At 39.7% G+C, this 72089-nt stretch overlaps 1 protein-coding gene and 18 non-coding genes across 19 annotated transcripts in view; 18 read left to right on the plus strand and 1 right to left on the minus strand.

Annotated features, from left to right (window-relative positions):
- The window catches only part of LOC121903474 (nuclear receptor ROR-alpha A-like), a 29207-nt gene extending 10685 nt beyond the window's left edge, over nt 1–18522 (minus strand). The window contains exons 1-5 of the mRNA XM_042420537.1: nt 18389–18522; nt 3995–4080; nt 2678–2819; nt 118–386; nt 1–37 (exon numbers count right to left, since the gene is read on the minus strand). The exon at nt 1–37 is cut by the window's left edge and continues 165 nt beyond it. Coding sequence (XP_042276471.1) covers nt 1–37; nt 118–386; nt 2678–2819; nt 3995–4080; nt 18389–18416 — 562 coding nt within the window. The 5' untranslated portion in view covers nt 18417–18522. The remainder of the gene's footprint in view (nt 38–117; nt 387–2677; nt 2820–3994; nt 4081–18388) is intronic.
- Nucleotides 18523–42686: 24164 nt separating this feature from the next.
- trnav-uac lies at nt 42687–42759 on the plus strand. Its single transcript has one exon. It is a non-coding gene; the product is annotated as a tRNA-Val (tRNA).
- Nucleotides 42760–43203: 444 nt separating this feature from the next.
- On the plus strand, nt 43204–43276 carry trnav-uac. The gene has a single exon. It is a non-coding gene; the product is annotated as a tRNA-Val (tRNA).
- A 276-nt stretch (nt 43277–43552) lies between these two features.
- On the plus strand, nt 43553–43625 carry trnav-uac. Its single transcript has one exon. It is a non-coding gene; the product is annotated as a tRNA-Val (tRNA).
- Nucleotides 43626–43911: 286 nt separating this feature from the next.
- trnav-uac lies at nt 43912–43984 on the plus strand. The gene has a single exon. It is a non-coding gene; the product is annotated as a tRNA-Val (tRNA).
- A 275-nt stretch (nt 43985–44259) lies between these two features.
- Nucleotides 44260–44332, plus strand: trnav-uac. The gene has a single exon. It is a non-coding gene; the product is annotated as a tRNA-Val (tRNA).
- Nucleotides 44333–45383: 1051 nt separating this feature from the next.
- Nucleotides 45384–45456, plus strand: trnav-uac. Its single transcript has one exon. It is a non-coding gene; the product is annotated as a tRNA-Val (tRNA).
- A 485-nt stretch (nt 45457–45941) lies between these two features.
- trnav-uac lies at nt 45942–46014 on the plus strand. The gene has a single exon. It is a non-coding gene; the product is annotated as a tRNA-Val (tRNA).
- A 193-nt stretch (nt 46015–46207) lies between these two features.
- On the plus strand, nt 46208–46280 carry trnav-uac. Its single transcript has one exon. It is a non-coding gene; the product is annotated as a tRNA-Val (tRNA).
- A 727-nt stretch (nt 46281–47007) lies between these two features.
- Nucleotides 47008–47080, plus strand: trnav-uac. The gene has a single exon. It is a non-coding gene; the product is annotated as a tRNA-Val (tRNA).
- Nucleotides 47081–47575: 495 nt separating this feature from the next.
- trnav-uac lies at nt 47576–47648 on the plus strand. The gene has a single exon. It is a non-coding gene; the product is annotated as a tRNA-Val (tRNA).
- Nucleotides 47649–48457: 809 nt separating this feature from the next.
- Nucleotides 48458–48530, plus strand: trnav-uac. The gene has a single exon. It is a non-coding gene; the product is annotated as a tRNA-Val (tRNA).
- A 270-nt stretch (nt 48531–48800) lies between these two features.
- On the plus strand, nt 48801–48873 carry trnav-uac. Its single transcript has one exon. It is a non-coding gene; the product is annotated as a tRNA-Val (tRNA).
- Nucleotides 48874–49368: 495 nt separating this feature from the next.
- On the plus strand, nt 49369–49441 carry trnav-uac. Its single transcript has one exon. It is a non-coding gene; the product is annotated as a tRNA-Val (tRNA).
- An 809-nt stretch (nt 49442–50250) lies between these two features.
- trnav-uac lies at nt 50251–50323 on the plus strand. Its single transcript has one exon. It is a non-coding gene; the product is annotated as a tRNA-Val (tRNA).
- A 270-nt stretch (nt 50324–50593) lies between these two features.
- Nucleotides 50594–50666, plus strand: trnav-uac. Its single transcript has one exon. It is a non-coding gene; the product is annotated as a tRNA-Val (tRNA).
- A 299-nt stretch (nt 50667–50965) lies between these two features.
- On the plus strand, nt 50966–51038 carry trnav-uac. The gene has a single exon. It is a non-coding gene; the product is annotated as a tRNA-Val (tRNA).
- A 799-nt stretch (nt 51039–51837) lies between these two features.
- Nucleotides 51838–51910, plus strand: trnav-uac. Its single transcript has one exon. It is a non-coding gene; the product is annotated as a tRNA-Val (tRNA).
- A 457-nt stretch (nt 51911–52367) lies between these two features.
- Nucleotides 52368–52440, plus strand: trnav-uac. Its single transcript has one exon. It is a non-coding gene; the product is annotated as a tRNA-Val (tRNA).
- The last annotated feature ends 19649 nt before the right edge of the window (nt 52441–72089 follow it).

The raw sequence follows: 72089 nt of genomic DNA on the forward strand, positions 1-72089 counted from the left end.
CACTTCCTCCTCCTCCTCCTCCTCCTCCAGAGTCCGTCTGTTTTAGGGACAGAGGGTTATTTAATTCAATGTATACGTATTTTTTCTCAACACTTGTGAAAAGTAAAAACATCACACCTTTGACGACACTGATCCTCCTTCAGGGGAGTTCTGCTCCATGTAGCCTCCCAGCTCGTCCGGGAGCTCGGTGAGGCCCGTGGAGGAGAGGCCGTAGTGGGGGGACAGCGGCTCAGACTCGCCCGGGCTCGGGCTGCCGAGACCGGGGTGGGACACGAGGAGGGAACCCTGCTGCTGCTGCTGCTGTTGCTGCTGCTGGAGACGATGCTTCTGAACCTCCGCGTACAAACTGTCCCGCTGCTTCTTGGACATCCGACCAAACTTTACAGCTGGAAGAGGAGAAACAGGAAGTCAGCAAGGAAATAACAAAACAAGACAAGTTGCATCTTATACATAACACCCCTGTGTGTCATTCATCGTTTATTCAGTGTCAGGTTCTCTGTTTGTTTGTTTGTTTCTGGTTTTATTTACTAAGTTTTGCTTTTCTGTTTTAATTTTTAGGGACCGAACCCAAAAGGTAGACTACTGTAAAACAGTAGTCCTCACCTAAGGACGAGGACCCTATTGTTTTTCGTGTGTTTGTTTGTTTGTTTCTTTCTTTCTTTATTATTACGCCACTTTAACCCGGAATTTGACCCCCTAAACATGCTCAGAAACTCACCAAATTTGGCACGCACATCAGGTCTGGTGAAAAATTTGATAAAATGTAAATATTAACCCCTAAAGTGCCAAAATGTGCTCTCTAGCGCCACCTATGTAACTAAAATGGCCACCACGGCCAGTAGGAATGTCGTAGAGAGATCAAACCAAAACTCAATTATTCGTCTCATCAAGACCTACAAATCATATTCTGACACCCCTGACCTAAATCCAACAGGAAGTCTGCAATCAGCCTTTCAAAATAAGACTTTGCCCCAATTTTGGCCCCTGAACAAACGCTATCTCCTCTGAGGGCATTAATAGTATTGACTTCAAACTTCAATAGATGACTTATGACACTATGCTGAAAAACAGTTGTTAAAAACTTTGTAATAACTCGAACGGTTTGGATTTTATAAGTCCTGAAAGTTGCAGTGCCACATCACACCTTACAATGTAAAACAATGGGGAGACAATCTATGGGCATGAACTTTGTGTCAAACAGAGGCTTCTGATGTCTAAACTATAAGTCTGACCACTTTCAAACCTGTATCAATGGATTCACAACGAAATTTACCACTAAAATGTGATTTTTAATGTAAGATTTGGCCAAAGTCATGGGATTTATGAGGATATTTCACAAGAAGTGTACTCTAAAATCCTCCTCTCCAACTGCTCCTGGTGATGTCACTCCCTCAGTGCTGTGAAACATTCCGCAATACACACTCATTATAAAATCACAGGAGGAGCAAGAAAAGACTTTAAAACTCACACTCTAATATCTCAAAAACAATAAAAGATAGAAAAAACATGTAAATTCAAGATTTGTAGGTCAAAGTCTCGTGACTCATTTAAAGTTCAAATGAAGTTTGAATCTAAAACTATGTGGAAGCAGTAAATGTTCAAAAAGATGTGGGTTCGCTCACACTCTCCATTCAAATATATGAGTATTTTTCTGTGTCCAGCTGCAGTTACTTATTGTCTCTACACACCTGACAGTACACATGTCAATCAAACTTTCAAAATAAAAGCACACTACACTTGTAAGAAATATTCCTCATTTTTAAAAAGCAAAATGATCTGATCCCGACGGGCCAGAGTGCAACGTCCCGACCAACGCTGCTTGCAGCTTTAATTATAACTATTATTATTTTGTCTCATTTTATCTTATTATTCTAATATAACTATAATCAAAATTAAAAAAACAAATTAAAACATGAAATTAACACAAAATAAGTCCCTAAAAACAGGGTGGTTCATCTCATGATTATTTACTGAATTTTAAAAAATGAATAAATATGTCAACAAAGCCAAAATATGAATCTTTTTGAAAGCTTTTTATACAAAAAATTCCAGATACAGCATTAGAACTGAATATTGTGGCCTCATTCACTAATAAATAAGGCATATTTTGTTGTATTAAGTGTTTTAGTTTGCAATTTTTATTTTCTGTTATTGTATCTTCACACAAAAACAGAAAAAATTGATCAGAAATCATGTAAACATACAGTAGAGTAACTTTTGTGTGTCCAGACTTATGATGTGATGTAACATACTTTCAGTCTGGCTGTTAAAAATCTGTCAAACTCATCATAGCAGTGTAACATGGATTTGAAGGGATGTTGGTTTACGTTGCTTCTCTTTTGTTAGATTTGTTTTGTCCTGCTTCATATATTGCAAACATGTCAGACAAGTCGGCTGCTGCAAGACCATGAAGCTCTTCAAAGACGAGTAAAAGATCTTAAGCGGTTCGATAAAAGAGATTTAAGTAGAGATATAAATCATCACGCTCGGGAGTTTTCAGAGCGTGAAACAATGTGACAACAGGTGGTGTTTTTTTTGTTTTGTTGCATCTGCAAGCAAACATCTTGCAAAACTGCTGATGGCTGGTTGTTTCTGCAGGTGAGAGCGTGTGTGTGTGTTAATAAGTTTGTAATGTGCGTTAGGGTTATTTATAATTATATGTGTGTGTGTGTCTCACCATCTCGGGACATGCCCACAGCCAGACATTTCTGCAGACGGCAGTGCTGGCAGCGGTTGCGGCTCGTTCGGTCGATCAGACAGTTTTTCTGGCGAGGACACGAGTAGGCGGCGTTACTCTGCTGACTCCTCCTGAAGAAACCCTGAGAGACGAGGAAACGGTCGTATTTGTAGTGTTTTGGTTTTTATATGCAGGAGTTCAGTCAGTCAGCGACACCATGACGTCCTCAGGCCTTCACTCATCTTTCTAGCACATTTTAAAGACATTAAAGGACAGGTTTGCCCCCCTCCCCCATCACCCCTCATGACCCCGGGTGTCCGTCCACACTGCCACAGCTCCTATCAGCCTCCCTCTCCTGTGCTTGTATGTAGATGAATCTCCATAAGCTGCTCGTTGGCTGTGAAATGAACCTCCAGCTGCCAGCAGCTGTCACAGCAGCAGCTGCTGCTGCAGCCGAACACACCAGCCGCCCGTTTTTTTGGGGAACCAGGAGAAAGTTTTTTGTGCCAAACGGTTGTGATTGATGATCCAAATTAGCCCCAGTTTGTGCCTCTCATGTATCAGCAGACATTCAGGTCACAGAGGTAACCGTCAGTTTCTCTATAAGATAATTAACTCTCTGGGCTTCTGGTGCCTCGACTCTCTAAATTATATAAACATTCCTAAACATTCACTACTGTAAGTTACAAGCAAGTCATTGATATAATATTTTCAGCACATGGACTATTTGAATATGTACGCTGCAGTGACATCACATCACATCATAAAAAGTTATAAGAACAAGAAGTGAAAAGTAGAATTTCAACATTTCATCAGTTTTCCACAAAATCCAACTATGTGCAAATTACATGATATCTTTGTATCCCAGGGCCTAAGGTAAAAATAAATAAATAAATAGCTGTCCATATTCATTTCTTGTTGTGTTTTTATGTTTTTTTTAAATATGGAAACTGACATTTTTGCCACCCGTCACTTCCACCAGGCTGATCTTGTTGTTCCTCATTAATAAAACTTTTGCAAACAGAATAAAAACACACATTTCACTATATGTGTAATGTGCTCATGCCCAAATGGTCAAAGTGTGCACACAGGCAGGAAGTCGCTCAAAGTAAAAGCCTTAAAAATGACCAAACAAATGTAAAAACACAATAAATTAACCAGAATCTGAGACTTGGAAGTAGTATGTGATCTTCTAAAAGAAAGATAAATAACCGTCTCCGTGACGACACCTGAGAGACAGCGGGAAGCTCAGGCTCAACAGGAAGTGAGGTCATGTGGGGTTGGGGGGGGGGGGGGGGATGAGAGGGCGGGGCTTACCTTACAGCCCTCGCAGGTGATGACACCGTAGTGGATCCCCGACGATTTATCTCCACAGATCTTACAGGGAATGATTTCAATCTGAGCTGCGGAGAGAAAATACAGAGTGTCAAAACATCTGTCAGCAGCTGCACGAGAAACAGTTGAAGTGAAGGTTTAATGGAAATCAGCTCATTTAATACGTAAAAGTCAAGACGGAAATTTTTCACATTGAAACCTGAAACATTTCTGTAAACACAAAGTCTGAACTGAAAACATGAATTATCTCAATCTTCAAACAATAAAATCAGTTTAATAAACTATAAAACGCTGTGAAAGAGACTTTTAATTTGAAATTGTTGATTAAATTCCTCTAAGATCAGATCAACCAATAAATATTTTACATTTTCATTCAGAACAGCTGCATGGATGAATAAATGAATATCCAGCTTTACATGCAGCATGTGAGACTTTATAAAACTCTCTGATAACATTATGAAACTGATGTGAGAGAGAAACTGTCTACTTCCTGCTGATCAGGATGTCAATGAACAGATTCCATGTGTGAGAAGTTGTAAAGATGCTTCATTCATGAAACTGCCTTCAGGTTAACTCTTCCTGAAAACCTCGACAAACATCTGAACCGACAACCATCAAACATTTATCACATTTTCACTCCTATAACAGTCAGACTCATGATAGACAGGTTTCAAAAAAGGATCCGAATCGATGCAGCAGAAGCAAAACCTGCCGCCTACATTACCCACAATACAACTCCACTCAATTCACCTGACTGTACAGATTGTGGTGTGCAAGCCTCCAAGGAAGCTTTGAAGCCAATTTGACATAGTGGCCAAACCGTGTAATCACGTCACGTGACGCTATTGGACCCAAAAAGACTTTTTCCCACATTATGAAAGAAACGTCTGTAAATCAGCAGATAATATTTTTTGAGTGTCCTGTGAAATGACTTGTTTCACTAACAGAATTTGATCCACTCGGTCTGATCACATTTCGAAAGTCTAGAAGAGCTGCATGATTGAACCATTTTATCCAAATTAAGTTAGCCGGAGGGCTAAACCAGAAGTTAACCGCCTAGTGAGCATGCTCCATGGCGCCTCTATTGGCGGCTATTTTTTTGACTTCATGCGCCACTGAGCAACTTTCATAGGAATGAATGAGACCCTGCATGACGCTGTGTCCAGTTCTCTTTATACATCCATGGTGTGTGTGATGCTAGTAGCGGCTAATGTAGCATGGAGCTGCTAGCCTCCAGCAGAGATGAAGAGCTACAGAGGTCTGATAACCTCACTGCTCTCTCTCTCTCTCTCTCTCTCTCTCTCTATATATATATATATATATATTGGGGCTGCAAATAATTATTTTCAGTAATTATTCATCTGTAGATTATTTCCTTGATTAATTTCAATTTTTTAGTCTGTAAAATGTCAGATAAAAATTCCTACAATGTCGTTTTGATCTCCTAACCCTAAAGACATCCAGTTTACTGTCACATACGACAAAGAAAAGCAGCAAATCTTCACGATTCAGAAGCTGGAAATAATGAACGACAAATTATATCCGAGGACAACGGATCTTGTTTTTGAACGGAGAGAGAGCATCGCTTTAACAGCAGCTCCTACAGAGAGTGATGCATCATGGGTTGTTTGTAGCATTAATGTCGCTAGGCTAGCAGGTTGCTTCCAGTGTGTTTATAGTTTGGTTAGATCAGTTTAACCTGCAAGAGTTTCTGAAGGCTCATGTTACGTGTTTTTCTGCTGCAGAGGAAATAAATTAATTTTTAATTATCTGTCAAACACTTATGATGTTGACTGATGACGTCTCTTCCCTTTGGTTTAATAGTTTCTCAGATCCAGTGTGACAGTGAGGTTTATCTTCAAAAGGTCTTTTTACAAAAACAGGTGCATAAAAAGCCAAGTCATCTTATAATCAGACTTGTCTTATATATCGATATATATATATACTATATGTGTAATGATTGTTTGGAAAATGTATTTTTTATGAAGGAGTTGTGCAGTCAGTGAAGGATCTCAGCTGTCAGACAGCAGCTCAGACTGACTCACTCTGTGTATTTATACACTCAGCAGTAACAGAGTGACAGTTCGCCTCTCAGCTGCTAAATTTAGCAGCGAGAAGTTATGCAAGTCTGCAGCCACACACACACCCACACCCACACACACACACACACACACACACACACACACACACACATTACAATCAGTCTTAAGACACAGACTGAAGGAGAGATCATCTCCCAGCTGTTTGTCTGCAGCACAGAAACTCTTCTTTCTCTTGTCTGGTTTATTCATTTGTTCCTGGGTCAAATTTATTTTAACTACTTATTTACATAAAATAAAATAACAGTTGGGTTTGAGTCTTTAAACTTCATGTTTTCAAGACCAACATGCTGCTGCTTTCTCTTCAGTGCTTTTTGAAATCAAACTGATCACTCATGAAAACAGCAGGACATGATTTTTGAATATGTATTTGTTTATATTTTGGCAAATAATCTCATGTGAATCAGCTCTTTGCAGTGTAACATGATGTTCAGATCATTATCACATTTCTGGAGGTTTATTTGTGATGGACATCAGTGATAATGATCCTCAGGAAGTATAAGTCCACCTTATTTTTATTATCTGTTACTGTGAGTCCTCTCTCGCTCTCTCTCTCTTTCCCTGTGTGCTTCAGTGTCTCTCGTCCTCCCTCAGAGCAGGACTGACCAGCTGACCCAGAGAATAAAGATCTACAAGATCCACTGATGCACCCAGTGAACCACAACAGCACTCAGATTAACTCCAGCACAGTGTGTGTGTGTGTGTGTGTGTGTGTGTGTGTGTGTGTGTGTTTCCTCACCCAGCCAATCGTTCTTTACCACAGATCAAAAGCAACGGCTCCAACACCAAACTCTGTTTTTTTTTTTTTTAAAAAAAGGGCATTTGTCTAAAACAGGATGTTCTCATGATATTGTCAACTTCCTGCTGTCACCTGCACGGACCACATGACTGTTTACGACAGTTACCGTAGCAATGGCAAGTGCACAGATATCCCACAAACCAGAATGTTTGTTGTGTTGAATGAGACAATCTAACAGTATTATGAAATAGTGGTTAGTGTAAGTGTGATTCTTTGAGTTTAGCAGGAACAAAAGGAATAAACTTCACACTATGAAAATAATAAAACGTACGTTGAGAACTTTCTCCTCTCGTCTCCTCCTGAGAGCCTGAAGCTGCTGGACAAACATTACAAAAAAACAAACAGATGTTTGTGTTTGCAGCTGGCTGTGTATTAATAACTGCAGCTCTCACATCAGGTCTAACTTCAGGTGGTGGCTTTGTTGAACCATGTTTGATGATGAAACGCAGAATTGGGGATTAATGCTCAGAGGGCTAATTACTGCAGAGAGGAAAGTGTGTGTGTGTGTGTGTGGTTTCAGTAGTGTGTTTGGCATCATTTGGTGTGTATATCAGGTCTTTTTTTAATTTGTGAGGTTTTTTTTACTAGTGTGAAATATACCTGCATTCACAGGAAAAACAACAGCGGTGTTTCCCTTGTATTCATTCTAAAATTATCAGCACTGCTGCTAAAATTTCAGACGATCATTGACATCAACGGGCTACTAATGATTCTCACTCACACACACTGTGCGAGCATAACTCCCTACATTACTGTGGGATGTTTTTGAGTCATCGTGTGTGTGCGCGTAGCGAGCGTGTGGTTGAGCGAGCGGCAGGAAAGTGATGGTGTTGCGAGCGGAGCAGGAAAAGGTTCGCAGTTAGTTGTCAATATGGCAGCATAGACCGCAACGTGTCAGTTAATAAACGCTGCAGCTTCTCAAGATCGAGAAAAGACTTGTTAGCGACAACACGTTAGCCTAACCTGACCAGGCTCACTTAAGGTGGACTGACCTTTAAGGTGGACCAGATATTCTCCTGTCTGGCTGATGAGTCTCTTCTGAGTTTTTGATCAGCCGCCTGTTCAGCTAAACCCACCATCTTTGTTTTCAAAGACATCAGTTCTTCTATTTTTAATGAATACATTAATAATAATAATAATACATATAATTTATGGAGCACTTTTCAAGATACTCAAAGATGCTTTACACAAGTTAAAAAAGATCCGAGATCAAAGTTAAATCAAACATTAAAAGCAGACAGTTTGCTGCATTTATTATATATTCTGGTCTTTTTCTTGGCATTTAAGATCATCACTCACTTTTTGGTCAAATGCACAAAGGATGCATGAGCATTAAGCTCTGAACGTGTTTTATTTATAGTAACTTTATTTATATATCATGTCTTGTCAAACGTGTAAAGTGCTGATGTGCAGCTCTCACACAGTATCTCATTCAGGGGCGACGATGATGCTGATGATGAAATGTGAGGAAGGTTCACCTCCTCCTGAACAGCTGTCGTTCATCAGGCTGAAACCAGAGATTTACTACAAGTTTATGAGGATTTGCTGCTTTTCTCTCTTTAATATGATTATAAACTCAATATTCTTTTGAACTGACAGTTGGACAAAACAAGACGTGTGCAGACGTCACTGTGGACTTTGGGGAAATAGTGATTAGGGTTAGGGGGTTAGGGTTAGGATTAGGGGATTAAGGTTAGGGGTTAGGGTTAGGGGGTTAGGATTAGGGTTAGGGGTTAGGGTTAGGGGATTAGGGTTATGGTTAGGGGGTTAGGGTTAGGGGTTAGGGTTATGGTTAGGGGGTTATGGTTAGGGGTTGGGGGTTAGGGGGTTATGGTTAGGGGTTAGGATTATGGTTAGGGGGTTAGGGTTATGGTTAGGGGGTTATGGTTAGGGTTAGGGGGTTAGGGGTTAGGGTTGGGGTGTTAGGGTTAGGGATTGTGGTTATGGGATAGGATAAGGGTTAGGGGTTAGGATTAGGGTTATGGTTATGGTTAGGGGGTTAGGGTTAGGGGGTTATGGTTATGGTTAGGGGGTTAGGGTTAGGGGGTTAGGGTTATGGTTAGGGGATTAGGGTTATGGTTAGGGGTTAGGGCTATGGTTAGGGGGTAAAGGTTAGGGTTAGGGGGTTAGGGATTATGGTTATGGGATAGGATTAGGGTTAAGGGTTAGGGGTTAGGATTATGGTTAGGGGGTTAGGGTTATGGTTAGGGGGTAAGGGTTATGGTTAGGGGTAAGGGTTATGGTTAGGGGGTTAGGGTTAAGAGATTAGGGTTATGGTTAGGGGGTTAAGGGTTATGGTTAGGGGGTTAGGGTTAGGGAGTTAGGGTTAGGGTTGGGGTTAGGGGTTAGAGTTAGGGTTAGGGGGTTATGGTTAGGGTTAGGGGTTAAGGTTAGGGTTAGGGGGTTAGGGTTATAGTTATGGGTTAGGGGTTAGAATTAGGGTTAGGGGTTAGAGTTAGGGTTAGGGATTACAGTTAGGGTTAGGGGGTTATGGTTAGGGTTAGGGGTTAGGGGTTAGAGTTATGGTTAGGGTTAGGGTTAGGGATGAAGTATTTTTTCCTGACATTTTAGACAAAATCTATTTGAATAAATGATATTGATTTTGTCCACACTGCCTGGGCCCGGCGGCTCAGAGTGACCTTTGCTTAGATGAATATGATGTGACAGTTTCTCATCCTCCTCTTCTTCTGCTCACTGAGTCTTTAAATCAGTGAACCTGAGAGGAAATTGTTTTAATGAGTCATCAGCTGTCAGAGCATCAAACACAGAAAGCTTTCATGTTTGTCAGCATCTGCTGCACCGACACACTCTTCTTCTTCTCCTTCTTCTTCATCATCTCTCTTATCCTTCGTCATCCCTCCTCCTCTTCTCAGGTAAAACACAAGAGTCATTCTGTTTCTTACATTTTGTTCTTTGTGACTGTTGCAGTCAAACAAAGAGTTAAATGTCTGTGTTCCTCCACAGATCAGAGGCATCATAACATAACTCTGCCTTTTGTTTGAGGTTTTATTTGTTCGCTGATCTGCAGCCATAAAACAAAAACTCCACTCTCAGAAACTTAAGATATTCCCAGAAAAGCATCTCAAAGTGACAGAATGTAGCGTGATCGAGCTTCAAGAGGTGCCAAGAAGCATATCTGAACTCATCAAACTTCTCAGAATGACTCCTTGGATTCATGCTGAAATTTTAAGTAGGTGTAAAATCCTCCGATTATGACTGTGTTATTTATGATTTTCCTACACAGTGAGTGGAAGCAGAGCGAGTGACATGAACAGTTTACGAGAAATTAAAGATGTTGTGTAGTTTTTCCTCAGTGTTTCTAAGCAACACTTGAGTCAAAAGACTGATGAGGAAACAGTTTGGTTAATTTCTGTTGAATAATTTACTGAAAAACAGTAAAAACACAGAAAACAACTGTAAATTGTATCAGCAGCCAAGTTTCCATTCAAATGTAGCGCAAACTTTAAATTTCCAGAAAATCTGAGAAAATGTATGTACTGTATATTAGGACTTGATCAGTTGGTCTCGGTGCCATTAAACTGTCGCAGAAGAAGACGACACAACCAGACTACGTCATTAAAAGAGGACTTTTAAACTTTTAAAAGATGCGATAAACACAAAAAGTTCAGTCTCTTAAAAATCTACAATTAGATCTCTGAGCAACAGAAATAAGGCGCCACACCCACCTTAACTTCTGTTTTTCACTGGAAAAGTGACACTTTCCAGTTATGTCAGTAATAAATATCATCATATTTGTGTTTCCAAGCAACTGAGTGTAAACAAAGAATTGAAGGGAAAAGCCAAGACACCAGTAGTCAGGTTTATGTCAAATTTCAGGAGATCAATAAAAGAAAATGCAAATTAATGTGTATTTCCATCCACTTCTGATTGTGAATATTAATAGTTGAGCTGTCTGATCTGATTCTCCTGTCAGTGCAGTAAACCACAAAAAGAGGAAGAAGACAGTCAGAGCTGAAGTGATGGAAAACATAACATCACAACCTGCTGATGGAGAGCATGATGGACAAACAGCTGACATCACAGCATTGATGAACAGCTCTGTGTCACATACTGAATGCTGCTCAGAGACCAAGAAGAAGAAGAGAGCTGACGGTGAAACACGTCTGCCGCCGTGTTTCGTCTCTCCAGCGCGGCGGAAGCTTCAGGGACGTTTAAGTCACATGCTTCCTGTATGACAAACTGCTTTTGCGATATTTCAATTTTTATCTGAATTTCCAGCGTTTCCACTCATGTTCTTTTATGCACAAACTGAAAAAGCACATAAAAGTGGACCAATGGAAACACACCTAATGACTCCATAACAGCAGGTTTATCAGCCTCTATTAAACATAAGGAGAAGAAGAAGACAAACATGTCGGGTGAGATACAGCAGCCAACAGCAACCGGAGCGTTGAGCAGAACAAGTAAGAAGAAAAGAGTAAAATCAGCAGGACAAAACAAGATTAACCCTTCATGGTCCATTAAAAAATTAAGTGAAATAAGTGAAGCAACAGCTGACTCTCACATGCTGTAACATAACCTCTTTACCATTGACTGCTGCTGTGATTAAATATCTTAACGTTAGCAGGATGACTGCCATAAAGTACAGTAACCTACTTGGTTATCTACTGTCTTATCTCTGCCTCTGCTAAATAAAACTAAGTTCTCTCATAACTGAGTTTGTTTTTGTCACATTTACCACTAATAGTATCTGTATTTCTTGCCAGACACCTCCTGTTTCCATTTATCCATCAGCCCTTCTGTGAATTACATCGTTATCACCAGAGCTAATTCATGCTAGCAACCATCAGACTGTATTTCCGGCGTATGTGAAGATGATGTGGTTCATAACGTTTACATGTGATCCTTATGAGATCGTTATTCACCCAGCTGACAGTCACAGTAATCAGTCACAAGGACGGCGAAGAACGTGACAACAGTAAAACCGAGAGAAAAGTTATTTCACCTCTTCAGAGGATGAAATGCCTTGCTCATGGGTTACTCTCACTCAGAGACGCCGCAGCGTTAATCTCCTCCTATAATCTCAGTGTGGATGTAATAACGGCGGACATATGGCGGCGCACCGACACTGTTCCTTCAGCCTGTTAACAGACGAAGCAGCAGTTGGTGCGTTTGCTTCGTCACCTCTCCAGCAGGTCGGTGTTGTAATCTCCAAACTGTCTTTGCTTCACCTCCACATGTGTATGTTCATGTTTACAGCTCGACACTGAACTTCATGTTGGTTTCAAAGTCTCACGTTCAGCAAACTCAACCTGTTTATAAGGAAGAATCTAATCAGAGGTCAAAACCAAAGAGAAGCTTCGAGTCTCTTCCTGTTTGGTTGACAGTTAAATCACTTTTCCTGCCTGTCTGTGTTGATTATTGTTTTGCATTTGATTTAAATACTTATATTCTATAATACTTCATTTTTTATGTCTGCTACTGTCACGTTCAAACACATAGGAGTTGGTATATTTTCGTTTGTTTACTGGAAAAATGACGAAGTAAGTAAAACACATAAAGATTTCATAATTTATCAGCTTGAAAAATCAGATCAACCCGAAAAACTTGAAAAGTTTGATATGTTTAGAGGTCTGGACCCACAGTCGAACTTCCTGGCACCAGCTTGCATATTTCTTTTTTTAAATTATTATTAGTATTATTAATTTATTTTTTAATTGCAAGACAAAAGACAGAACAACACGAGGAACAAAACAATTACAGAGAACGAGGGGATGTGTATGTGAGTTTTACACATCTGGTTTTTAAATGTGTCTAAACCAATAATTGTTTAAACTAATCAATCGATCTGTTAAAAGAATTTCTTCATAATGACCATTAAACAATAGAGACAAGAAGGAGCATTTCTTTTTAGTTTTTATACACCTTAAGTGGGCGTCACAGTTCTTTTCTTAATCTATCAAATACAGACTTATAGATAACCTCATGTCTGTTTTCAGTTCTCCTGTCCATCTGACCCCCAGATGACACGTCTCACTCTGTCTCCAACAAATTTTAATTTCTATATCTTCCTCCTTATAAATATAATACTGAACTTCCTTTAACCTCAACTGATGAGTCTGCTGATGTTGCAGAGTTGCAGTATCATCATCATTTTTATAACATGATCAATAGAAAAAATAATCAGCAACTATTTTGATTCATTTTTTTATAGCAAAACTGCCAAACATTCATTGTTTTCCTGCTTCTTAATTGCTTCTCAACAGTTTCATACATGTCAGTAAACTGAACGTCTCTGTGCAGCAAACTGTTGATATGAAGAAGAAACGTCGGGTTTGGAAACTGTGGCGGATATTTTTCACAGTCTGACATTCTAGATAGACTAAACGATGAATCAAGAAAATAATAAACAGATGAATCGATAATGAAAATGATCACCACCTGCAGCCATACAGTCACATTTTATCCGTCCTGCTGAATCTGAATCTGCTGATAAACAGAAACACTGATTGACACGACGCTGACTGAAAGCCTCTGATGAACCACTTCAACAGCGTTCGAGGCTGTTTGCCTGTCAGTCAGAGCGTAAACATTTAAATATCTCAGCTCAGAGATGAAAACATCATCACATCAGCTGCTCCGTCCTCTATAATCTGAGCCAACAGGACGTCTCCGTCTCCGCTCTGATGTAGCTGCTGGAAGTTAAAGATGCAGGTGTGAACTCCTCCACCGACTCAGATCATTTTCTACATCTGAAGTAATTAAATTCAGAACTCCACATGAACGCTTGAACCTTGTAGAGTTTTCCCCGTAGACAGCTGCAGATGCTCATCGTATACAGTAGATACAACTGTATATGATGTGTAATTAGCAGCAGAGCAGCGGTAAGTGAAGGCTAATGAGCTGAAGGAATTTCATGAGGGCCACCACCGTTACTGTGTTTACTCCAAAAATGCTAAAGCTTCGGCAAAACAAGTCCCCGATGGATAAATTATCTGAAACCGAGCTGTAAAAAAAAAAAAAAAAAGTTTCACAGAGAGACGGATCAAAGAGGGAGGAGAGAGGAGGGCCGTGTAGCCGCCACTGAGCCTTTGAAACATGTCAAGGTTTGCAGTGGAAAACCGCCTTCCTCAACCCCCCCCCCCCTCATCCTCAACCCCCCCCCCCCCCCCCCCCCCCCGCCGTCCTCCTGCTTTATCTTCTGCTGCAGCTGAAGTTCAGTTCAAGTCTGATTTAATTCCTGCTCCTCTGCTGAACAATCTTCCTGTTTTTCTCTTCCTCTACACGGTTTTATCACTTGATGTTTTTCCTTCGGTTCAGCTGTTTCTGACTGATAATTCTCTGAGACTATCAAACTTCTTTTAGGGCTGTTTTCAAACCAGCAGCATGTTTGTTCTGCTCTGAATCATTGAATCAGTCGGTAAACTTGGTTCAGTTTCTTTACAAACAGAAAAAATAAACCAAAATGCATCGTTAAAGCCAGGTGAGAAGGTTCTCTCCTCTCATTGGTCGGATGTGTCTGGGGCGGGAGCGAAAACGTAAAGACAGGAAGAAGGTCCTGAAGAAGCTGTTAGTCCAGGTCGGACCTCCATCATTCTCCTGCTAGGTGCTAGCTGCATCCCAGCATGCAAAGCGCTCCTGGCTACGGGAGCCGTTTAGCTCAAACTTGCAGCCTTGTAGTCGGTCAGAACAAACTGCTCCAGAGCTGGTTTGAGACTGGACCGAGACCAGTTCCTCTAAAGGGTCTCTCAGTACCAAACTGAGCTACGCAGGGAGGTTGCTTTCTCCTCCACACAGCACGATATTCAGCCCCATGAGTTATAATAGTGATGCTGCATCTCTGCTCTGACATTATATTGTAAAATAAGTTGTCTTTTTGTTTTAGATTCAGCTTTTATGTCCACCTGAGGCTCAAAATTCTCTGGTTCGCTGTCGGCAGAATCACAGAGAAACTGCAGCTTTTGACTCTGTTGTGTCTGATTCAACGGCGCGATATTCAGCCGTGTGAAACCATGACCCATGGTTTGGGTTCATGACTACCATGAAAGTAGTTTTCATCCAATTATGTTGATATTTCAAAGTATTTAGCAGTATCGTATTTTAGTGTCTGCTTTTCCCTGTCGTGTTTTGGGAGACCCACGTTTTATCATCCTTGAAGGCACCACTACAGAAAATGAGGAAACAGTGTTTGTGGTTTAAAGCAGATCTACAAAGTCATAAACAACCCGGAAAACCAAATGAATTGTGGGTAAAAGAAGTCAGATGCAGACATTTCTCCTGTTTGGAAAAACTGAGCACAAGACAATAAAGTTAGCAGTAATCATATTCAGCCATTTCTTCATGTGTTTGAGTGTCTGCAGCAGAGGTGATGTCACCAGTGATGTCACCGCCCCCGACCCCAGAGCGCGCCCCCCCCCCCCCCTCCCTGCAGAGAACAGTTAAATAATCTCCTCGCTGTTGTAATCCTGTGACATAACCGGCTGGCTGAATGCCTCCTGCAGCGTTTTCTCACAGACTGAGAATCTGGACCAGACAGACTTAACACACACACACACACACACAAACACACACACAACAACAACAACAACAACAAGCCTGTAAAAACTGTTTGAATGAACAGACATTTACAGGAGAAATGATGACTGAAATTAAATTAAACTGTATTTTGGGTTAAAACAAACATATTAAAGCTAAAAACAGACAAAGACTCTGATACAACTAAATACATGGAAACAAAACAGAGTCCTGGTTCTGGTCCCAGTTTGTTTCCTCTCATGTACCAGCAAACGTTCAGGCCACAGAGGTCACCGTCAGTTTGTCAAAAAGATAAATAAAAGGTCATTTAAAAACACTTAACGCTGTTCTGAAAGACTCTTTTAGGACTCTGGATGGTAAAGAGTGTTTTATCCAGGTAGCTGCCATTTTTGTTTAAGTTCGTAAACAGAGACACATCTTTTTTTATCTTGCAGTGAACAGAATATTTTTTTCATCCAGATGGTTTGAAGAAGAGCTTGAAGTGTTTTTTATTGGGTTTTCCAAACATCGCTGGTTAATAATCTTTTAGAGAAACTGATGTGTATGTTGTGACTATATAACACTAACAAGTCAAAGATTGTCAGACTGTTGTAGAAGAACATCTGTCAGTCCTTCACGCTGTACGCTATTTTATAAACCTGCTCAGATATTTGCTAAAATGTAGGTGCATACTGATCACAAGCAGCAGATGTCAGTGAACATAATGCGACATAACCTCACATCCAGCAGGTACGGAGCAACATTATCATTTAGTCCAATATTCACTCTCTTTTAGCTGTTTTTGCTCTCTACCAACTCCTGAGGGAAATATCTGACTCTTTAGCTGCTAAATGCTCCACTATGATCACCAGCTAGTCTACAGCTAACTGTGAGCAGGTAGTGTACAGCGGCTTTTTACAGCTTTTTCTCTGAAAACGACGCTATGAGACGCTGAGAGTGAACCAGAACAGTAAAGTTGCAGCCGGACAGATAAACAATGAGATGAAACTCACTATAAAGCTCCGTAAAGCCGAGAGGAGCTGCAGAGTCAATAACACATTACACACTGACAGACCAGATTACATTATTATTGTAAAAAAGTCAGTCATAGGTCAGAGGAACAGTGAGGTTTGTGTTAGAGTAACTACTTCTCTTAGGTTAGGAGGACTTTGTTGTCATGGTTACAGTAACCACGCGGCTAAGCTCAGACAGTTGTGGTCATGGTTTTTAAGAACAGTGTTGACTCGAGGTTGTTTATGTGAAACAGGAAGTGAACAGTGACTCTTGTGTTACAGTCTGATTGTTTTGTTGAAGGACCCTTTGTTGCTATAACGTCACCTGATTTCCTCCTTTTCTCTCGTCGTCATTACTACGGTCAGTAGAGGGCGCTGTCACTCGAACGTACGCATACTGTATGCACGAGGCACCCGCATTAACAGCTGATCTTGTGGTTTATCTTTGGGGAGGACAGTCTCAAAAAAATGTGCAAAAAACAACAATACAATAAAACATCATGATAATGTCCTGTCTTTAAAATCAACAGTCCAAAAGCCATAAAATATTCAATTTACCATCATATGATCCACACATGAGAAGCTGCAACCAGCATTTTTTGCACTTTTGCTTAAAAAAATTAGTAAAATTATGATTCGATTATCAAAATAGTTGCCAGTTAATTTTCTGTTGATGGACTAATCGCTCTAGCTCTAATTAATTTACAGAGATAATGCTATTAAGTCCTATTTTCACCACTTGAGCCAACAATAAAACATCCTACAGGGAACTAGGTGATAGACAGACACGATCACTTTCTAACCTGTTTGCAATCTATGAATCTAATTGTAAAAAGTATTTCATAGCATCTTTTTTACATACTGCTACTGATTTCCTATAATATCTTCTTCTATGGTGATTATGATGCACATGTCATCACATATTCTGCACATTTCCAGTCCTATTTGTTTATTCTGGGTCTCTAATAAGTTAAAAACATATTTATGCAGCCCCTCAGTTCAGCCTCTGTCTGAAACAGGCCATTTAGCCTCCCTCCCTCCCCCGATGGAGCCGCTCTGTTCTGATTGGTCAGGAAGCTTCCTCCTGAGGTTACGTAAACAAACTATAGTAGCAGGATTTCACTACTTTTTTTTTTTTTCTCCTCACACATGCTGTTTGTGGGCATCACTTTGCATACTATAAATGGGACACATGTGCTACATATTCTTATGTCATTTTAGGGGGAGAGTGCATGCATTTATGATAGTAAATAAACATTATCTTTGTTTATCTTTCTGACTGAAGGCAGAGACACACATGGCGTGACACATGACACATTCTGAATCTGATCTGTTGGCGACGACTGATGCAGCGAGTCTGTTCCAGTCTGACGTTGATAAAATCATAGAGTGTGAATGTAAAGACTTCACATCCAGTCGCTGCCTTGAATGAATGAATGAACCGACTCATATACGTCCAGTCTAGTTAAAAACTCCTTATTTCTCATATAAACTTATATATTTGTTCCCAGCTCTACTGACGTGACTAAAACCTTGTCAGGTTTCCTGCAGCTCATAAACTCATATATTCTCAGAATGTCACATTACTTTTTTACCACATCCTCCTCCTGTCCACCACACACACACACACACACACACATACACACCTGCTCTCAGCCACACACACTCTGACTTTACAATGTCGTTAATTTAATCACGATTCCCAAAATAGTGATTACACCATGAGAGGCACACACACACACTTCACCTTACAGAGAGCAAACTAGTAAACATCCTCAGAGAAGCTTTGTGTAACACAGACAGAGTGGAGCATCTTCACAGACACAAAACGTCTTCGCTGCACAGAAAGAGAATTCAGCACATGTGAAATATTTCTTTATCGTTTGATTGAGAGAAATCTTTCTGCTTCAGGATGGATCAGGTTAAAATGGTAAAAAAGTCAAACACAGAGAGAAACAAAGCAACACACACTCAGGTTCTTCTGTCCTACCTTTCATGTCAGAAATCACAAAATACATATTTAAAATCCAGACTCCTGGAGGAAGCAGCGGCAGCAGTATCTCCTCTCTGTGTGTATGTGTGTGTGTGCCTGTGTGTGTGTGTGTGTGTGTGCGTGTGTGTGTGATCGGCAGCAGCTCTCACAGCTCTGACATCCTGAGCTGCTCGCTGCACCGCATGAGGATCCATGTGACTGTGACATCATCACAAGGCCCCACCCACCCCCCGCCCTGCCCCGCTGACTGACACGGCTGCCAACCAATGAGAAGCCAGGGGAGGTAGGAGACTGTTTTAATAGCCTGTGTGTGTGTGTGTGTGTTTGTGTGTGTGTGTGTGTGTGTGTGTGTTTTCTGCTCTTCACTTCTCTATAAAGATTTAGTTAAAATTTAGATTAAAGAACAATAACAGCAGGATGTTTAAAAGCATTTTCCACCTTTTCAGATTTTAAAAACTGACATATTAATTAGCTAATTTAATGAATTTTCAATCCTTTTAGTTGGTTTGCTTTGGTCTGAATGAATGGATGAGATTTTCAGTTTCTTTTCGCACTGATAATAATTAAAGCCAGGTGAGAACGTTCTCTCCTTTCATTGGTCAGATGTGTCTGAGGGCGGGAGCGAGGACGTAAAGACAGGAAGAAGGTCCTGAAGAAGCTTCTGTCTGTCCAAAGACAACATGCTCGGGTGTTAGTCCAGGTTGGATCTCTGGCTAGCTGCTAGTCGCTAGCAGCTGTTGATTTTCACTCATCAACATCCCAGCATGCAAAGTGCTCCTCCAATTCTCACAAACGAATTGCAACCCGGAGGAAAACCAACCAGAGTAAACTACACAGGCCCTTAGTTAAAGGGACTTTTTTTTTTTTTTTTAAAGCTTTTTGTGATTTTCTGTTATTTATATCCTGTTCTGATGTCGGATGTTAAACATGGTCAAAGTTCCAAAACATCAAGTAAACGCATATGAAAATGTTGCCTGCAAGTCAAAAGTCAGGGCTTCAACCTGCTGTGAATACTTCGTTTGTTAAGTGACCTCTACTTTCCCATCGAGCTGATGTCAGATTGTTTGCGCATGCCAACAAACGGCCGTTCGTTGCTAAGGTTGTTGCTAAGGTGTTTCCATATGTTGTTCACCACGCTGGTAGCTCCTGGTCTGACAAGTGAAGCCAATGTGGAAGTGCCTTAAACCTGCATTCTTTCTACTGGCTGCAAAAAGAAGTCTGATTGTATGGAAGTCTATGAGAAAATGACCCTACTTCTCACTTGATTTATTACCTCAGTAAACCGTTTCCTAATGAGTTTATGGTCTCAATCATTAGTTTCAAGTCCTCTTCAATACAGCATGATGTTCATTTTATAAATTATGGTTCCATTTAGAGTGAACTGGACGATAAAGCAGCGTATGCTTTAGGGCGTGGCTACCTTGTGATTAACAAGTCGCTACCATGGTGATAACGTTGATTGCGTAACGTAACCATGGCCTTAAAGAGACAGGAGCTAAAACGGCCTGTTTCAGACAGAGGCTGAACTGAGGGGCTGCATAAAGGACCAGTAGAAGACAAATAAGGAGTTTTTAACTGGAAATCATGCAAAGATATTCCAGTAGAGCCCCAGAATATAAATATAGAGCTGGAAATGTGCATGATACAATAGAGCCACACTTCAGTAACACAGTATTTAAATGAGTTCTTAACACAGTATTAAATGTGTAATGTTTACATTTCTATTGTTGCCAGTAATTTTGGTATCATATAAAAGCAGAGTAGGTGGGAGAAGGTGAGAGTTTCTATTCATGTAGGAAATAACCACAGCCTGGCATTCAGGCTGTGGTTATTTCCTGGAGGCAGTATGCACCAGTGCAGACCGACTTATGTATCAAACTGGAAAAAGAATTTGTTTGTTCATATTTTTGGCTGCACTAGATCCAGCTGCGCTGCTTGAAACGTCACCTCCGAGGGCAGAATGTTAAATTTTCCCAAATATTTTTCCCAAATTCCTCCTTTGCAGCTCTTAAATGTTTCCATATTTGTTTCCAGAAATGGGGAGGAAAATTAAGGGAATTGAATCAGCTAATGGGCGGATCAAACAAACTCATAAAGTCTTTCTTGCAGCTGTACTTTTGCTGAGTTTTCTCACTGCAATTAAAAATCAATTTTCCTCATCAGGACAGAGCAAAGCATCATGACGGACACATCATCATCAAACAAACTCAAAAAAACCCCCACATGACGTGTTTGCACCGCTTCTTTTCTTCACTGCGGTTCAGAAAAAAAAACAGTTCAAAGAAACAAGAGGGGGAATAGAAGCTCGGCAGTCATGAAAAGGAAGGAAGGACGTGTGATACAGAGAACAAATGTGGAGAGAAAAGAACAAACAACAAGAACTAACCAAAGAGGAAGACAGACCAGGAGATACAGCTTTACCAGAAAACTGTCCACCAACCACATCCAAACATTCAACCCTCAGCAGCCTTTTACATTTCACAAATGTAACCCTTTATTTGTCAAAATTGTTTTGCACCCCCACAACACACAAAATTATTATTTCACCTGATGTAATAAAAAAAGAACAAATGAGACTCCAGAGGCTACAGGAACATCAGTGCTTGAAGCTAACAATAGCATGCTAACATGCTCACAGTGTTTATGCTAACGTGTTGATGTTTAGCAGGTATAATGTTCACCATCTTAGATTAACGTGTTAGCATGCTAGCATCTTCTAATTAGCACTAAACCAAAAGTACAGCTGAGGTTGTTATTTAGTCATAAACCAAAGTATTGGACAAATTAAAACTTTGACTAGATGATACTGGAGGAAAAGTCAGAGAATCACCAAAGTTATTACGATTCATCCTCTGAGGAACATGAATGTAGAAACACGTCACAGCAATAGTCGTTGAGATTTTTCAATAAAGAATAAAAAAGTCAACCTCATGGTGGCGCTAGAGGAAAAGTCAGAGGATCATCAAAACCAGTAGAATACATCAACTGGATAACACAACTCACACATCCAAACCAACAGCCAACAACCCAAAGATATTCAGTGCATAGAGGCACTGGTCATGACTCAATTATCAAAATAATTAGCAATTAATCTAAAAGTTGGCAACTATTCGATTAATTGACTAATAGTTGCAGCTCTATTAGCATGTTTCCTGGGACCTTGTATAACATGTTAATCCATCTGATAGTTGTTGAGATATTTCACTCAGTATCACACGTCAACCTCACGGTGGCGCAACAGGAAAAGTAAGAAGATCAACAGTCAGTAGGATTCATCTTCTGAGGAACATGAATGGTCCTCAGACACACTAGCATAGCACACTAGCATAGCACACTAGCATAGCTAAAAACACTAAAAACAACAAAACAATTTACAAGTAAACATAAAAGCAGTTTTTTTTTTACTGTTTCAAGTCGAACATAATTTTGTGTTGCAGTATTTAGATTTTTCCTTCATTTCATCCATGAATGTTGCAACTTTTGTGGCCATTTTTCTGGTAGAGGAGGATGACACTCATCATCTTCCTCACCCCTGACAGTCACTGCACTACATGACCCTCACTGACGGTAAAAAAAAAAACCTATCTGACAGTGTTGATCAGTTCAGTCCTTCACAGACAAACACATGAGGACTCATCCATTAAAGATTGTGTATGTTAACATGATGTTTGCAGTGATGCCTGCAGGCAGCAGCAGCAGCAGCTGATGTTTGGTGACTGAGTTCAGCCAACAGGATCAGGACACTGTGTGCCGCAGGAACAAATGATTATGTATCATGACATTTAACTTGATAAAATGCATTTTTATTCACATTCATTAAAGGAAATGTTTATTTAATTAACTGATGTGAACCTAATGTTTCTTAAGTTGTCTGCTTCTGTTATTATATCTGTTCCTGCTTCATGGTGGTCATGTGACCATCACAGAGATATTAGAGGAGAGAATATTACAGACTACAGTAGGTGATGTTAGAGAGCTGCAGCTGTTTACTGCTGACATAAACATCTGCACATCTGGCAGCTGTGATGATACAACTCTGTCTACTAGAAAATTACGTTCACATATAACTAAACTATTTTCCCAGTTATGTTGCGTTGACAAACATAATAATGTTATCTCTGCCTGGATTATGTTCACAGGTAAAGTTTTTTTTAGAATGAACGAAACTACGTTTATATAAACGGCTCGGAAGGAGGAAGTCGAGGTGTTTTGTTTGTTGGTGAGATGCGTGACAGCGGCTGTTCTTCTTGTTGTCCACAACTTCCTATTGTGACGATACAAAAATACACATTCACACTACTCATCACAACACACTGACATGACAACACATGATATAACGCAGGTCTGCTGCAAATAAAACCATGACGACATTTAAACAATACAGACACAAAGAAAACAGAATCTATCATGATCTAACAGCCAGAAGTTTCATAATTTAACATAAAATGCACATGGAACCCTTTCACAGTAAAATAATACTTAATACTTAAGTGGGTTTTTTTAAACCATATATATATATTATTTTTATTTATATATATATATATATATGAATGTAATTTCTAGGAGACAGGGTTGGATGGTGATGATAAGATGTTTAGTTATATATTTTATTTGTGTTGATTTCTGTATTATATTTAAATTCATTCAGATGAAGACATTTTCATTCTGAGTCAAACAAGTTTTTTCCATGTGTGAAGAAAGTTTCTGTTCACGACACAAACTCTTCAGAAAACCTAAGTTTGAGAAGATTGATGAACGCCACAAATGATCTTCAACCAAGTCGTACGTGCATCTGAAGAATGAATCTGTTCATACCGGATGAATCTGCTTCTTGCATGACGATATGTGACTGTGACAGAATGCAATTTAAACGCTGTTTCCCCATAGTGACAATGAAAACTACTGTATACTGTCCGTAAAGAGGATTATAACTGAAACCCCTTCAGCCGACCTGCTCTACTCCCTCTGCAGTAAATGTTTAAGTGACTCCAGTTGATGTTTGCAGTAGAGAAAAGTTAAATAACTGCAGCAGCTGGAGCTAACAGGGCACTTCACCCAACATCCCACTCCGCTTCATAAAAGAAATCCCGACCACGCTGCAGAGCATGAGAGAAAACGATTAAGCTCCCTAGAAAACAGCCGGGCCGAGAAATATCAGAAGACGTGAAGGCCGCAGGCGAGAGCGACTCCTGCCAGCAGAGACACCAAACTGAGGAGCAGCAGGAGTTTCATTCTTCCTCCAAATTGGCAGAACAGAGGGGGGATGATTTACGCTTGGAAAGGCTGGTCGGTTCTCCGCCTCCCCTTCGTCAGGCCCAGTCAATAGATTCATTACGAGTGTTTGGTAAAAAATGCCTCCGCAGCGCCTGGAGGCTCGCCGTTTCTCTCTCCGATCATCCCACGCACAGGCAGACGACGACTGCAGGAGGATCTCACATTCATTATCCATCCTTATCAGCTGTAATGAGAGAGAGACTCCACTCTGGCAGCCGTCACACATTTACACACTCGTCTTCTCCTGCAGACTCTATGATTCGCTGGAACAAACTTCCAGCACATCACAGACAACAAGCGCTGCATTAAAAACTCATCTAATGAATGTGTTTAAGTTCAGCGGAGACCAACTGCCCTCAAAACCTTTTATAGAGTAGTCCACCTTAAAAAGCCCTTAAGGTATCCATGCATGTTGTACTAAGGTTTTAAGATGTGTCAGCTGTTCTTATTTGGTAGAAAGTACTTTCTAGGAAGTCTGACTAACCTTAGTGAAACATTTATTTGCACAGATTTGCTCATAAACAGCACCTACGAACAAATGTTTGATTATAAGTGTTTTTAGCGATGCTAACATCATGGTCCACCGCTGTGGTCCAGACTGAAATATCTCAACAACTATGAGATGAAATTTAGCACAAACATTCATGTTCCCCAGAGGATGAATCCCTCTGACTTTGGTGATCTTCTGACGTTTCCTGTAGCGTCACCATGAGGTTTTGTGGTTCAGAGTGAAATATCTCAACAACAACTATGAGATGAATTGCCGTGGAATTTACAGCAGATATTCAGCGTCTCTACAGGAAATATTCTGACCAGTTTGGTGATCCTCTGACTTTGGCTTTTTAGTTCTTTATTGAAATATCTCAACAACTATCGGATGGACTGCTGTGGAGCAGATAAAAATGTTTAAACTACTTTGTGTCGCAGCAGCAGCAGCTTCATGTTTCTGTGCTTTGATGTTGCACCGATCAGTCTGATGATGAAGGTTATTAACTTACTAACTTATTCACAGGCGCAACATGATCACAAGCAGCAGATGTCAGACCAACAAGATACCATCATGCGATGACTGCGAATCATATTCCCACAATTCATCTTTTAAGTTGTCAGAGTGGACTCAAGTCGTAACCATGGAAACTGCTCCTACAGCTTATCGGAAGACGGCGTTAGCATTAAAATGTTGTGCACCTACCTTTAACTAAAGAAAATCTCACACCTACATTTTAAAGCTTCAACTTCAATGTATGTCTGAAGTCAAAGGTGAAAAGGTTCGCTCATAATAAACACTCATCTCTGAACTGAAATCTTCCTCCTCCTCCTCTTCTTCAAACAAACCACCTCCACTTCACATCATCTCGCTCAGCTTTGACTCAGCATCGAGTGGCGTTTGTTTTATTTTTGTTTCCTCTCTGTGACGTTAACCCGTCTGAATGAGGTGTGTACATGTTCGCCTGCATGTACACAGGTTCTCAATACGTGGAAATGATCAGCATGTGAATGTCTAGAGGATAATAGTCAGTGTTCAGGGACATTCTGAGCCTTAGTGACGTCAAACAAAGTTTAGTTTATTCTCTGTCATTTATTAGAGATAATCTAGTTTTGTAACTACAGCTCCCATAATGCTTTGGGGTATAAAGGCAGGAGGTAACAGACCAGGTTAAAGAAACAGTGTAAACAGGCAGTTGAAGAGGCCAAAAAACATATTCAGACATAACTCACAGCAAAGGGTTCTGGGAAGCCACTACAGCTCCTGACTTAACATCATTTTAGTTAAGAAACTCATTCATCCAATCAAAGTGGGAGCTGTGGGGCTTTTCCAGTGCCTCTGGATGTTGATGTACCAACACTTGAACCTGCTGCTTATTAATTCCTTTAAATTCTGTTTTATCGTTTAGAAGACAAAGTTTGGGTGTTGAAATGATGACCAGAAAATTAGAGATATATATGACACAAACAGAAATGAATAATGAGTGAGCTGTGAAGAACTGTGTCTTTTTTATTTATTTACTTATTTTGTTATATGTTTAAAATATGAATAAAAGGGGGAAAAGTGCAGTAAGAAAGAATCAGTGAACTTACATGTGTGTGTCTTCTTCACGGCTGCTGACAAACCTGCCAAACAAACAAACAAACAAACAGACAGAGAGACACAATCGTCACTTTAAGCTGCAGAAAGAATGTTGCAGTTGGTTTTTGAGGTTATTGAGAGCAGGGTGCCGGAGGGGGGAGGGAGGGGGGCGATGGAGGGGATTTCCCTGCCTCTGGTCCATATATTCCTCAGTTATTTTTATCTCTGGTGGGGACAAACATGTTTACCTCTCACAGTGATTTATGCTGCTTCACACACAGACCATATGAAATATCTAAAATAAAAAGCAGGCCATTAAAAAAAAACTCTATTATAGTTATAATTATGTTATAAATGTTGCTGCAACTGTTTGAGTCACTGTAACCAGCTGAGGATGAGGCCGCAGCACATGTGATCTATTAAACAATGAGGTTAAAATGCTGTTTTTTCAGCTTTAAACAGAACATATTCTGCACATTCCCAGCTCTATATTTATATTCTGGAGTTTTCCTGGAATATCTTTGCATGATTTCCAGTTAAAAACTCCTTATTTATCTTCTACTGGTCCTTTATACAGCCCCTCAGTTCAGCCTCTGTCTGAAACAGGCCGTTTTAGCTCCTGTCTCTTTAAGCTCCCCCCCCCCATCCGTACATGTTGGAGCTGAATCACATCTGAAATATGAGAGTAAACAACATAGACTGTAAAGAAATATGGACGTAGTCACTGTGACATCACGGGTTTAGCATTTTGACCATCCCCATCTTTGATTTTTGGAGCCAGAAATGACCATATTTGGACGGGAGGATGCAGCTGACCCTAGCGCTAGCTGCTAGTTTGGTTAGCACAGTGCATTTACAGTCTATTGTTAACTGTGATAATGCTAATGCTAATGAGCTTTTTTGAACAACGTGAACAACACATGGAAACACCTTGGCAACCACCTTAGCAACCACCTTAGCAACCAACTTAGCAACAAAGGCTACAGGGCGGAAGGCTGTTTATGAGCATGTGTGACGAGCCGACGTGCCCTGACTTTTGACTTGCAGGCAGCATTTCTACATACATTCATCCCTCAACTTTGGAACTTTGACCATGTTGAACATCCGACATCAGAACAGAATATAAATAACAGAAAATCACTAAAAGAATAATAATATGTCCTGCTTAAAGTTCAGCAAACAAACAGAAGTGAACACGGACAGAACAATTAAATAAATTAACTCTTAATTAACTTTTATCTCAGAGTGTTATCAGTCTAAATGTGATATTTGTTGTAAATGTTGACACACAGCAGCTCGTCATCGTCTCTCTGCTCTCCAGAGGGTCGCATGCACTGGGGGCGGAGTCAGTCCTGGGGCCAAAATCTGTCTGCGCCACCCTGACGCACTCCGCTCGCCCGGCCCATCTGGACGAGGTCACAGTGTGTGTGTGTGTGTGATTGTAATAATTTCATGTGTGTGATTGTGCATGAGCGGTCATATCTGTGTGTGTTTTTTTTTCCATATTAACACTGACAGCAGGAAAGTGGTGGAGGCTGTTACCATGGCGACCAGGCCTCACCTTAGGACAAGTCCAAAGTAATTGGGCAAGTGCAGATCATAAATGGCAGTGTGTGTGTGTGTGACTGGTTCATTACTGGCCATAATGAACATCATGATGTCAGGCAGCAAACATTTAAACAGCATTTGAATGCAGCCCAGTTAGACTGTGTAGTATTACACTATTAGCAATAACATTATTTAAAAATATACTGCACATTTAATGCATAAAAAATAAACACATGCAACACTGTAATTACACAATTAAAGTAGAACATTTCTACTTTTTAAAGGAACAGTGTTTCTCCTCATACACTACAAGGCTGCTCTGAGGTTTCGCACCAGTGAAACAGGAGAAAACTGTTCGGGCTCATGTTAAATGTATTTTGAGGCGTTCCTGTTTAGAGGTGCAAAATATGGGAGGAGGGAATGAAAATGTACACAATCACTCTCTCTCTCCTCCGCAGCAGGAAACTGAAACTCTTCTGCATATTCTTCCCGGCTTTTAATCTTTCAGCAGCTCCAGTCCAGCATGACATGATTGGAGCAGACAGTTATAGTTATTACAAAAAGTCAAACGAGTTTAAAGGTTTTACCAGAAGTCTCTGATTCTCTCATTCAACCTCTTTTTCAGGATATTTAACTTTCCTCACATACAGCGTTGATACACGCTGCAGATCCAGAAGTGTCTCCTCCTTCAACCAGTGTTCAAGTTCAGCAGCAGAAAAGGTTCATTTATTGATTTGACAGGCTCAGTGTGACAGCTGGCGTGAGCTCTAACTCAGCCGTACTTCATGTAAATCAGATGAACTGTAAATTTAATGTATGTTATGTCTGTTTTGTGCTGTGATTCTTATGTTGTTCTACTGCTGCGCAAACATTTGCCCTTTAAGGACAATAAAGTTACTGAATATTGAATCTTTAGTTTCAGTAAATACTCAACTAAATTGAAAAAACTGCAGTTTGCATCCCTGACATGCTGGAGGCTCTAAAACTCTAATGCTTGCTTCAAGCTAAATGCTAACATCAGCCGGCCAACATGCTGGTTTTTAGTCAGTGTAATGTTTACCATGTTCATACTAGTTTAGCATGTTGGCACATTAACACCCAAAGTACAGCTGAGGTTGATGCGACGTACTCGATCAGATCTGCAGGAATAAATACACATGAAAACAAACGGATCCGACTGTTTGAATGAAAATGTGACAAAACCAGATTTTCTTAGTTGCACATTTAATTGTTTTGAAATGAACATTTGTTTAAATGTAGCTGAGACAATAAAGATTAGTTAGTAAAAAAAATAAACACACATAAACCTTTAAGAGCTTTTTTTTTTGCCTCAGGTGACTGAAATCACAGGTGACAGGAAGGACGCCGCCTGTCCGCCGCAGGCTGCGTTCAACAGTGATGGAACGGCCTGTTGTGTGTGTTTGTGTGTGTGTTTGTGTGTGTGTGTGTGTTTGTGTGTGTATTGTGTGTGTGTGTTAGACGCCAGAGGCCCAGATGGCTGATGGGAGGAGACTTGACAGGAAGGTGAACCGTACCAGCTGAGTGGCAAAAGCAAACATAGTGCACATACATGCACTGTCTGTATTTATTATTATTATTTAAATTATGATACAAAATCACATCCAAAAAACATTAAAAAAAAACAGAAATCTGCATCAAACTGCACATACGGAAAACATCAGACTCCCTGTTCACTTCCTGTTTCCCAAATGAAAATCAATCATCTTGATCTTTGGCTAAATGAACCAAACCGTTACCATAGTGATGTCTCATCATAAAACACACTTATGTTTCAGCAGTGATCGGTTGATTTTATTCGCACCTTTAATGTTTCAACAGAGCATCAGATCTGTGTGGAGCGATGATGTCACGTTCTTCAAATGAATGCATGAAACAAACAGAGCTTTGACATAAAGCCCAAACTATGTAATTACAACCATGTAATTCAAACGTCACATGACGCACACTGGCCCCTAAAAAAAACAACAAATTTCCCAGCACACACAATCATTGGAAAAAGAGCGGCTGTAAAAATTCTTCTGGGTGAAATGACTCGTTTCATTATCAGAATTCAATCCATTCGATCCGATAACATTTTGGAAAGTCTAGACGAGTAAATGAGATTAAATGATTGAACAACAGCTGGAGAAAGACTCTACTGAGCTCTGCAGACGTGTGTGAGGTTAGTGAGGAAGCCTGCAAAAACATGGCAGATTTTTTCTGGGGATTCATGCGCCACTGAGCGACTTTTATAGGAAAGACTGGTCACCAGTAAAAACACTGATTTCACTCGTGATTCTGTCCTCACTTACTCTCTGACATCTTGATTTAAAGCTCAGACTGGTTTAGTGTCAAACTGAAGCGAAGCGAGAGGAAAACAAACAATCATTCTCGTTTCTGAATATCTAACAGCGGCGAGCTGAAGCGTCTCGGGACGTCGAAGAGCAGAGAGATGATTTCTTTATTCCCTCTGAACTCTTATTTCTGTTCATATTTAATGGATTTCTGAACACTGAGGAGATCGTCAGTTTACCTCCAGCTGAGTCCTGAAGGACGAACGTGATGATGAGATGTTCAAGTGTTGCACGGAAAACAAACATCTTTGGTAACAGTTTGTCCTCAAACTGTCCAGGAAATGTTTTCATAGAAAGCAGCAGAACAACCTTAAAAATTCATTAAAAAACTAAAGGATAGAAAAATGACCTCAATATATCGGAATAACCTTTTTATACACGTCAGCGTCTGCAGATTTTACTGCCTGCTCACAGACACGGCGCCATGATGATGAGTGTCGCCTGAGGACCTCAGCAGGTGATTCATGCCTGTAGGGATTGTTGTTGTTTCCAGGGCATGCTGGGAGAGACAAATGACAACAAGTCAGCCCCTCGTTATGGCGAGAAAATGTCCTTTTCATGACAGGAAACGGAGCATATTTAGTTATTTATGTGTCTGTCATATTTAACAGGATGAAATCGACTTATTCTTATTAATTTATTAACTTTTCAGAGCTCAAATTGCAAAATAAAAAAAAATATCTTCTGCCTGAGAGCGACTGTTTTTTGTTTCTGCAGTTCGTGGTGTAACCATGGCAACCACAGAAACCCACAGTGTGAGAAGCAGAGGAGTTGGTTTTACTGGTGAAAGTTGTGTTTCGTTACGTGTGTAAAACGGCACACAGCTTGGGAATGAATGATGGATGATACACCTGATCACCAGCAGGTTGGATCAACATCATCGTGATATATTGTTGCTGCCAGGAGGCGTCTCTGATTCAAATCACAGAACACTGCTGCTGTTTGAAAGCTAACAGGAATGATGGACAATAAGATCTGAGCTGTAATAAACCTGAATTATCCTTTAAGCTGTGAGAGCTGAAGAGGACAATAAAAACATGGAGTCTGATTCAGACAGGATGAACATCACGGGGGGAATGAAATATCCTCTGTGCTCCTCTAGACTCATGACAGCGTCCGGTCTGTAATAAACACGGACGTTCAGCAGGATAAAACCTCCCTAAGGGGGCGCCGGAGAGTTGAAGGTGAGGCAGTGATACTGCAAAAGGTGAAGAAGAGTCAAATATCGACGGCCAAAGCTATCGGCAGAATGTTCTGATTGGTGGATTTCACTTTAATGAGAACAAGGAAGGCTGCTCATATTCAGTCTGTCTGTAAGATATTCCCGCCCTTCGATGTGACAGAAAAGTCACACAACAAAACTAAAACACATCACAGAGTCCCTGGATGTGTAGAGAGGCTACAGCATGAATCACTGAACATTCATCTCCAGCGGACGAGGAAGCAAATACACTGATTTAAGGAATTCTACAATGTAGTAACTATAACATTTACTACATCTTTTTACCTGAAAACAAAATTATTTTTAATTTAATTTTAATTATTAACTTAATTTAGAGTTTTGTAGAAACTCTTCCAACTTGCACCAAGTGCAAAAGCTCCTATCTGCACTTTGTGAGGCATTAATATCTATAACACGTAATATAATAATATAGTCCAAACACAGTGTGTTATGTATTAGTTATCCTTAACAAATAGCAATAGCAATTTTTTTAGTTTTCTCAAAAAAGTGCATTTTTCAGATCGGAGGTTTTGCTCTTCGGCCGTCGATATCGTCCATCAAGCTCAGAGTAAAGAGGCTGCAGAACCTTCCTGGGACCACGTCCACACTGAACCGGCTAAACTGGTAAACACATCTTCTTCTTCTTCTTCTTCTCTCCGTTTTGTTCCTCCATCCAGACTACAACACTGAGCTTTTACAAAACGTCCTGCAGAGAGAGTGTAAATGTGAAAACGCCGGCTTGGTCTTTGCAGAAACGCTGTCGTAACACCGACAGAACAGATGGCGGCAGTAGCGCGGCGTTTCATCGGGAGAGGAAGAAGAAGAAGAGACACAACTTCAATAACAACGATGGCAGACGGCTTGATGTGAATAGTTATCTGCCACCTTTCTCTGCTCAAACTGTTGGAATCTGCTACAATAAACTAAACGTCAGGACGTCGCCGCAGAAACAGAAACAGTTTCTCGTATCTTTATCTTTATCTGTCCTCCGCACATGCTCAGTAGGAGGAGAATGACCTGTTTCGCCGTTATAATGTGGACGGAGGTGTTTGTTTTTGCTTGAAAACAGCGTTTTAGTACCAGTCTGTAAATATCTCAGAGGAGGTGAAATCTCTGACTCTTAGTTTTACATCAGAAAGCTTCTTGTTTCTGTCACAGTGTCATAAAATGCTGCACGTCTTCTTCCACTGAAGTGGAATCTGTTCCTGACGGTGTCAGATAACACTCGCACCTCAGGCTTTTGCGCCCTCCTGATCTGATCTGCTTCCTGTCAGATGACTCAGAACAAACACTGAGCTGTTACTCAGAAAGAACTCGAGCAACCGACACGTAAGCAGAAGAAGGAAAAAAAACAACAAAAAAAAAAAAGAAAGTAAAAATAAACGATCCGGTTGATTTCAACAACAACCTGATTTGATGTGGTTGCAAAATCCCTCGTCAGCAGAAAAAACACGGTGGGCGTCGATGTTTATCTGCAGCGACCTTTGACTGCCTGCACGTACACACGCACACACATCTCCCACTACACACTTCATATTTCAAAGACATGATAAAAGGCGTTGTCTTCAAGCATCTACAAGGCTTTATCATAGAATCTAGGCCAGATTCGAATATTTATTAGCTCTGCCCTTTTCAACTCCAGGCTGCAGGAGGAGGAGGAGGAGGAGGAGGAGGAGGAGAAGCTGCTTCAGCTCAGAGAAATATACAAACTCAGAATACACGTCGTCTCGCTGTCAGGACGCAACAGCCTGAGACGATCCTCGGAGACGTTTACACACCAGAAATACCTCGTTATTTGTAATAAAAAACATTCAAAACACCCGAAATGGCCCTTTAAAGTTCAACCTCCAGGTGAGAACATTCTCTCCTCTCATTGGTCAGATGTGTCTGAGGCAGGAAGGAGAATGTAAACACAGGCAAAGAAGGTCCTGAAGAAGCTTCTATCTGCCCAAATATCAACTAAGACAACGTACGTGGTTGTTCGTCAGACCACATCAGAGCAGACGTGTGTTAACAGTGTGTCTGTAATATCATGTGATGGTTCGGCTGCTCCTTCTCCTCCTCCTCCTCCTCCTCTGTCAGTGACAGCAGATCACACACTGACACACTGACCCAGAACCTGCAGCTCTCTGCTGAAATATTCAGAGAGGACAGATCCTTCCTCTGTTTATATCTACAGTTCTATAATATAACGTGTATTATTTAGTGAAGTGTCTGTGTTCTGTATGTGGCGTTTTTTTATCAGAACTAACTTACACTGATCTTCTCTTTCTTGTGTTTATCACAAAGGGATCCAGAGATAAATAATGAAAAGAAGAAATGGACTGTACTTGTATAGCGCCTTTCTAGTCTTCCGACCACTCAAAGCGCTTTTTACACTACGAATCACATTCACCCACATTCATACACTGAATGGGTACAGGGGCTACCATGCAAGGTCCCAACCTGCCCATCAGAGAAAGCTAACCATTCACACACATTCATACACTGATACAGCCACCGTTAAGTGTCTTGCCCAAGGACACATCGGCATGTGGACTGGAGGAGCCGGGAATCAAACCGCCGATCTTCCAATTAGTGGACGACCCGCTCTACCTCCTGAGCCACAGCCGCCCCGAGAAAGTGTTTTTAATGTCAGTCTGTGGTTATCGACGCATCAGATGGAGAAAAAGGTCAAATGTGGAAGAGTGAAAAGAGCAGATAACAGTTACAGGAAACTGTGGGTGAGGATGGATAACAGAGGGTGTGTCGACGAATTGAATGAATTGACGGATTATAAACCACGGAAAACTAATGTATTTTATATCATTACAAACATCTGAATCCTTTAAACTGTGAACATGTTTATAGACTCGACAATGAATCAGTTAACTACAAGAATTCAAGACAGATGATTGAAAATGAAATTAATTGCTGTAATGTCTCACATACAAACAGTCAAATAGTTTGAATTTGAATAACTGCAAGTCATTTATCATAAAAAAAATCCAAACATTCTCTGGTTCTGGCCTCTAAAATGTGAGGATTTGTTGCTTTATATATATATTTGCTGTTTTATATGAGGTGAATATTTTTATGGGGCGTGTTGGATTACTTTTCCTGCTTTTGTAAAGGTATCAGAGTGCTGCTGTTTCTGTCTGAAACTCTTTATTCAGTGTGTGTTCAGGGTGTTTCTGTCCTCCTGCTCTCACTCCATAATTCATCAGTGGAGCTGAGCAGAAAGCAGCAACATAAGGAAACACAGGAGGGATGCGGGAGCCGCTTCCCCCCTCGGGGGTCCGGCTGACTGAGCCGGGGCGGCGCGGTGAAGAGCAGAGGCATTAACGAGAGAGGCCGGCAACATGGTGAGCGCTTCCCTCGGGGCTGTGATGGATGGATGAGGGGAGAAACATTTGCTCAGAACTAGCTGAGCCTCGACGATGCTGAAGAGACGGCGCGGATCCTCGAGTATCTTCATATTAAAGCCAGAGATCTGTTGTTGAATCTGTTCTGACGGTAGAAAAGCTTCATCCAGCAGCTTCTCATGTTTATCTGCACTGATCCTCGCTTTCAAAACCCCCACACGATCAGAGCTAAACGCACGTAAAACAATCAGTATCCACGCAGACTTTACACCTGTTAGAGCGCTCAGTGCTGTTCTCAAGGAGTAAAAAGAAAGAATTTCACACTGCAGAGCTTCAAAATATGAAAATATGAATCCAGCTGTTGGTGATGTTTCATCAGAGCAGCTGCTACACCGTGACGGAAAGAAAGGAGATGCTAAAAAATGTCTTTTTCTAAAGCAAAAAGCTCCATGACTGATATGAGAGGAGGTCATGTAACAGTCACAGAGATGTTAGAGCCTGCGGTCGACATGATGCTGGACAGATGTTTACTGCGAACCGGCTGCCAGGACGATGATATGATGAACACAATGTTTTAGTTTTTGCTTCAGTAAAGGCTGCAACTAACTACTGTTATCGATTAATCTGCTGATTATTTTTTTTATTCTCAATTAATCCATTGTTTAGTTGAAGAAATCTTTAAAAAATGGTGAGAAATTTCTCCACAATGATGTTTTCTGTCCGACATAATGGTCCGAAGATATTATCGGCACGTCACAGATAAGAAATCCTTCGGCTGACAGGATGTACCACTGTTTGAAAAATAAAAAACTTCATTTTCTTCTTTTTGGTTTATAACGGCGGTTGGCGACCAGCGTATCAGGTGCATTACCGCCACCTTCTGCTCCGGAGTGTGGACCAGAGATTAAATCCTACACATTAATCCTGTCTGTCTAATAAACCCACCTGGCAGCTTCATTAAAGTTTTAATGCTGAGCTCCTGAACTCCAGTCTTCCTCAGTTCTTCCTTCATATATTGACTTTCTTGATCATACTTAGTACAATCTATGCTTGTATGCATAATAGTCTCCTCAGCCAGCTGGAAAAAATATGTTCATATATCGGTATCGGCCACAGTGAGTTGGAAATATCAGCATATTGGATATCAGCAAAAAATCCAATATCGTGCATCCCTATCCGAAACCTTAAGATATTCAATGTATTGTCAAATATGACATCTGATTGTCATGTTTGGGTGTTTTAGCTTAAAAAAGGACTTAAAAATGATTAATCGACCATCAACATAGTTGTCAATTAATTTTATTCCGATCGACTGATGAATTAAGACACTAATCATTTCAGCTCTACTGTTAATTCTCATATCTAGACTTTATGTTTCAGGTCAGATGAGTGTTTCTCTCCAGACTGAACTTCTACCTACAGAACAAGAAAACTGATGAATCGTACAAATCTTCTGAAATCACTCACACAAGAATAAATCCGTTTCCACGAGGCCCCGAACACTGAACTTCAGAAGAAAAACAAGAGCTGATCTTTGTCAAACTGAGACTTTAAAGACATTCGAGAGTTTTTAAAGAACCTGCAGACGAGCTGCGTCAGGTTTCAGTCTGCTGGCTGACGTTTCGTCTTTCAAACACGGCTGACAAGAAAAGCAGTAAAAGTTTAGTCCTTCAGTCTGCAGCAGGTACAGAAACCACAGTAACCGCTGCTTCAATGAGTCTAAAATCAGTTTTAAAGCTCTGAAAGACATAAAACAAAGACAACAATGTGTCTGAAACCTGTTTAAAAGCTCTGAAAGACATAAAACAAAGACAACAAAGATGGAGAGAAATCTGCCTCAGAGTCTCAGCAGAGATTACAGCTCCTGCATCTTTTTAATTGTTCAGAGCGAGCGGCTCCTCGCGCCAATTATAGCGCATTAGCGGCCGCCGCCAAAGTCATTTCACTGCCGTTCATCAGGGAGCCTAAAAAACAAAGAGAAAGAGTGAAACTCTGTGTCCCGCTGCCTCCACAGCATCAAATGAACTGAGGGTTTAAGATGAGGCTGATAAAATGAGATTTAAGGATTAGACAGAGAGATGTGAGTGAACTTTGGGTGACTTGTTTTAAAATAACAAGAGGAAGTGAGTAATGCTGCTGCCGAAATATATAAAACCACAACACATAGAAAGCAAGAAAAAAAATCAATCTTGGAATATTTTATCTCCATTTTACCTGCAGTTACAGCAGTTTAATGACTCAAAATGTACCTGTGTTAAAGTTTGAACTAGAGGTGGAAAGCACCGTATTTAAAGACGTATTAAGACATAAAAATACTGTCTGATGTGATTTTTCCCCCCCAAGAAAGTGTAATTACCAAGTTAAAATCCCTGAAATGACATCTAGTCCTTCTCCCTCATTAAAAATTCCAGAGTCCATGAATATGCAAATATATTTCATTTCAAAAAGTTTATTACTTCACACCAGATGTTTAAAGTTCATTCTCAGTGTTTGTTTTCCACATCACACTTGTAAGTAAGTTGAATATTGGACCACGACGGGCTCCAAACTAGTCGTGATGTCATAAATCCTGCAAATCGTAAAAAACTGGATTTTCAACGAGCTCAGAGAAACGTTCAGCTGATGGATGTTAAAACAAACACAAACATCATTCTGCACAGAGAAGCTCAAACATCCAACTGAACAGGAAGAAAAACACATTTTTGACTTTTAAGTACAGCTTTGAGGTACTTGTACTTTACTTGAGTATTTCCATGTGATGCTACTTTCTACATTTCAGAGGGAAATATTGTACTTTCTACTCCACTACATTTATTTGACAGCTTTAGTTACTTTTCAGATGAAGATTTGACACAATGGATAATATAACAAGCTTTTAAAATACAACACATTGTTAAAGATGAAACCAGTGGTTTCCAACCTTTTTGTCTTTTGACGTCTTACAAAAAGCAGTGTGTAGTCGGGGTCACATTTCACATGTCTATGAGTTGTTAACAGCTCCACCAAATAGTGATTTTTCCCTCTAAACTTCTCACATGCTTTCATTTCAATAAATGTTCAAATGATCCAATATTTCAGCAAAAATCAAAGATTAGAGAAAAAGTCCAAAAACTGAAAACAGATTTGTGTATCAGAACTTTGTTTTTTCTTCTTTCCTCTCCCATTAATCATCTCACCACCCCTCAGATTTATCTGCTGACCCTTTGGAGGGGCCCGACCCCTAGGTTGGGAACCACTGGACTAAACTAGCTAACTGTATATAAAGTAGTGTAAACTAGCTCCACCTCCAGCAGCTACAACAGTAACATGCTGCTCTAACACTGATGCTTCACTATTAATAATCTAATGATGTCATATATAATAATATATCAGTCAGAGGGACCAAACCACTACTTTTACTGCAATACTTTAACTACATCAAGCTCATAATACTTATGTACTTTTACTGCAATACTTTAACTACATCAAGCTCATAATACTTATGTACTTTTACTGCAATACTTTAACTACATCAAGCTCATAATACTTATGTACTTTTACTGTAGGAGGATTTTTCATGCAGGACTTTTACTTGTAATAGAGTATTTATACTTTGCTGTATTTGTAGTTTTTACTGCAGTAAAGGATCTGAATACTTCTTGTGTGAATGTTACACCAATAATATCCACTTATTTCTTCTCTTTAAATTGTTAATCTGGCAAATTAATATATATATATATATATATATATATATATATATGGGTCAAACTCCAAAAACACTGGATCCTACATGTCCCACAATGCAACTCAGTGTCTTATAATAGACCTTCCCTGACTGGTAATCACCCACATCTTCCAATCTCCACACCTCCAGTTTGCAGACTTTCTCTTATACATTTGTTTTCTGCTCTGAACCTTAAAACTGTAAATTTATCTTGTAACATGTTTGGTGGTTTTAGCCTGTTGAACATATTTTGATTACAGATAGATTTAAATCAAAATTTCCCTCTGTTCACCGTACAATCTTACATTTTGACTCCACAGTCACGTGACAATGAGACAGAGTTCTGGTTCCACTGGGGGTTGAACCCAGGACCTTCTGTATGTTTAATCCACACACACATTAAAATTTGTGGTATTACAGGGGTTGTGTGCTGGAACCTCCTTTATTCTTCATACTGCTCTGAGCCAATCAGCTGCTGGGTGTAGTTTCACATTTCACCTACAGACATGAAAGCGTCTCAATATTCTCATCAAACTCTCAGCAAGGAAGTGAATGAGTGTGTTTCCCAAAATGTCAAACTATTGTTTTTAAAGTCATTACATTTGTATTCTAAAACTCTTCTAATCACACTGAAACTGAAGTTCATGAGCATATAGGATGATATATGAGGTTTCCATATGATAACAGTACAATGCAAACACACACACACACACACACACACACACACACTCTCAGGGCTCCTGGTAGTTGTTTCCTGTCTAACCGCAGTAACGTTTGCTGCCACCTCAGACAGCGACACATGAAAGAACAGCAGCTTATCACCAGCAGCCAAACACAAACGGACACACCGCTGCTGCTGCTGCTGCTGCTGCAACCGAAGCAGCTGAAACACTGTGTTCTGCAGGTATAAGAGCTGGGGAAGTACCAGCAACCAGCCAAAGCGGCCGTAACACGCCACTGCGGTCGCTAAAAGTCCCTGCTCTGCTTTTATCTGGAAGTCCTCTCAGTGGACAGTGAGAGCATCAGATCTGAAGGATCAAACACTGTTGCTACACAAGCTTTTAAACATATAAACAGAATATTGCATTGTAGTTTTGGGGGTTCTATTTTCAGCGGCGGATAAATTCACATTTGGTGTTCTTGTGAGTATTTCTGGCAGCAGGACGGTGCGTCACCCAGTGATGGAAGAGGAATAAGATATATCACATAATAGTCTGCACATGTGATTAGTTTTGATTTGTTAAATGCACTCATACAAAGAACATAACATCAAAAACACACACGTGTTCACACCTGTGATCAGAGTTTTTACATTACGGAAATAACACAACAAATAAAAACAGCTCATCCCCACCTTCACCTTATACCCTCTACCCGTCGGCTACAGACAGAGGCAGAAAAAATATCATAAAGAAAAGAAAAAGAACTGTAATATGTGTGTATTTGTACACACATGTTCAGATATACAGTACACAGCATTTGTCTACTGTTGCAGAGTTTACAGGATCTTGAAATCCACAGTCCAACCACACAACATGCTACACCAACATATCTTTTTTTTTTTTTAATTAGTTTAGTTGTCAATGCAACATGTAACATGTTAAAATAACATGAAACATGTATTACATATAGGATTTCTAGCCAAGGCTAATTTCCGGTAGTGATATGTTATCACTACCGGAAATACATTAATTAAATAAAGCTCTTAATAAATAGTGACATTCTCAACAACAACAGTGTTTACATCACATGACAATCAATTTACATGTGTGTGCACATGTGTATGTTCCCTAATTCATTGCAATGATGTATTTATATGCATAATATATATCTGCACGTGATTTGTTGACAAGAAGACAAATATCACAAGAGTTTTCCTTTCAGCTTTGGCTAACCGACCGCTGCTACTTTGTAGCTTTATAGCCAGACTTGTTTAAACTAGTAGTGTGAGTCGTCTGTGATGTGAAGTGATTGTTCGTTCGTTTCTTCTTGAGGTACCTTGTTGCCTGTGTTTTGTTTTTATGTTACCTTTATCTCATGGCATATGTTCTTATTGTTTGTATGTTTTTATGGTTTTAATTAGGTGCTAAACTGAATAAACTTATTAAACTTATAAGAGGCGGAGTTAGCTGATCTTTCAACTTGCTGGATGTACAGGTTGAATTTACAATGTGAACCAGAACACTTTCAGATGTGCTCTGGCTGATCACAATACTCTCTGAGTGCATCTAAACCTTGCATCAAAGGTTCTCTGTGGAGTCTCGGACCTCTCGTAGCGCTTGTTTGTCTCGTGCACGCAGGTGACATGAAACACGTTCCTGCCAATGGTTTCACACTATTCCACTGATCTATATGTGGTTGTAATTCACCAAGAAACACAGCAGCGCAAATGCTCTGTTGAATGCTGTGATGCAAACTAAATGTCAGGAAGCCACCACGGAAAAGGAAACAGTATACCGTTTCTTCTTCACTGGTTTTCTGTGGCTGACTTGCTCATCTGTCGTCCGCACATGCCCAGTAGGAGGAGAACCAGTGCAAGGAGGCCATAAGAGGAGATATATGCTCATATTATCTAGTTCACTGATCAAGGAGTTATAATAATCAAACTGGCTGGAAATGAGGACACAAATTTGGGGTTTTTGCATCCTGGAATGAAAGATAAGATCTAATCCTAGTGCTGCTTGTGAGCTGACAGACGGCCATCTTTGTTTTGTTTACAGAAATGAGTCGAGACATTTAGGTCAGAATCAAAAATCATCGCCCCATTTCAAGCCTCTTCTGCACAGTGCAGGTCCGTCATTTCTGTTTTATCTGCATGTAACATGAGGAAGTTGCTCTCCATCCAGGATCCAGGAAAGATCTGTCCATGTGAACTCTGCAAACACTGTTTTCACTGTTGGAGTGGCTCAGTCTGCTATTACAAAGCCATCGGCCCTTTAGCAACACACACACACACACACACACACACACACACACACACACACAAACACACACAGCATCCCCTCCCATGCTTATTAAATATATTAAATAGGGGTCTTGAGCCTCTCGGTGCTCCAGTTGGACTCCATACTGAGAAAACATGCTGCTCAGCCTTCTGTGCCCCCTCCCCAAACCACACACACACACACACACACACACACACACCATCTCCTTCCCGCCCTCAGGGCCCCCATAGACATGAACAGACAGTGCTGCACATGGCAGACAGTACAGAGTACAATACATAGTGATAACAAAGTACAGTTGAGCTCAATTGCGAAGCAGATCAGGGAAAAGTGAGACTGTGAGTTTAAATCTTTGGAGGATCTTAAAATACATCGTTCATCTCTTGTACAATTAAACAATATTACACTCGAGGGGTTTGTTTTACCATCATTGTTGGCACGACAGTGATGCGGTCAGGAACGAGGCGCTTACGTAAGCATCGATTATACAACATTTACCAACAAAATAAAAGATATAAACAAAATGTATTAATATCGGAAATACATGGAGTATGACTAATACCTGGAAAACAATCACTCATGTCAGCAGACTCCTATGTAATGAAACCTAGTTTACTACTCCAGCAAGTAGGTCGACCCTTAGTAACGGCCTAGCAATAGAGACGATTTCTAGTCCCTGTTGACTCAGCTAGCTAACTTCAGCTAATGCTTTTTAGAGATCGTGGGATTTCCCAAACTGAATAAATACCTCACATATAAACACAAAACTGCTTTGCTAGCTCAATCTTGTTGTAACTACGATATCCGCTGAAAAAACTAATTTTTCCATGGACAGATTTAGCTACAACGTCCGCAAACTTCACAGACATTTTTAAGCTAGCAGCGCCGTAGCACCAGCACAGCTGATGGAGGATGCAGGAGTGGAAGCTAAAATATACTCTCAACTGAAGGGAAAATGGTTAAGTTTTGCTGTGTGTGGGGGTGCCAGATAACGATAAAGAGTGGAGAAGGGTTCAGGTTTTTCAGCGTGTGTGAGTGTAACTCGTCTCAGTCTCAGAGTTCAATCCACTCAGCAAAAGGTCTGTTTTGTTTCCCCCACAACTCCTAATCAGTTCAGTTCAATCCAGTTTCACAAACATAAAAGAAAGACAACTCAAAACTCCACTCTGGGTTTTCACCGCAGATTCCAACACAAAACAAAACAAAACTAGCCAAAGATGCTAGCAAAGCAACACAGTACATGAAATAAAGTCAACAGAAACGTCAGATAGGTCGGACCACCGTGTTTAACTAAATATCTTCAAACATTACAGTTACGGCTGAAAATGGAAACAGAAAAAAACAAGTTTGCCGAGTTCACATATCTCCACAATTCAAATCAACCACCAGTCGTCTAGTGACTGTTGTTAGCGCAATGTCACGGTCTGTAGTTCTTATGAAAAGTGGAGTGATATTTTTAGTGATGAGGCTTTTTTCATTTGAGCACGGCTAGGTGTGCTGTCATGCTGATTTGAGCACGTTCTAAATGTCTTGTTGACCAATCAGATTGCTTGGTCAGATCTACATGTTTAGATTATTATTATTATTTTAATTATTATTACAGGTCGACCAAGTCAGTTGTGGAATCCACAAACGTAGAGCTCAACAATTACCATAAGAAAAACTAAGTGCAACCTCAGCTTAAATAAATACATACATTTAGGCTTGAGTTAAACACACATTGTTCTGTTATTTGATAAATATAGACATTTATAGTCTAATTTCAAAAAGGAGGTCTGTCACGTTTCACAAGTGACGTAAAAATGTGTGATTTTAGTAGAAAACGGCTCATGTCAGTGGTTCCATAGTGTAGTGGTCATCACGTCTGCTTTACACGCAGAAGGTCCTGGGTTCAATCCCCAGTGGAACCAGAACTCTGTCATGTTGTCAGATTGCTAAAGTCAATTGTAGAGTCATCAAATGCATGTAACCAAAACTTTGTCAAACTAAAAATGCAATGAAATTCTTTTCTTATAATATCTTTACTGCAATTTGGGGTTCTGTAATCACAACCAGTAATCACCTGAACTTGGTTGAAATCAATTGTGGAACCAACAAAGGTTATCCTGTTTCATAAACTAAGACAACCTGATGTAAATATAACCTTAACCAACATATTCTCACGACAAAAAGTGACTGCAGATTATAAGAGTTACAGTATCTAAGTATGGAACAGTGTTGGGATGCAACATATTGTTTTTAATGATAAGATTATGTCTAGATCAGCATCAACGTTTATAGTCTCACTTTAAAAATAGTCTGCCACATTTTTTGCCACATTTTATGATTTATGAAAATGATTCATAAAAGCCACAGGTTCCATAGTGTAGTGGTCATCACGTCTGCTTTACACGCAGAAGGTCCTGGGTTCAATCCCCAGTGGAACCAGTCAACAAATACATGTAACAAGAACTTTGACCTAGTGGCTTTGCTGTAACTAAAAATGCTTTAACCTCAATTCAACCAGAAATGCAGTCATTCCTTATGTTTGCTTATAGTTTCTTTACTGCAGTTTGGGGTTCTGTATCTTGAACAAGAACACTGACATGTGGACGGGAATTAAACCACCAACCTACTGATTAGGGGACAACCTCAGTTTAAAAATTCGGCCTGTCACGGTTTAGTGGAAATTACATGGTTTTGGTATAAAAAACCAAAAGGCCTGGTTCCATAGTGTAGTGGTCATCACGTCTGCTTTACACGCAGAAGGTCCTGGGTTCAATCCCCAGTGGAACCAGAACTCTGTCAGATTGCCGCATGACTAAAGTCAGTTGTGGAATCCACTAATAAAGATTTCAACTTACCTTAGGAAAAACTTGCTGCAACCTCAGCTAAACCAAAAGGTGCAAAATTCTCTTTACCTAAACTCTACTATATACTTTTAGGCTTGAGCTAGATACACATTTTTTTGTTATTTAATAAATATAGACATTTATAGTCTAATTTCAAAACACATCCCTGCCACATTTCACAAGAAGTGACATAAAAATGTGTGATTTTAGTAGAAAAAGACTCATGTCAGTGGTTCCATAGTGTAGCGGTCATCACGTCTGCTTTACACGCAGAAGGTCCTGGGTTCAATCCCCAGTGGAACCAGAACTCTCTCATCTTGTCACATCAAAACAATGGTGCAATCAACAACTAATACTGTTAACAAATGTATGATTGTATGATAATAGCAGGAAAACCACAATCTAAAGATAACTTTAACTAAAATGCTCAAACTCAACCAAAGTGTGGTTTTCCCTAATTCCATATTTCTTTCCTGTAAACTAAAAGAAAAACTCTACCTAAACCATTTTTCACCACTAGACTACAATCAGAATCACTTATGTACTCAGATTAGATCAGAAAAAAAATCACAGTACAGTGGTTCCATGGTGTAGTGGTCATCATGTCTGCTTTACACGCAGAAGGTCCTGGGTTCAATCCCCAGTGGAACCAGAGCTCTGTCATGTGATTAGAGTTGACAGACTGCTCCATTCAACAGATGTGTGATGTTATGGTCATCAGACAAAAACTGTGTCAGAAACCTAAAGCTGGCTGTAACTGAAGCCCCGTGGATTGGAGATGTGCATTTATTGTTTCTTATCGTCATGAACACTTGTTAGTAAGTAGAAGATCACAATACAGTTGCTCCAGTGTGGTCATCACATCTACTTTACACGCAGAGGTAATCACCTTTATTTGCTTGAAGTCAACCGTGGAACCAACAAAGATAATCCTGTTTCATAAAATAAGACTAAATATAGCCTTAACCAACATATTCTCACTAACACGGTGTGTTTTAAATCATATCTGAAGACTGGAGCTTCACAGTATCTGTCAGTGGAACACTACCCTCTTCTCATTTCTCAGATTGTACATCTTCAGTTCCTTCCTTCGTCTTCTCTCCTCGCCTCTTATTCCCTCCCACCTGAGGTACGAGCGGAGGAGGCGAGGAAGAGAGGAGGCGAGTCAACAGGCATTTAACATAATGAGACATCCCTGCTTCAGAGCCGTCATGTCATTTAAATATGATGTTTGGCACAGCTGCTTCATCTGTCCATTGTTGTGTTATAGCCTACAGCATACAGCCGCTATATTTTATGCTCTATGTCAGATGAGCATAACAGTGTTCATGGCAACTTATATACTTTTAATTCAAATCACAACGTGGTATAATGTGACAGGAATGCACGGATGTCATATGTTGTTATTTTTTATTTAACACACACATGCACACACACACTACAAATGGTTGTATATTCCTGCTGTGTCTTTTATACATCACGGCACAGGTGACGAAAAGACTTCCGCAAAGGATACACGTGTGCATCCTCGCTCCTCTCTCCTCGAGATGCATTTTAGGAACTGAAACATCCTCAGAGGAGACGAGGAGGCACAAAATAGAGAAATGAGAAGAGCCCACTGTGTTTAGATGTTATAGCAGTGTTTTAGTTTAAACCCAGATCACTACTGAACACTTCTTAATAAGTAGCAGCTTAAAAGCGGTGGTTCTATAGTGTAGTGGTCATCACGTCTGCTTTACACGCAGAAGGTCCTGGGTTCAATCCCCAGTGGAACCAGAACTCTGTCATGTTGTCAGATTGCTAAAGTCAATTGTAGAGTCATCAAATGCATGTAGTCAAAACTTTGGCCTAACTAAAAATGCTTTAACCTCAACTCAACCAGCAATGTCATTGTTCCTTATGTTTGCTTATAATTTCTTTACTGCAATTTGGGGTTCTGTAATCACAACCAGTAATCACCTTAACTTGCTTGAAGTCAATTGTGGAACCAACAAATGTAATCCTGTTTCCAAAACTAAGAAAACCTGATGTAAATATAACCTTAACTAACATATTCTCACAACAAAAAGTGACTGCAGATTGTAAGAGTTATGGTATGTAAGTATGGAACAGTGTTGGGATGCAACATATTGTTTTAATGACAAAATTATGTCTAGATCAGCATCAACATTTATAGTTTCAGTTTAAAAACTGGGCCTGTCATGTCTCACAAGAAATTAGATGAAAATGTATGGTTTTGGTATAAAAAATCAAAAGCCACTGGTTCCATAGTGTAGTAGTCATCACATCTGCTTTACACGCAGAAGGTCCTGGGTTCAATCCCCAGTGGAACCAGAACTTTGTCATCTTGTCCCATACTTCAAATCAATTGGGCAATCAGCAAGGTGTGTCCTTCCCTTTAGTAACAAAGACCTTCCCTTTACATATTCTAACTAATACTGTAAACAGTTGCCAGACTTTTCACCACTACACTACAGTCAGAATCACTTCTATATCCAGATTACATCATAAGATGTTATCGTGTGGTGGTTCCATAGTGTAGTGGTCATCACATCTGCTTTACACGCAGAAGGTCCTGGGTTCAATCCCCAGTGGAACCAGAAGTCTGTCATGATGTTAGACTGCTTAAGTTAATTGTACAGTCAACTAATGCTTGCTGCAACTAAAAATGCTTTAACCTAAATTCAACCAGAAATGCAGTCATTCCTTATGTTTGCTTATAGTTTCTTTACTACAGTTTGGGGTTCTGTATCTTGAACAAGGACACTGACATGTGGACGGGAATTAGACCACCAACCTACTGATTAGGGGACAACCTGCCCAACTTACTGAGACAAAGCCGCATCAAAGATCATCTTGTTTCATTAAATAAGAAACCCTGATCTAAATCTTGCCTTAACCAAGATATTCTCATTAATACTAGCACAAAATGTTTTCATACCTGCAGATTGGAGGCCTGCAGGTATCTGTCAGTGGAACCCAGTATTAAAATGTTATAGTAGTGTTTTATTTTATACACAGATTAATCATGAACACTTCTTAATAAGCAGAAGTTCACAATCCGGTGGTTATCATGTCTGCTTTACATGCACAAGGTCCTAGGCTCAATCCCCAGTGGAACCAGAACTTTGTCATTTTGTCCCATACTTCAAATCAATTGTGCAATCAACAAGGTGTTTTCAATTTAGGATTGAGCTGAATACAAATTGGTTTTGTTATTTGATAAATACAGACATTTATAGTCTTATTTTAAAAAGTAGGCCTGTCACGTTTCACAAGAAGTAACATAAAAATGTGTGGTTTTAGTAGGAAAAGGCTTATGTCCGTGGTTCCATAGTGTAGTGGTCATCACATCTGCTTTACACGCAGAAGGTCCTGGGTTCAATCCCCAGTGGAACCAGAACTCTGTCATGTTGTCGGACTGCTAAAGTCAGTTGTAGAGTCATCAAATGCATATAATCTAAACTTTACTTAACTAAAAAAGCTTTAACCTCAATTCAACCAGCAATGTCATTGTTCCTTATGTTTTTTTGTTTTTTTTTATAATTTCTGTACTGCAATTTGGGGTTCTGTAATCACAACCAGTAATCACCTTAACTTGGTTGAAGTCAATTGTGGAACCAACAAAGCTAATCCTGTTTCATAAACTAAGAAAACCTGATGTAAATATAACCTTAACTAACATATTCTCACAACAAAAAGTGACTGCAGATTGTAAGAGTTACAATATCTAAGTATGGAACAGTGTTGAGACGCAACATGTTGTTTTTAATGATAAGATTATGTCTAGATCAGCATCAACATTTATAGTTTCAGTTTAAAAAACTGGGCCTGTCACATTTTAGAGGAAATTATATGAAATGTGTGGTTTTGGTATGAAAAAAACAAAGGCCCTGGTTCCATAGTGTAGTAGTCATCACGTCTGCTTTACACGCAGAAGGTCCTGGGTTCAATCCCCAGTGGAGCCAGAACTCTGTCATAAGAACTGCCTCATGACTAGAGTTGACAGGCTGCCCTACTCAATTGTAACTCAACCAAAATGTGAAGTCCTTCTTTCTCAATGTCTTCCCTCATGTTGCTAATTTATTTCATTACTCTAAATCAATTAAATCTAAATTAAAACAAATTGACCTAAACCACTTTTGACTGCTAGACTATAGTCAAAAGCACTTCTATACACAGATTAGACCTGAAAACATCATAGTACATTGGTTCCATATTTTAGTGATCATCAAGTCTGCTTTACACACAGAAGGTCCTGGGTTCAATTCCCAGAGAAACCAGTACTCTGTCAAATTACTGCATGACTAAAGTCAGTTGTGAGATTCACAAATGTAGAGTTTGACAACTATCTACAAAAAACTTGATGCAACCTCAGCTCAACCAAAATATACAACATCCTCCCTATTATGTTACCTAAACTCTACTTAATAAACTTAGGTTCGAGCTAAATACATTTTGTTTTGCTATTTGACAAATATAGACATTTATAGTCTCATTTAAAAAAATAGACTTGTCACCTTTCAAAAGAAATTAAATAAAAATGTGTGGTTTTAGTAGAAAGAATTTCATGTCAGTGGTTCTCACAAATAAAAGTGACAGCAGATTGGAAGTGTTCCAGTATCTAAGTATGGAACAGTGTTGGGATGCAACATATTGTTTTTAATGATGATATTATGTCTATGTCAGCATCAACATTTATAGTTTAAAAAACTGGGCTTGTCACGTTTTAGAGGAAATTACATGAAAACGTGTGGTTTTGGTAAAAAAAAGCCCTGGTTCCATAGTGTAGTGGTCATCACGTCTGCTTTACACGCAGAAGGTCCTGGGTTCAATCCCCAGTGGAACCAGAACTCTTTTAAACTGCTGCATGATTAAAGTCACTTGTGGAATACACAAATACAACAATTACCTTAGGAAAAACTTCATGCACCTCAGCTCAACCAAAAGGTGCAATGTCTGTTGTAATATGTTACCAAAATCTACTACATAAATTTAGGCTTGAGCTAAATGTTATTTAATAAATATAGACATTTATAGTCTAATTTCAAAACACATCCCCGTCACATATCACAAGAAGTGAAAATGAGCGATTTTAGTAGAAAAACACTCACGTTAGTGGTTCCATAGTGTAGTGGTCATCACGTCTGCTTTACACGCAGAAGGTCCTGGGTTCAATCCCCAGTGGAACCAGAACTCTGTCATGTTGTCGGACTGCTAAAGTCAGTTGTAGAGTCATCAAATGCATATAATCTAAACTTTACTTAACTAAAAAAGCTTTAACCTCAATTCAACCAGCAATGTCATTGTTCCTTATGTTTTTTTGTTTTTTTTTATAATTTCTGTACTGCAATTTGGGGTTCTGTAATCACAACCAGTAATCACCTTAACTTGGTTGAAGTCAATTGTGGAACCAACAAAGCTAATCCTGTTTCATAAACTAAGAAAACCTGATGTAAATATAACCTTAACTAACATATTCTCACAACAAAAAGTGACTGCAGATTGTAAGAGTTACAATATCTAAGTATGGAACAGTGTTGAGACGCAACATGTTGTTTTTAATGATAAGATTATGTCTAGATCAGCATCAACATTTATAGTTTCAGTTTAAAAAACTGGGCCTGTCACATTTTAGAGGAAATTATATGAAATGTGTGGTTTTGGTATGAAAAAAACAAAGGCCCTGGTTCCATAGTGTAGTAGTCATCACGTCTGCTTTACACGCAGAAGGTCCTGGGTTCAATCCCCAGTGGAGCCAGAACTCTGTCATAAGAACTGCCTCATGACTAGAGTTGACAGGCTGCCCTACTCAATTGTAACTCAACCAAAATGTGAAGTCCTTCTTTCTCAATGTCTTCCCTCATGTTGCTAATTTATTTCATTACTCTAAATCAATTAAATCTAAATTAAAACAAATTGACCTAAACCACTTTTGACTGCTAGACTATAGTCAAAAGCACTTCTATACACAGATTAGACCTGAAAACATCATAGTACATTGGTTCCATATTTTAGTGATCATCAAGTCTGCTTTACACACAGAAGGTCCTGGGTTCAATTCCCAGAGAAACCAGTACTCTGTCAAATTACTGCATGACTAAAGTCAGTTGTGAGATTCACAAATGTAGAGTTTGACAACTATCTACAAAAAACTTGATGCAACCTCAGCTCAACCAAAATATACAACATCCTCCCTATTATGTTACCTAAACTCTACTTAATAAACTTAGGTTCGAGCTAAATACATTTTGTTTTGCTATTTGACAAATATAGACATTTATAGTCTCATTTAAAAAAATAGACTTGTCACCTTTCAAAAGAAATTAAATAAAAATGTGTGGTTTTAGTAGAAAGAATTTCATGTCAGTGGTTCTCACAAATAAAAGTGACAGCAGATTGGAAGTGTTCCAGTATCTAAGTATGGAACAGTGTTGGGATGCAACATATTGTTTTTAATGATGATATTATGTCTATGTCAGCATCAACATTTATAGTTTAAAAAACTGGGCTTGTCACGTTTTAGAGGAAATTACATGAAAACGTGTGGTTTTGGTAAAAAAAAGCCCTGGTTCCATAGTGTAGTGGTCATCACGTCTGCTTTACACGCAGAAGGTCCTGGGTTCAATCCCCAGTGGAACCAGAACTCTTTTAAACTGCTGCATGATTAAAGTCACTTGTGGAATACACAAATACAACAATTACCTTAGGAAAAACTTCATGCACCTCAGCTCAACCAAAAGGTGCAATGTCTGTTGTAATATGTTACCAAAATCTACTACATAAATTTAGGCTTGAGCTAAATGTTATTTAATAAATATAGACATTTATAGTCTAATTTCAAAACACATCCCCGTCACATATCACAAGAAGTGAAAATGAGCGATTTTAGTAGAAAAACACTCACGTTAGTGGTTCCATAGTGTAGTGGTCATCACGTCTGCTTTACACGCAGAAGGTCCTGGGTTCAAACCCCAGTGGAACCAGAGCTCTGTCATGTTGTCAGATTGCTAAAGTCAATTGTTAATTATCAAATATAGAGTTCAACAATTACAATTACTTTAAGAAAACTTGATGCAAACTCAGCCCAACCAAAAGGTAAAATATCCTCCCTAATATGTAAGTTAAACTCTACTACATACATTTAGGCCTGAGCTGAATGCACATATTTTGGTAATTGATAAATATAGACATTTATAGTCTCATTTAAAAAAGTAGGCCTGTAACGTTCCGCAAGAAGTGACATAAAAATGTGTGATTTTAGTAGAAAAACAGTCATGTCAGTGGTTCTGTAGTGTAGTGGTCATCACATCTGCTTTACACGCAGAAGGTCCTGGGTTCAATCCCCAGTAGAACCAGAACTCATTCTTCTTGTCACGTACTTGGGATGCAACATATTGTTTTTAAGGACAAGATTATGTCTAGATCAGCATCAACATTTATAGTCTCAGTTTAAAAAACTGGGCCTGTCATGTTTAGGTGGAAATTACATGGTTTTGGTATAAATAAACAAAAGCCCTGGTTCCATAGTGTAGTGGTCATCACGTCTGCTTTACACGCAGAAGGTCCTGGGTTATAAATACTTGACCTAAACAGTTGCCAGACTACTACAATCAATTGTGGTGTAAACAGGTGTATGATTGATTGAAAACCAAAAGGTTTAAAGGTAGCTTTAAATAAATGCTCAAATTAAACCAAAATGTGGTTTTCCCTAATTTTCTTTTTTATTTCTTTCCTGTAAACTGAAGGAAAAACTCTACCTAAACCACTTTTCACCACTAGACTACAGTCAGAATCATTTCTGTACCCAGATTATATTATAAAACTTTACATGTCAGTGGTTCCATAATAAAGTAGTCATCACGTCTGCTTTACACGCAGAAGGTCCTGGGTTCAATCCCCAGTGGAACCAGAACTCTGTCAAACTGCTGCATGATTTACAGTTCGTTGTGGAATCCTCAAATGTAGAGCTCATCAATAACCTTTAGAAATACTTGATGCAACCTCAGCTTAAATAAATACATAACAGCCTGAACTAAATGCACACTTTTGATAAATATAGACATTTATAGTCTCATTTCTAAAAGGAGGCCTGTCACATTTCACAAGAAGTGACATAAAAATGTGTGATTTTAGTAGAAAAAGGCTCATGTCAGTGGTTCCATAGTGTAGTGGTCATCACGTCTGCTTTACACGCAGAAGTTCCTGGGTTCAATCCCCAGTGGAACCAGAACTCTGTCATGTTGTCAGACTGCTAAAGTCAATTGTAGAGTCAACAGATGCATGTAACCAAACGCTTGACCTAATGCTTGCTGCAACTAAAAATGCTTTAACCTCAATTCAACCAGAAATGCTGTTATTCCTTATCTTTGCTTATAGTTTCTTTACTACAGTTTGGGGTTCTGTATCTTGAACAAGGACACTGACATGTGGACGGGAAATAAACCACCAACCTACTGATTAGGGGACCTCCTGCCCAACTTACTGAGACAAAGCCGCATCAAAGATCATCTAGTTTCATAAAATAAGAAACCCTGAGTCCTTCTTTCTCACAGTCTTCTCTCATGTTACTAATTTATTTCTTTACTGTAAACTAAAATAAATTGACCTAAACCACTTTTGACTGCTGGACTATAGTCAGAAACACTTATATACACAGATTAGACCTGAAAATATCACAACGCAGTGGTTCCATAGTGTAGTGGTCATCACGTCTGCTTTACACGCAGAAGGTCCTGGGTTCAAACCCCAGTGGAACCAGAACTCTGACATATTGCTGCATGACTCAAACCAGTTGTGTTATCTAACAGTACAATCAAAAAGAAGCCTGAACTAAACCTTAAATTAACCAAAATACTAACCTGAGCTCAGCCTTAATATACTGATGTAAAAAAACAGCCAAAAGTCAAATCACTCTTAAAAATGATAAAATTCAGGACGAACTTAATATATAATAATAAATTGCAGTTAATTAATAAACAAAGCTGCATTTCTCTTGACAAGTGACACTACAGTAGGTTTTCATCCAGTGCTGACAAGATCTGGGTGTGTGTGTGTGTAAAGGCCTCAGGGGTAAACACAACCCTGTGACTGTGTGTGTTTGTGTGTGTGTGTTTGTGTGTGTGTGTTTGTGTGTGTGTGTGTGTTTGTGTGTGTTTGTGTGTGTTATCTCAACACTAACTGCTGCTCTGTTCTGCAGTCAGACGTGACGCTGACAGACTGAAGATATTCTAACTGTGTACATGTTTGTGTGTGATTCCATCTCTGTGGTTTCATAACAGATTTACTTCACATTATTTACATGACACACACATGACCTGAATCTCTGTCACATAGTCATATATACATATACAGTACATGGCTTTACATGTGACTGAACTGTAGACGTGTTAGGTAAAGGACGGGTTCACAAATCCTCCTGTTCATACTGAAGAGGAAGATCCCTTCATAATGCATTTACAATGGAAGTAGGTTTATCTGAAGCTAATATGAAGCTTCAGCATCCAAATGAGTCAAATCAAACATATATCTTTTAACGTTACAGTCTTTTTAGTGGCAGTTTTTGGTGTCATACTGGTGTTTTACATTCCCGTGCTTCACTTTGGCTGCTTTTTCATTGCAAATCAGAGTTTTCAATCTTTTACTTCCTGTATCGGCTAGTTGTGAACAAGTCATGAGGTGACTTCACACTCATTCAGACGTGTTTATTGGACAATGGGAAACATGTCATAAGAACCAGTTATGAACGACCATAAAAGTGACCTTTACTTTTTCAACCGGAGCTCCTACATCTGACATTAACCGTGTTAACTGTGACGACTAGCAGCGACTGACAGATGAGAGTAGATGCAATAGAGACTTTGCCTTTTTACAAACTAAGAATTGCTTTTCAGTGAATTATTTATTACTTTATATACTTTGTGTTTTATTTATTTTCAATCTTCTGTGTTTTGTTATTGTAAAGCACTTTGTAACTCTGTTTTGAAACGTCCTATAAAGTTTATTATTATTATTATTACTACAGAGTTACTCATCTCAAAGCTACTGTAACATTAAATAATCCTCCCCTGAGCTTTAAGGTTCAGGTTGAAGATGAATGGAAATTCCTTTCAGGTCACTGAAGGTGAAAGTGTTGCAGAGTGTTTTTCTGGCGCAAGCAGAACAAACAGTGTGTGACTTTCTCACATCGTTCATGTGATGCTTTGTGATGCGAGATCAGATCTTGATGTTTGATAAGATGTGACTAAAAGTGCGTCCTGTCCGATGAGGACGTGACTTTCAGCAGGCAGCTGATGTGCACGTTCAGCTGATTGAACGCTTGATACCGCTGACAGTGATGAGTAATCATGTCCAAAAGTCTAAATAAAAAATACTAAATACACAGTATACAGAAGTAAACTAAGAAAACTTACTTATTCAGTTTATTTCTGAAGCCTATATGACACAACAGGAGGGCTGTAAGTAACGTTTATTAATCAATTAATCTTTTATCCTTAAAGTCACAGTGAAACAGAGGTTAGAGTGCCTCTAGTCATGTGACACAATATATGTGGGCAGCGTTTAGTTGCAAGAGGCGTTTAAATACAATCCGACAGATCTGATTGGATCACTCAAAAGTGGGCGTGGCTATGTAATTATGGCGCAATAATCACAGAAGGAGAATAAGACGGGAGAAATTAATAAATCATCACGTTCTTTGCAAATGTAAACACAGTTTTTGCCAAATGAAAGCTAACAGCTAGCATCACTAGCTAACAGTCTAGGTGCTGTTTTATATGACGGGTCAGAGACTCGTCCCAAATCATACCAAGTTGAAGATGAGTCATCAAAAATATATTTATGAAAAGAGAGAAGTTTTAATTTAAAAATGATTTTTTCTTTTTTTTTTTTTTTTACAGCAGCTATAATCTCTATTTTTATAATACCACTGTATGAAATGAGCGTGTAATGTGTTGGTAGTGGCTCGTAGTGATGAAACTGTGTGTGTGTGTGTGTGTGTGTGTGTGTGTGTGTTACATCAGACAGTCATTATGTAACACCGTCATCTGCTGGGAACAGACTGGGTGTCAGTGATGAGCTGCTGAATTGTGTGTTTGTCTGTTTACTGATGCTTGTTTGTTTGTTTACCTCAGTTTTTTACAGTGAGATCTATTGATGAGTCATCACAAAAACATTTTTGGATTATTGATTAGTCAAATGATAAAGTTATGACAATATTAATTACTTGGTTTTAGCTTCTGAAATGAGAGAATTTGCTGCTTTTCTTTTCTTTTTTGTGTCTGTAAATTGAATCAATTTCACTTTTTTGGTGTTTTGATCGAGATGTGAACTGCAGCCATTCAAGACATTCATTTATTCTTGCAATAAATCCTGAAAATGTCCATATCTTTCTAGGTATGCCTTTGTTTTTATTGAATATAATATATCAAAATCCAATGAACATGTGTAACTCTGATTAATACGTACAAATCCAGCTCTGGAGCAGAACCTTCTCAGAACAGTTTGTTTGTTGTGTGTCTCGCTTTATATGTTTAGATAAGGACGGATTGTAATATCGTTGTTTATTCAATATTTATGTTTTTTGCAACCATTGCCTATAAGCTCCAGACATTCACAGGTTACATCAGAAAAATTCCATGTTAAGGATTTTGCAAGCATTCATGTCAACTGACAAAATTACATTACGTCCATTAAATCTGGCTTTAATTACACTGAATGATGGACTTTGGCGTCCATGTTTTTATGGTTTTCAGGCATTTCTGTGTTATTGAGTGTCAAGTCGGATATATCAGTGCTTTCAAAAAAATCTGAGTTTCTCAGTCATAATTAATACTTTGATGTTGACGTGAACACTGTAGCTTGAGTCCTCATTAAGACCAAGAAAGTGGATCACGGGATCACATCACTCCAGTTCTCAGATCTTCCTGTCTGTCAGAGAATTGATTTCAAAATACTGCTGTTAGTTTAAAAGACATTTCTGATCTGCTGCTACGTTATGAAGCATCCAGACCTCTCAGATGGTCTGGATCAGGTCTGGATCAGGTCTGGATCAGGTCTGCTTTCTGTCCCCAGAGTCCAAAACTAAACCTGGAGAAGCAGTGTTCAGTTTTTATGCTCCACATATCTGAACAAACTGCAGATCTGCTGCAACTCTCTTCTTCTTCTTTGTCTTTTAAATCAAGGCTGAAGACTTTTCCGTTTGCCTTTTATTAAATCAAATAATTATTAATTTCTTCCACTGAACTGTAACTTTTATTCTTGTGTTTTATGTCTTATTCTATTTCAGCTTGTTTTTATTCTCTGTTCTCTTACAGCAGCTCTTTAATGACTGTATTTGGTCGTATTTATGATGTGTTTCTTTTGCACTTTACATTAATGTTTTTAATGTTTTATGTAAAGCACTTTGAATTGCCTTGTTGCTGAGAGATGTGGTGTATAAATAAACTTGCTTTGCCTTTCAACCTCCAAACTGTTGAGGCTTTAAACATCAACGCTCCTCTGTGTAATGAACAGGGGAAATTAATTTAACGTGTACTGAATGGAGCCTCGCTGGCATCCATCTTTTCAATTTTCAGGGGGGCCGTCAGGCTGAGTTTAAGAGCTCTAAACTGGTAGACGATAAGTTAATCCTTTTATCCGTATCCTTGCCGCGGGCGACCGAAATAAACACTGCGATGGGAGTTTGTTGGGTGGAATCTGGTAAGAGCTGCGACTGCGAGAGGAAGGAACAGGAAGATACTGTACAGAGGGACAGAAACCAGAAGGGATTCATACAGAGATGTGAACTGTTTTTATTGAACTGGGAGGTGAAAAAGTGGGTAAATGTGACTTCTGCCTAATAAGATTTAATACAGATGTGTTCTCATGTTGTAGCAGCAACGGTGGGTGTACTGGAACACGCACACCCTGCACATATTACTATAAGTGACATATTGTAATATGTAATACATTGTAATTACGTCAGCAGTGCAGCAGCCGCCTGTTTTATTCATCTCATCATCTCGTCCTGTTGATGCTTCCTGCTCTGCCTGACTCAGTGTCGTCGATGTCAGGTAGTTTTTTTTCTTGTTGACAGAGTTTAATATTGTGCCTCAGTGTCTCAGCTTCATATCTGTATCAGCTTGCTATTATCTATTTCATCTCCACAGGAAGCTGGCAGATGTTGACTCTTAAAATAAAAAACCTTCTCTCCAACCTTAAAGACATGCTGGACTCAGGATTATGTTCAGTGATAATTTCAAATTCTTGCTTTCTAATATTTACACAAGGCAACTACAGTGAAAGTTGGTGAAACATTGTGGTTATGATGAATAAAATATGGTTAAAAGATAATTCTAGTGATTTTCTATATTTTTCTTCTTGTAAACAAATCTCATGTTTGGATCCAAACCAACAATGAACTGATCTACCAACAATCTGATATATCTTATTCCTCCGTTGTTGTTCCAGAAACTATTAAAAACACGTCAGAGAGTCACACCGCTGCACTGGATCACATGTTCCTTCATCCAGCCTGGTCACCAGAATAAAACGTTGGCACTGTACGTTTCTGCAAACCACAGAAATGTTGAATATCTACGTTTCAACACGTGAAATACGTAGCATATTAACATTTCAACAAGACGTATCATATCAACATTTCTAAAGTGACGTAGTTCACATGTGATCTGTATGAGTTGATCTTTCCTATATAGGAGGAGGAGGGGCAGGTGGATGGTTGGAAATCAGTGGAGAAAACGGTTCAGGACCACCTTGAAACTGAAACCAATGTCCGCTTCCTGTTTCAACTGACAAAAGCGGGTGTTTTTAACGAGACGTTGGGACATTTGCAGCCATTTTTCTGGCGAGAAAACCGTCTTTTTTTGTGAGACAGTAACCCTAACCATAACCCCTAACCCTAACCCTAACCTAGCCCCTAACCCTGACCCTAACTCCTAACTCCTAACCCTAACCCTAACCCTAACCTAAACCTAACCCCTAACCTAACCCTAACCCCTAACCTTAACCTAACCCTAACCCTAACCCCTAACCCCTAACCTAACCCTAACCTAACCCTAACCCTAACCCTAACCTAACCCTAATCTAACCCTAACCTAACCCTAATCTAACCCTAACCCTAACCCTAACCTAACCCCTAACCTAACCCTAACCCCTAACCTTAACCTAACCCTAACCCTAACCCCTAACCTAACCCTAACCTAACCCTAACCTAACCCTAATCTAACCCTAACCCTAACCCTAACCTAACCCTAATCTAACCCTAACCCTAACCCTAACCTAACCCTAATCTAACCCTAACCCTAACCCTAACCTAACCCTAATCTAACCCTAACCCTAACCTAACCCTAATCTAACCCTAACCTAACCCTAACCTAACCCTAACCCCTAACCTTAACCTAACCCTAACCCTAACCCCTAACCCCTAACCCCTAACCTAACCCTAACCTAACCCTAACCCTAACCCTAACCTAACCCTAATCTAACCCTAACCTAACCCTAATCTAACCCTAACCCCTAACCTTAACCTAACCCTAACCCCTAACCTAACCCTAACCCTAACCTAACCTAACCCTAACCCTAACCCTAACCCCTAACCCTAACCTAACCTAACCCTAACCCCTAACCTAACCCTAACCCTAACCTAACCCTAACCCTAACCTAACCTAACCCTAACCCTAACCTTAACCCCTAACCCTAACCCTAACCCTAACCTAACCCTAACCCTAACCTAACCCTAACCTAACCCTAACCCTAACCTAACCCTAATCTAACCCTAACCTAACCCTTACCCTAACCCTAACCTAACCCTAACCCTAACCCCTAACCTAACCCTAACCCCTAACCTAACCCTAACCCTAACCTAACCCTAACCTAACCCTAACCCTAACCCTAACCCTAACCTAACCCTAACCCTAACCTAACCCTAACCTAACCCTAACCTAACCCTAACCCTAACCCTAACCTAACCCTACTCTAACCCTAACCTAACCCTTACCCTAACCTAACCCTAACCTAACCCTAACCCTAACCAAGTGGCCTTTGTGTCTAAACCTAATCAGAGCGTTGTCAAACCATAAAACATCATTATTCAACGGGTAGAAATGTTAATATGATATGTATTTCACGTGTTGAAACGTAGATATTCAACGTTTCTGTGGTTTGCAGAAATGCCAACGTTTTCTTCTGGTGACTGGGTTGCTTCATCATGAAGGCCATTGCTACCGTAGTGAGCGGGAACACGGTTCTGTTTACAGCTTCACTAACATCACAACCTCTTGACTTTGCAATATGTAAATTTCAGTTTCTCAAAGAACTTAAATACAAAGTCAATGACTCATTGACGTGTTTCAGTGCTTCAAACTTGAAGACGACACTTCAACCCCTTACAGTGATGTTATGTTCAACGACGCATCAACCTCTTTCAGTCCTCTAATCTCTAATTACAATTCAGCGTCTTTCAGTTTTACAGCTTCAACTGACACTTCAGCTGCTTTCAGTGTTTACACTTCTCAGTGTTTGCTGCCACTGACTCCTGAATGGAGTCATTCATGTTTCACCTGCTCTAAGACTAAATGTCTAAATGTAAACCGGCTCACAGCTCAGTCAGCCTTCAGTGGATGTTCAGTCAATAATCTAAGAGACAGTCCTGTCTGTTCTGTCTTCAGACTAAAATAAACCTGCATGTGTGTGTGTGTGTGTGTGTGTGTGAATGTGTGTGTGTGAGCAGGTGTGACAGCCGTTCATTCATCCTGTTGGTACAGTCGACTCTCACCTGAGCAGCAACGGAGAGGCTGAATAAATCACAGCAGCGTCTCCAGACATTCAGCAGCTAAAAACAGGACAGAGGAGACGGAGAGAGAGAGAGAGAGAGAGGCCGGCTCCTCGTCCCCCGAGGAGACTCCTGAAACATCTGAAATATCTCTGCTGCTCTGCGAAGGCCGCAGGCTGCAGAGCTCCCAGGAACGCCGAGAAAAATGGATCCGAAGTTTCACTGCTGACCCGACAAATGACTCAGAACAACATCACTGCGGTATCACTCCAGTACGAGACTGAACGAGCTCCATCCTCAGTCACTTTAAACATGAATCCAATGAAACATATATGTCACTCAGTATGTCAGAGATATTCATGGTCCACAGAGGATGATTCTCAATTATTTCAATGCATTTCATGTTGAGTTGAACACAAACTCACTATGACAAAGAACACGGTTGGTGCGTCTATTTCTATGTAGCTGCATGTCTTTACGGTTAGTATATCGGCTGTTTGGAGTCAAACTAGTGTGAATGACTCTCTCCATCACCGCCACCAGTGTCTAGACTAGCCAAAGACTTTTACATTCATTATCATGCTGTTCAATAAACACCGTTCACAATGTAAAACTGAGTCTCTCCTGATTGAAATTTATTTACCGCCTCTAACTGAATGCCGAACACATCACCTCTATCACCTCTCGCTCTTCGCTGGCGGCCCGTTACTGCCCGCGAGCCGGCGAGTAGCCTGTTTATTCACAGACGTTGTACAACGACATTTTCCAACAATTTATGTGACTTTGTGCCAAACTGTAGTGATGATCTTCTCCTTCACAGTCAAGACTAAACTTCCTGTCCCACCAGCACCTCACTTTTTGTTTGTCGGTGTTTCGGGAAATCGCCACAGAGTCTCCAGATGAATTTCAACCTCATTTGCATAAAGTTAAACATGTTCAACTTTATGCAAATCATTTTTCTGGTCAGTCACGCAAACTCTCTACAGAGGGTGTAAGTTTAGGCAGCACTTCGACTGTCATGGTGTAAGTTTATGATACGTCACACTGCAGGATGTGTCAGACTGTAAAACATCAGTTTCAGGCTGTCAGACTGTGAGATGAATGTGTGGTTAATCGTAGCGTTACGGTGTAAATAGACAGAGACACGTCATCAGCTCTGATGTCACACAAACTGCTTTTTTTTGTTTGTGTGCATGTTTCTGTTTTTTTGCTAAACTTTGGAGATGCTGATACATTACATGACACGGTACAATAATGTACAGAGGACTGAAGATACATCAAATATATTGTACATACAGTATTATCAACTCAAGTCCATTTTTATTGAGTGTTATGTACAATATAAATACTATTAAGTGGTCAAAACTAATAATTTCTGTCCAGATATTAAGATATAACACAAATGTTCCACTGCAGCTCAAAAAAAGGCATCAAAAGCTCGGACGCAGGCGATAAATTAGACAAAACATATCTAACATATATCAAAACTAAAACAAAAGAACTGCACAAACTGCTTCTGGAAAGAGAATTTAAGTACAAAATGAATCTGCGTGTCGGCTGAAAATGCTAATCTAGTAATATATCATTGATATTGTTAATAATATCATAATACACAGAGGAAACTGATACTTAAATGTTATTTATCATATATTACTCACACACCATTCTCTGAATCAACTGCATGTTAAGAGCAAATTGATGCTGTTGTCCTAAAAACAGTGTTGTTAGCTGATGACTGATGGTGGTAGTGTGTGTGGGGAGGTGTGTGTGTGTGGGGGGGGAGGGGTGGAGGTGGATCATCAGTATCTCCCCGGGCTCGGGCCGGAACCGGAGCGAAGCAGCAGCAGCAGCAGCAGCAGCGCTGGACTCCAACACATCTTTATCTTTCAGGTGAGAATCCATCATGGCTATTATTACCTGAGGCTGTGCACTGCATCTATCACACACACACACACACACACACACACTCACGCACACACACACACACGCACACAGGCACACACACACGCACACACACACAAACACTGAGCGAGTATGTGTGTTGTACAAAGACTCACACCAGGTGCTCTGTCACTGTCTCTTTACTTTCTCATGAACTAACACACACACACACACACACACACACACACACACACACACACACACACTTCTCCTGTGAGAATGAAGACAGTCGCAGGTTTGAAGCTCAGCTGAAATAAAAATATTTAACTGCTTAACTGCCAAAGTGCTGTTGAGCAAAGCGCTGACCTCCCATCTTATTAAACCATTAATATAACTGGTGCATTCCTGCCATCAGATTTAATGCAAATTATAAAAAATTGTCAAATAAGAAAAGGTGCTTTAACAAAATTTTACCAAACAAAACCTTTCAGAATAATTCAGAAACATTTGGCTCTGACTGAGATCAATAATAAATCAGCCACAATCACCGTATTGATCCAAATATCCAGGACGACGACGCTGATTATGAGACGATGCCAAATATTCCAACAGCTGTTTTTTGTAAAAAAGACATGACACGCTTTCACACTCATCTTGCTGGGAAACTTTCCTTTTTGATAAAGCTTATAGTTCAGGCTGACCAGGCTCGCCTTGGACCAGCTCTTAGTTATGCTGCTATAGGCCTAGACTGCTGGGGGACTTCCCATGATGCACTGAGCTCCTCTCTCCTCCTCCTCCTCTCCATCTGTATGCAGTCATGTAACATCAATGCATGTCACTAACTTTGCTTCTTCCCCGGAGTTTTTTGTGCTTTCTCATCTCACAGGAAACCCTGGGTTCTGGGCCGAGCCTTCGTGGTCCTTCACAGTCCTGATGGCATCCTTCCCTGGCTATTGATACTTATACTTATTGTTATTGTTGTGATTGTTGCTCTCCTGTCCCCCCTCCCCTTTCCCTCTTTCTTTCTCTCTCTCAACCCAACCGGTCAAAGCAGATGGCCGCCCACCAAGAGCCGGGTTCTGCTTGAGGTTTCTACCCGTTAAAGGGGAGTTTTTCCTTACCGCTGTCACCAAGTGCTGCTCATGGGGGAATTGTTGGGTCTCTGTAAATTGAAGAGTACGGTCTTGACCTGATCCATGTGAAAAGTGATTGATTGATTGATTGAAAGTTTCCCTGAGACAGTGGTTACATACTACTACTACTACTAATAATAATAATAATGATAATAACAGTTTTGATTATTGATTATGAAATGCAAGTGGAATAAACAAAGTGTAGGTATCCATCAGGCTGGTGTAACGTTAGCGTTCACACTGTCATCCAAAAATAATCTTTAAATTAGACTTGAAACAGCAGTTATATGAAAATAATGTTTAAATATTAGTAATTAAAATTCCCAACTGCTGATGAACTTGCAAATGCTTTCTTGCTCTCTTGGATTAAACCAATCTAACAAAGTTAAACACAGTCGCTAACTGTGTAATCAAATGTAAGTCTGTCTTCTGAGTGAGATGTTACTGATGTTTGGGTTTGATGATTATATGATGTCATTTATTGTTTGAATTTATTTCCTCTTTGGCAGAGGAACTTAAAACACGAGTCTTCAGGAACTCTAAGCTAACCAAACACTTTTAGCACCGACTGATTCTCACTATAAACACAGAGGAGGAAACTCACTAGCCTAGCGACATTAATGCTACAAACAACCCATGATGCAACACTCTCTCCATTCAAAATGAAGAGCTGATGTTGTAAACATGCGACAGTAAGACGACCTCCACGTTCTCAAGAATAAAATATTATCTTATATTCAGGCCGATGCAGTAAATAACATGTGTTTTATTCTGTTCTGTTATCTTTTCCCTGAGTTTGTCTTCTCAGGCAGAGCTCACTGTCAGGCTTCCAACTACCACTAATCACTGATGTAATTGTACTTTTTGAGTAGTTTTAGTAGTTATATATATACTTGTGAACTATTATTTTCATTATAAATTAATCTGTGGATTATTTTCTTGATTAATCAGTTCAATTAGTTGTTCCGTCCATAAAATAACAATCAGTGTTTCTAAAAGTCCAAGACGACGTCCTCAAATGTCAACAATCCAAAGATATTCAGTTTACTGTCACAGAGACTAAAGAAACCAGAAAATATTCACATTTAAGAAACTGGAATCAGAGAATTTGGACATTTTTCCCCCAAAAACCAATTATCAAAGTAGTTGGTGATTAATGTAAGTTGGCAACTAATTGATTAATCAACTAATCATTGCAGCTCTAATTTAATGGAAACATAACTAATATCTGTGTGAAGACGAGCTGTAAACTGTTGTTGTAACACTTCTTCCCGTCGATTCGTCCTCTGAAGCTCAGATACGATCACGCCGCTCGGACCGATTCTGAATCCTCTGATGGGATTTAGCTGCGTTAGATTTGTCTGACTCTGCTTTATATATTTCTTTATTTATATATTTATTTACATGTTGTCGGGTTGGTTGTTTTTTTCTGGATTTTCTTGGCTGCTGTTGAACAGGAACGTGTCGGGCCTTTGATTTTTCTCTGACAGTTTCGGTGCTGCAGAGGCAGACGAACCAAACGCTGCGTTCAGGCTCCTGATGGAGCTTTGTACTGTTGCTCTGTGATATCTGGCTGATGAAACCTTGATGTAACACCAACCCTCAGAGCTGTTTGTAAAGTGTTCAACAAACAGCATCAGGACAGGCGGTACATATGTACACTGTAGACTCAAATATGTTTAATACAGAAGAACACTTAGAAGAAATGATAAAACAATGAGCTGTTGGTCCAATCAATGGAGCTTTACTTAAGACAATATACACAGTTTTATCTAATTAATTTAAAATTAGTCTCATATATTGGAGCCTACATGTGATGGAGTTTACAGGGTGAAATATAAACATGATCTTACTGTTTGTAAGTAGAACATTGTCACTTTTTATTTTGTCTCTGCACATTTAATCTATTAAACAGTGTCTGTGAGGTTAAAATGCTGTTTTTTCAGCTTTAAACAGGACATATTCTGCACATTTCCTGCTCTATGTTTATATTCTGGGGCTCTACTGGAATATCTTTGCATGATTTCCAGTTAAAAACTCCTTATTTATCTTCTACTGGTCCTTTATGCAGCCCCTCAGTTCAGCCTCTGTCTGAAACAGGCCGTTTTAGCTCCTGTCTCTTTAAGGCCCGCCTCCTGATGAGCCCACTCTGCTCTGATTGGTCAGCTTTCAGGAAGCTTCCTCCTCCGGCTCCAGAGGCTACGTAAACAAACTATAGTAGCAGGATTTCACTTCTTTTTCTCCTTCTTTACTCCAAATGTGAACTTCTTAGCAACCACCTTAGTAACAACCTTAGCAACCACCTTAGCAACCAAGGCTACATAATGGACGGTCGTTTATGAGCATGTGCAATGAGCTGACAGCATCTTATCAGCAAAATAGAAAAAAAACGTCACAACCGAAGTGTTCAAGCAGGTTGAAGCCCTGACTTTTGACTTGCAGGCAGCATTTCTACATACGTTCACCTCAAGTTTTCAACCATGTTTAACATCTGACATCAGGACATAAAAGCACAACATGTCTCCTTTAACGCTGTCTGAGGTTGTTTACATTCATATCAGTTCATGTGAGTTCTGCCTAGATCTAAGAACTGCAGAGAAACTGTGCTAACACACAAGTTCCGACCTCATTTCTGTAAGTTTGAGATCAGCTTGTTATGTTCCTGTCATCACTCCTCTCTCATTTCAAGTATTTTGTTCTCTTTGTGTGTGTGTGTGTGTGTGTGTGTGTTAAATAACCGGAGTCCTTGACTAACACCAGCCTCCTCTCGTGTTAGTCGAGGCCCCGCTGTCTCCATCATCTACCTCCTGCGGCGGCAGAACAAACAGCCTGTTCGTTCATTAGCCGGCTGTGTTTCCTGCAGGCTGAGCTTCATCCTGAGCCGAGGAGAAAGAGCAAAGCAGGACTGTTTGGGATCTCCTGCTGTTGCTGCTGCTGCTGCTGCTGCCTGCAAATCTACGTTTCAACTGCATGAGCTCATATGTTTAATGTTACAAACTCAGAATTATCTTTGGCTGTTACACAACTTCAGCTCAGAGGAGTTATAAACATAGACTGGCAGATAAACAGGACTAAAGAGAGAAGAAAAGAGCATCCAGAGTCCAAAATACTGCACAGACAGAAACTATTAATACCTTAGTGACCAAACTCACAACTTAACAACCACCAAGAAACACAGAAATCAGATTTAAAGACCCTTAAACTTCCAATAACTACATTTTTCTCCACTAGTTTCCATCAAAAACAAGCAGTGAACACAACTCTGACATTTCATCAGCTTTAAGTTGATATGTTGAACTTGTTAGCATCCAGCAGTTACGGAGCAACATTATCGTTCATGTGGAGTCGAGTTTCTGTCCACCTGGTGAATTTTAGTCTAATATTCACTCTCTTTTAGCTCTGTTTTTGTTCTCCACCAACTCCTGAGGGAAATATCTGGCTCTTTAGCTGCTAAATGCTCCACTATGTTCACCAGCTAGTCTACAGCTAACTGTGAGCAGGTAGTGTACAGCGGCTTTTACAGTTTTTTCTCTGAAAACGATGCTATGAGACGCTGAGAGTGAACCAGAACAGTAAAGTTGCAGCCGGACAGATAAACAATGAGCTGAAACTCACTATAAAGCTCCGTAAAGCCGAGAGGAGCTGCAGAGTCTCTGATAATTCTCTGTAGGTTCATCACTACGAGCCACAGAGAGCGTTAGCTTAGCTTAGCTTAGCATAAAGCCTGAAAGCAAAGTCCACAGAAAACAAATAAACTTATAAATACCTTTGAAACTTCATAAATTAGAACAGTCTGTTATGTTTTTTAATTGCTAAACAAATATAAATGTAAAAATGACATTTAGTGATTTTACAGGGAGTTTCTATTCTTTTCTATTTCTATTCTTATTATTTGATATTTATTGGTTGCTGCATTAATTTTACACCAGGTTTAATCTCTTTCAACTCTGACCTTTGTCGTGACCTTTATTGCCCAACGACCTCCGATCACCTGTGATTGACATAAATGAATTTATTGATTGTTCTTCACCTTTTTCTCAGTGCTTTCACATCATTTACACATGTTCTGTGATTGGCTGATTGATTCATCTTATCAATATCAACTAATCTACTAATTATTTTTGATGATTGATCAATTCATTGCTTTTCAAAAAAAATAGTGAAAAAAGGCCTTTAGAAATTCCAGCAGCCCGACGGCCCAAAACCCAAAGAAAACCATTAAATCATCAAGTTTTAGAAGCAGCGAACAATTCAAACTATTGATTATCAAAATTCTTGTCTGACTAATCAATTAATCTCCACATTATGACAATTCATTGAAATGTTTATGGAAAAACTGTCTTTCTCTCCTCTGCCTGACACACACACATACACACACACACGCACACACGCAGCTCTCCTCTCGGGTTGATGGAAAAGTGAACTCATCATGACGGCAGTGAACGAGAAAATATGAGTCACCCAGAGTTCAGAGAGAGAAAAGTTAACACCCAAGGAAAAAAAAAAAGACAATTTTGTACCTGTGTGTGTGTGTGTGTGTGTGTGTGTGTGTGTGTGTGTGTGTGTGTGTGGACGTATCTCCCATCATCCCTTGCTCTGCTCGACTCGATCAAACACAAACTAACCTTCCATTTTACTGAGGAATAAAAGCAGCTCACAGCCGCAACGATTAGCTGATTAATCAATTAGGCACCAAGTTAAATTAATCACCGACTACCGTGATAATCGATTAATCGTTTTGAGGGTTGGTGTTACATCAAGGTTTCATCAGCCAGATATCACAGAGCAACAGTACAAAGCTCCATCAGGAGCCTGAACGCAGCGTTTGGTTCGTCTGCCTCTGCAGCACCGAAACTGTCAGAGAAAAATCAAAGGCCCGACACGTTCCTGTTCAACAGCAGCCAAGAAAATCCAGAAAAAAACAACCAACCCAACAACATGTAAATAAATATATAAATAAAGAAATATATAAAGCAGAGTCAGACAAATCTAACGCAGCTAAATCCCATCAGAGGATTCAGAATCGGTCCGAGCAGCGTGATCGTATCTGAGCTTCAGAGGACGAATCGACGGGAAAAAGTCTTACAACAACAGTTTACAGCTCGTCTTCACACAGATATTAGTTATGTTTCCATTAAATTAGAGCTGCAATGATTAGTTGATTAATCGATTAGCTGCCAACTTACATTAATCACCAACTACTTTGATAATTGATTCATTGTTTTGAGTCATTTTTGGGGGAAAAAAATGTTCAAATTCTCTGATTCAGCTTCTTAAATGTGAATATTTTCTGGTTTATTTTAAAAGTAAACTGAATATCTTTGTTTTGTGGACATTTGAGGACGTCGTCTTGGGTTTTTGGGAAACACTGATCAACATTTTTTTTCACCATTTTCTGACATTTAATGGATCAAATAACTAATCGATTCATTAAGAAAATAATCTTAGTTTCAGCATTAAATTATGTCAGTTATTTGTTTCAAGCTAATTTTCAAAATTTTGGTAAAATACAACATCAAATACCTTTATGTGAAGTAAAGCTGCAACTAATTATTTTCATTATTGATTCATCTGTGGATTAATTTCTTGATTAAGCGATGAGTCGTTTGGTCTTTAAAATATCGGAAAATGGTGAAAAAATATCAATAATCATTTCACAAAGTCCAACCCAAAATATTCAGTTTACTGTCACAGAAACTAAAGAAACCAGAAAATATTCACACTGAAGGAGCTGGAACCAGAGAATTTTAGCATTTTTTCTTAAAAAAATGACTTAAACGATTACAACAAGTCACAACAAAGTCTGACGTTACGTTTCTGCAACTGTAAACAATATAATCTGATGTCAGATCAGTCGGTGGTGCAAACTTCTGAATTTCCAGAAGAATTTTATTTAATGTTTGTTTCCATCTGCAGCTGCTGTGTGAACATCAGGAGAATAAACAGCTGGTTGCAGAAGAAAAGAGACAAGACTGATGAAAAAACCTTTTAAAGTCGCTGAAAACGAAAAAAAAAAAAAACTGTGTAAATTGTGTCAAAGTTTCCAGCAGATAAACAGCAGGTGGCGCTAATCCTCCAGTCGGCGCCGTTAAACCGTCGCAGAAGAAGAAGAAGAAGAAACAACGAGACAACGTCGTTAGAAGAGCGACGGTCAAAACTCATTTCTGTTAGTTTGATGTATAGATGTGAGGAAGGTTACAGTCTCCTCCTCATCATCATCATCATCGCTCCACACAGGTCTGATGTTTTCACTGACGTTTAAGTCACATGATTGATGACGTCATCATTTATTCATCAGTCTGTTCACATCTTTTATCAGCTTCTTTTAACTACTTTTACGTCCCCGACAAACGTTAAAACTTTTTTGTGATGTTTTGTTGTTTTATATTAAATTTACAGTTTTTTTCTCTTTGTGTGTGAAAACGTGAATAAAAACACATTTAATTAAAAAATATGTTTCCACTTGTTGAGCAGGTACGAAAAACCAAAACAACTAAACGTCTCATCGTCGTTCTCTAGTCGAGGGCAGCAGAATTCTTTGATAAGTGATGAAAGTGATGATAAATCTTCTCGGTAGATCGACTGAGAGATGAAGGTTTTACTGCAGCAGTGACATCACTTCCTCTCGTTCTGTCTGGATGAAGCCACAACAAACGTTTATGTGACACAAACTGATGTCTGATGACAGAAAGCCAGAACTGTTTCGTATTCTGGCTTCAGATGTGGATAAAAAGCGTCTCTCGCTTTCCTGTCGTCTCTGTGTGTTTAACAGTACGAGGAGGAGGAGGAGGAGGAGGAGGAGGAAGAGGAGGTGATGGAGCGTCTTCTCCTCTCATCTGCTCCCAGCAGACTGAGGAGGTGAAAGGTTGAAAGGTGACACTCCGCCCACCTCGCTGTCAGGAAGTGAGAGCTAGGATGACGAATCAAACGCACACACACACACGTACACAACCTGTGTGTGTGTGTGTGTGTGTGTGTGTGTGTGTGTGTGTGTGTGTGTGTGTTAGGAATTGTCTATGATGTGGAAAATTATCTTTTGCTTCATTGTAGCAAATATTACAATAATCGATTAATCATTTTGAGTCAGCTCCTTAAATGTGAATATTTTCTGGTTTCTTTATGACAATAAACTGAACATCTTTGAGTTTTGGACAAAACAACATTTGAAGACGTCGTTTTGGGCAAACAACTAATCAGTTCATGAAGAAAATAATTGACAGATTAATCAATAATGAAAATAATCATTAGTTGCAGCTATACTTCAATGCATAATATTAATAACAGCAAGAAAGACGAAGGGAAGAGGAAGCATCCTTCACAACAAATGGAAGAGAAATGCAGCCGGCTAACTTAGCTTAGCATAAAGACTGGAAACGGAGGGAAACTGCTAGCGTGCCTCAACCAGCACCTCTAAAACTCACAGATTCATGTTTTTATCTTTTTTGTTTAATCTGTAACAAAACTGAAGTGTAAAAACTTTGAACCTGAGAAGAGTCTGGATGTCAGTGTGTTACAGACACAGTCAGCGAATTCCTGGATATTAAATGTTCATCTGCAGTTTTCTGTACTGGTCCCAGTAATATTTGCTGGTAAAGTGACTGAAGAAGTTATAAATGAAGTTGCAAGAACAAAACTTTCCTCTCATATCTACTGTTAACTCCTGCTGCTCTTTCATGTGTTTCTCTCTGTGGATGTCTCTCATCAGTGACGGTTGTTTGGATGCTTTAACCGTCTATGAGTCTTTTTCTGCCTCTTTCATGGTCGATGATCACGGAGGATGTAGTGCAAATTATAAATCTCCGCCCGGTTACAGTCAAATCAGCACTAAACTGATATAACAGCGACACAAGTCTCATGTTTTACCTGCGAGACTCGTGTTTTAATGCTGCTGTTCGATGTTTGTGATGTGAAAACGTCAGAGGAATAAAAAGTTTTGCTTCCTGGTGTTTAGTTCAGTTATAAAATCTAAACTCTCCTGTTGGCTGCTGACGCCGTCGATCGAGCCGAGAGCGTCAGAACTTCAGTTTCAAAGAGCAACAGTCAATTAGGAAACTCGTCGACCGATGATGTAACTCATCAGTCTGGTCTGTGGCCAAAAAACAAAGATAGTCTTAAAAAACTGAACATCTCTGAGAAGTCTGGAGGTAATGTGACAAACTGTTAACAGGATGTGTAGCTGTGAGGTCTGTAACCACCACGCTGCTGATTTTACGGAGGAATGAAGCGTTTTAATCAGGGAGCAAAGAGGAGTGAAGCGTCCTGGCGAGGGAACAGCGAGGAAGGAAAAAGACGAGGACAGCCCGACTTCCTCCCAGGAGCTAAAGCTAACAGTGAAGACCTCCTGCACCCCCTCGTCTCCACACCGTGACTCACCAACACATCGGACGGGAACGTTTCAGACCTAAAAAAAATGCAATTTCCCCCGAGTTAATTTACTCCTCCGAGCCGGGCGGCGAGCGGCCAATCTGAGTTTAATTTACGCAGGAGGGAGAGGTGACGGAGGAGAGGTGACACTGAGAATATTAACGAGGAAGAAGGACAAAACACCGAGGTATTATTTTATAAAACATCTGCACTTTTTTTTAATTTATAAAATGAACTTTAATGTGCCCGTAACCCCCTCTTCCCCCCCCCCCCCCAACCACCTCCACCTCCTTATCACGTATAATCTGACGACATGAAACAACTTTGTCTAATTACTGTTTCCATAAATAAACAGTGTGAATGATAAGCTATAAAACCTGATATTGGAATTTAAATGGGTTGGAAACGCCAGCCTCCTACTCACATGTGTCTGAGAGATAACGCTACACACTGGACTCTGTGTGTGTGTGTGTGTGTGTGTGTGTGTGTGTGTGTGTGTGTGTGTGTGTCACATTGAGCCTCAGGAGAAATATTACACACTCCAGGATTTGACTACTGACAGGTTGTTGTTGTCTTTTCCGTCTCCTGTTTCCGTCGCTCTGGTTTCCGACGGCCTGTGAACGCATCGCAGCTCCTCTCAGCTGCAGCCCCGCTGAGTTTAAAGACTTTAAAAAAAAGGACCGTCACAGTGATTTAAGATGTTTAAAATATAAATAAATTCTTTCCTAAAAACATGCAGACTTATTTTAGCTTTTATAATCGTTGGCAGAATTTTCTAAATGCTGAAAATAAAAATAAAAAGTCAGTACGTCACCCACCAAAATACAGATCTGAATTTATAACTTATTATAATTGTACTAGTTTCCATGGCGGAGATGTGCTGTACATTCCTTCTGTGTGTGCTGTCTGTGTACTTCTGATTGGACAGATTGTTTTTGAAATAGAAAACTTTGTTCCTTTCTTTCATTTTCTCATTTTTTCCAAACATTGTTTCATAATTACAAAAGCTTTGCTGCTACGTTTCTCCTTCCTTTGTTCCCAGAGTCTTTCTTCATTCTTGTATCACAAATAAAAGGAATCTTCTTCTTCTTCTTTTTCTTCTTTTGTTACATAATTTGGAAGCTTCCTCGCTTTACTCTTATATAATATAAGATATAATACTGGAAGGCAGATATTGCACAAGTATTACACCAGAACTGCTGCTCCAGTGCTTCATTAGAAGTAAAAATCATTGTTTCTCATCTCTCAGACTTTACAACTCT

The sequence above is a fragment of the Thunnus maccoyii genome, chromosome 1, assembly GCF_910596095.1.
Source record: "Thunnus maccoyii chromosome 1, fThuMac1.1, whole genome shotgun sequence".
NCBI classification, from domain to species: domain Eukaryota; kingdom Metazoa; phylum Chordata; class Actinopteri; order Scombriformes; family Scombridae; genus Thunnus; species Thunnus maccoyii.